Source organism: Aulostomus chinensis, chromosome 18 (assembly GCF_037954235.1).
Source record: "Aulostomus chinensis isolate RoL2024-O1b breed Wild chromosome 18, RoL_Achi_v1.0, whole genome shotgun sequence".
NCBI classification, from domain to species: Eukaryota; Metazoa; Chordata; class Actinopteri; order Syngnathiformes; family Aulostomidae; genus Aulostomus; species Aulostomus chinensis.
Genome location: NC_141337.1, coordinates 13,474,979 through 13,546,059, shown reverse-complemented (window position 1 = coordinate 13,546,059; position 71,081 = coordinate 13,474,979). Strand labels below are relative to the sequence as shown.

The window sequence follows — 71,081 nt, the reverse complement described above, 5'->3', positions numbered from 1 at the left end:
TTTGAAACATGTCATTCATGTAAAATACAAAGTTCTTTGATGGGTATTTATTCAAAGGACCTTCGCCTCGCTGGCAGTGTTGCACTCAGCAAGGATGACTGACTATGACTGCGTCTGCGTGCTTCAGCAAATTCAAATGCCCATAGCAGGTTAGAGGACAAAACGTTTGCAAAGCTCCTCTCACATACAATTCTCATATTAGATTGTGTGTGTGTGTGTGTGTGTGTGTGTGTGTGTGTGTGTGTGTGTGTGTGTGTATATATATGTTCTGAGGTTCTACCCACAAAGATACAGTATATTAAAGTTTCAAGGAGGAATAACCTCTCAGAGTACCCATATAAATATTTAATGTGCTCTATTTCTCCACACAGGCCTCCATGGTGTGTGTGTGTGTGTGTGTGTGTGTGTGTGTGTGTGTGTGTGTGTGTGTGTGTGTGTGTGTGTGTGTGTGTGCTCAGACTGTAATTACCTCGCTGCTGCAGAAGTTAGGAAGAGGACAAAGGGGGCGGGGTGGGTGGGGTACCTAAAGAAGGAGAGGGCAGAGTAGAAGGGAGGGAAAAAAGTCAAACTATTCAGAAAACATGATTATGATAATTTACACTGTTGAAGGGGCATTGTAAAGGTTTCAACTGCCTTGCACTGTAATTAGATGGAAGTACTCATTCACAAGTGGTTGTACATGCACGCACACACACACTCACACACACATGCACTCGCTTCCAATCGCTTCCCGTCTCACACAGCTGAGATGGGGGGGGGAAAAAAGTGGATTAGTTTTAAATGGGACCTTAGGGTGCAATAAAGTCTAAGGAGCGAGTTAGAAATGCACAGCAGATATAGCATACATAGACGCACAAATTAAAAAGTAATTCTGCAGAGATCAGTAAATTATCTCGGAGTGGCTTGGTTCAGCTGTTGGGAAACCACAGCATAGCATAAATAAGACTCCCCTGTGTCCCCAGCGCCACATGTGCAGTCCAAATAAAGTTGAATTATTCAATGAATCAGACAAATGACGTCAATAAACAATCTTCAGTAAAGTATCTGACTCAAGACAGTAGCAGCATGGGTGACTGTGAATAAGAGAAGCGGCAAAATGGGCCTCTCACCTCAACACTACCTGCTTTTTCGAGGTTATTTTGAAGCAATTTACAAAGAACAGCTGAACTCATTTTGTCAAAACCAGTGAAAGACAGATCTGTCCACACTCTAATCACGCTGCAGCCTTGATGGGAGTCAGAACAAAGAGTCACCAGGGTCCAGGGAGACAATCATTTTTCATATCAACCTCTCGTCCAATCAGCTACTGCTAGCTGGAGGATGACGATTTGGATCGCAAGGAGAACAATGGCACCTTCAGGCTGGGAAGAAATAACAGCGCCAAACGATGACAAGGCATCATTGGGCCATTTTTGGAGAGAAAAAAAATAGGCCCCGAGAAGTTGTAATCCAGTTTTGGGGAAAGTTAGCCTCAAGGCTCGCTCTCTCTCTCTCTCTCTCTCTCTCTCTCTCTCTCTCTCTCTCTCGCTCTCTTTCTCTTGCTCTCTCTCGCTCTCTCTGACACAAAATGAGACAGAGGCATTCTGTGACAAAACCTCTGGGAATTCAGACACAAATTATAATTAGTATCAAGTCCAACAGCAGACTAGCAGCTCCTGGTGGGTCAAAGGGTCGTCCTCCGGTCCTTCATCCTGGACATTTGTGTTTAGATCCCGCATGAGGGATTTAGTTTAATTTGACCAGAACTTAAATGCTTATGTGTGTGTGCATTAAACTTTCTCATTTACTGGGCGAATGAGCTACAAACCCACCCCTTAATATATTCAGGCTTGGGCCTCCTAAAGGTGAAAGAAGACACAATATCCAGCCTGTCATGCTGGCACTGACAGATATTAAGCTGCTCTGCTAATTCTTAGCTTACCAAATACAGAAAATGTCAGGATGTGTGGTGATAAGCTACCAAGTTTGAATTGTGAATGCACTCTACAGGTTTTTCACATGCCAACAAATCTTAAAAACATGAGACATAGCAGATGTAATACTTTATAAAAGTATATGTATAATTTATTCATAATTTTACTCACTCACAACCGGCATTGCACGATTTAGTCTAGACAGGACCACAACATGAATTTCAGAGTCAAGATTACAGGGAATACTTGAGTTTTACACTAAATACATGCAGAGAGAAAACATCACCCACATCCCCAAAAGAAGCTGCTCCTTCTTGAGTTTCATGGTTTATAATTACGTGTGGCGTTTCACTTCACATGATATAATTGCACTTCAAAAAAAACAACCCTTACAACAAGTCCTGGCTGCGAAGATGGAAGCAGCGCGGATTAGACACGTGTGAGGTGAGTCATGCAACAGGTGAAGCTTTCCGCTCAGCTCTCTCTCTCTCTCATTCTCTCGCGTTCCATCGATGTTCCCCTCACACTCTGATCCAGTGGTGTTAAGCTTTTGTCTGTAAAGCCCCCACACCAGCAGCAGCTTTGAATGAGCGCCCTTCGGATTGTCGGAAGGGGTGAATCTGACCCAAAACTGGCCAGATTATCCTCCAGTGTGGGAGGAGCATTAGCACTGTCCCTCTGAGTGGAGCTACTTGGATTAACAAGCTTTAATAAAAGAGGAGCGATAGATGGAGATAAAGAAGCAGAGATGATAACTGGGATTCGCAGGGATGTGGGAGACATGAAAAGGACATGGAGGTTACTAACATGTCGAGCGTTAAATCCTCTGTGTGACTTCTTCCTCAAATCTTTTTCTGCACTCTTTTGGTTATCTTAAGATAAGCATTTCTTCAGAGACAATTTACAGCTTGAGTGGTTCAGAATGAGGAGAGGCCAGAGGTTGGAGAGCACGGAGGGATCAGGAAGGACGGAGCTCTGCTCTCTCCTCCCGTGCGTGAATAAAGACACATTTGTAAAACAAGTGAAAATTCCTTCAGTACAAAATACTAACTCTTCAATCATGAGGAATTTTTGCAGTTGTGTTAGCACATGGTAGTAGTAGGTGGGGGAGGGGTGTTGCATACTTGATGGGGATCTCCACTTGATTAAAAAAAATGTAATTAAGTAGACATCCCTGGTTTAAATAGTGATTATTTATAATTCTTAATTCACTTAGAACATGTTGAACTTCAGCTGGACTTCACTGCATTGCCAACTCACTGATGCAAATATAATATTCATTTACCACATCTGATGGACTCACACTAGAGGCTCGCGGAGCCAGTTTGAGGTTCTAATTGCGGGGGTAATCCCGACTCAAGTCTGATCTGAACAGATTATTTGTCCAGATGTTTTCTTAGTATGAGCTGTTTACAGATAGAATTTTCATGTTTTCAACAGAATCAGATATTCCCTGATCTTGAACCAGGGACAACTTCAAATCTATAATGTTACAAAAAGCAGAATATTGAGCAGGAACCAAATTAGCCAATGAGAGCAAGCTAACATGGCAGCAAATGTTGCGAGCTTTGGGCACATAACATCCGCTAACAGCTTGTTAGCTTGAAGCAGTAGATAGCACTAGCCCCATTTGAGACCAACAATCAACTTTATTTCCAACTCATTCCAACTGACACTACATCACATATAAGCCATGTTCACTCTCTTCTCTCTTCACGCACATTTTTGCCTCTTCTTCATCTTTTCAGTACAAAAATTGCAGAAGCGCAACTAGATTATGATGACAAATGGCGGCTGAACTAAAATTGGCTGGACTGAATACAAACTTTTTTTTTTTCAATAAAGACAATTTCTGAGACCCTGAGTTCCTGAAGTTGTTTAGAACGCCAAGTGTGTGGTCAAACGTCTTAAATGAACTGAGTGTGCATTCTTAGGCGCAAACTTTAAATATCAGTTTTGTTCTGTTGTTATATCTGTGTACATTCTAATGATCACTTCAGATTTGGATTTCCTCTGGTGCACACTGGGCATAATTCAGCTCAGGGGAGGAATGGAGATGGATGAAGAGCAGCCAAGAGGCCAGGTTGTTATTTATACTGTATATGTTGAAAACCGGGCAGTGGCACAGGAATAGTAATATGCGTTTCAAATGTCATATATGAGGCCTGAATCAATCTGGACAGTACTCAAAAGATTACGCTCCCATATTTTTCACTGGTGGACCAGATTGTTGTAGTGTTATATCCTATATGACACCAGGAGCTGACAAGAGTCTCCTGGGACCTGAAGTGTCATCATTCTGACAGGTACAAGCCACAGTGGAATGAATATCAGAATGTAACAGTGGCATATGAGACCATTTTTTTCCCCAGTTGGAGCCAAAAGAAGCCACACTGTGTCAAAATTAGCTGTAAGCAATCTTCCAGCTGATGGTAGTAAGCATGAAAACAAGACCAGAAAAACACAAAGAAGCAAAATGAGGCAATAATTCAAAAAAGTGTCAGGACAGCTTGAGACAATGAAGTACCAGGCTTTGAAGGCGAGAACAATGCTGAACAAAACACATTTAAATAAAACAAATGTACCTTCGATTGCTGAATAAATTCAATGACTGCACCTACTGGCCAACAAAGTTTTTTTCTGTCATGGGAAATTAATTAACTCTGGCTAGGATGCGATGCATCAGTGCACCTCTAACTGGAATCATAGCAACACCCAAGCAGCATCGTAGAACCCTGGAAGCAAGGTAGCACCCTAGCAGCATCGTAGAACCCCAGCAGCGTGGTAGCACCCTACTGTAACGGTATTGTAGAACCCTAGCAGCATGGTAGCATCCTAGCAGCATGGTAGTACCCTAGCAGCATTGTAGAACCCTGGCAGCATTGTAGCACCCAAGCAGCATTGTAGAACCCTAGCAGCATGGTAGCATCCTAGCGGCATGGTAGCACCCTAGCCGAATTGTAGCATCCAAGCAGCACTGAACAATGAAGCATTAGTTGTGAAGATTTTATATAGGTTGCTCTAATTTTAAAAAATAAGCAACATTTCATAAAGACAAGATAAGAATAAAGCTACAATTGTAAAGTAATAACCCAGATTAGCCTTCTTTCCTGACACCAAGACACTTTTCAATACCGCAAATCCATATTTTACTGTCATCAAATGACAGGATTTTTTTTTTTGGAAATTGTTAAATACATCCTGTGTTTTATCTGATCTTTTTCCAAGTCTGACTGTTGGGGTCAACAGTCCATTTTGCATCACTCCTCCTCCTCCTCTTCAGTAGCACATGGGGTGGTTATGTAAGATACCTTGCAGTGTCAAGATCATTTTCAAAAACCACTCATTAGATCCACCAGGACACTATAAAGAGTTGTATAAACTGGGAATAGATTGAGAGCTTTAAACTAAAGCGGTGGTGAGTGAGAGAATGAGTGGGGAGCAGAAAGAGGGCTTCTCCGTGAAGAGTGTTGGTTTTATTTTACGGCTTAGTAGAGGGCAGGACACTGAGAGCAGGTATATGAAGATGAATGGTATGAGGGGCTACCCAGTTGTCAAATACCAATTATCAGGTCATATTTTACATCAAGTCACGTCAAAGATCAGTGTGTGCAGAAATTCACACACTCTCAATAATAAAATATTATTAATATCGCAGATTTAATTTCCCTATGTAATGAAAGCTAAACATGAGGGATATAGTAATCAGAAATAAGTAAAGAAGATAGCTGCAGTCAGGGCTGAGTTGCCATGGCAACTTGACCTCATCATGTTGAAAGCGTGGCTGCAAGCACTGATAGCTAGATAGAAGATTTATGTCAATTGATTTTGGCTTATTGCAGTGCCCCCCCACCCTCCACCACACACACACACACACACACACACACACACACACACACACACACACACACACACACACACACACACACACACCATTGGTTAAAAGACACTGAATTTTTAGTTTGGCGTGAATACATCAAAGTGTTACTGACAAATTATGTCCCCACTTCCTGTTTGGTAGCAGACAATTTCGATTGACGGTGACAGAAAATCAAAAATCCATCTAATAACATTTCAGGGCCTTGGTCTGAATATCATCTGTGCCAAGTTTGTGGCCTGTGAAACATTTTAGATAAAATCCCATATGGAGTGCATCAATAATGTCGACACAACAAGCTGCAATGTTATTTATATTTAGCTTGAAGCTAATAATGCTACTGATCTAAAAACTTGATAGCACCGAACCAATTTTGTTTTATTTTGTTCTGTGGTTCCTTTTTTTTTTTTTTTTAGCTCTAATCAAAACGTTAGTGGATTACTGAGCACACGAGCAGATAAAGAAGATGAGGTTGACGCACTTGAAAGTCAAGAAAAAACATTTTGTTGGAAGCATCACTTCGTTTTGCACATAAACAAGTTATTAGCCAAAAAGCTTACTTTTCTCCTGTTCACACATAACCAGTCTCCAAACAGACAAGTAATTGCATCTGCATTTTCTCACATACAACAGAGTACTAATTCAGTATGTCCTTGCAAGTCGGTTTTCTTCCTATGTTTATTCACAAAACTCCCACTTTTCCCTCGACCCTCCCGTGATTGCATATGCATGAGTGGGAAGAGTGCAAATTGCTATTCTGAGCACCTGCAGCATGTGTGATCTACATATGCCAGGTTTTAAGGCACGCATTGTGATGATATTATACTTTAAACCGGCGCTAACTCGTCACTACATCGACCCGTCTTTGTTGTTTAGAGACACTTCAACGCAGCTGCTGGAGGTGTTGGAAATTGATCGGGAAACCTTCCAATTACCAGATAGCCCACTCCTGAGCCTCAGAGGTTAGAGCAGCAATCACTCTTGTAAAGTTCAGCTATTGAGTGTTCCAAATTCAGAATATCAAGGTAATTATAAAAGAACTGATAAATAATTTTTTAATGAATAAACATGATGTATTTATAGTTTATTGCTTGGTATTCTCAACATGAACATCTTTATTTGTCTTGAGTTTCAAGATTATGTCAGTCTGGGGCCCTTGACTCTCCACTTTATTCCATATAGTTGTGTATCGAGAACTAGTTAATTATCAAAGGTCGTATGGACACTCATCTCTCGTCTGTGGTTGTATTGGGGATCTGATACCTTCAGAGCTCAGCTGATGGCTACTTAGCTTAGCACAATGAATGGTAGCATTAGCATATCTAAGTCTGTAGTCATTAGACAGATAAGGTTCAGGATCTTCTTTTGGCCCAAAGTAGCAGCAGTTGCACCTCTAACTGAAAATGTTTTATTGTTGACTGAAATTAGAATGGCAATTTTCGTGTGGCGTAGTGTCAAATCAGGAATGTTACAGCTATTTATTTCATGAAAGCAATTGTAAATTTGTTGTTTTTTTTGTTGCTATAAAAAAAATTAATGCAGCTAAAGACTGTTTTAGAGAAAATTGTATTTCAGATTCAAAGCTGTATCCATCACCTTCTGCATGATGTCCTTGCACTGTGCTTCATCTGTCATCAATATGGTAGCCTCATTATGCACAGGAGCAGATACAGGCAGCGAGCACAGGAAAAAAACAGTAGACACACTGTGTTTTTATCCCATCTGAGTCCAGTTAGCCCGCTGTTTCTGCTTCTAGTCATCAATGAGCATGCAAATAAAGAAAATGTAATATTTTTAAGCTCTGCACGCTGACAGCAAAGCCTGCTCGAGTCATACCGTTGAGACACACGTGACGTGCGTGGATCACTCAGGATGAGTGTTTCCCAGATGCTTCGGGGTCAAGGAATTTGACATCATTAATTTGATTTGCCTTTATCTAAACAGGGAAAGTCACTGGCATCAAGCTCTATTTTACAGGGTTGTACAAAATAAACCAAGAACACTAAAATCATACGATCAATAAATTATAAACAGCAAGGGCAAATACGACAGCTGACTAACATAAGATTTGATTTGATTTCCACAGATTATTTTGTCTAGTTTTACCAACGTCAGTACAAACAGGATGATTTTCAAGAATTAAAAAGTCTTGGGCCCTAGCACAGAGTTCATATGATACATGGGCTCATGTGAGAGACCCAGGTTTGCCAAGATATACTTCTAAATCCATAAATGTCATTCTCTTGTCACAACCAATCACTGCCACCCATCTTTGTCACACTATACAATGATGTGATCAACAGTTACGAGCCTGAGGTTTGACCACTTGACTGCATCAACGTCTGCTCCAGTCTTCCTTAGTCTAAACCAACAGTTCTACAAGACACATGGCATGTGTACATTCTCACCAACCAACAGCACACTGCGGGACAGGACGTGCAGTCATGGACTCCCCAGAGCATGTCTGTGCTGTACTGAATGCTTCGCGACAGGGAACTTGACTCATCGCAGCACCCGTGGGAGCTCAGCATCAGCAGTGAGCCTAAACAGCCAACCGCTAACAGCACCAAACCTCCTTTTCGGAGGGTAAACAGCACCCAGCGCAGTCATCCTGCCACTGTCAGCGTCAATTACCGGGACCTTTTCAAATCATCTTCATGCTTCGATTCATCTTCCTGAATTGAAGCAGGATTGTCATCCTCCGTTATGATCTAAGAGGTGAGAGAAGTCCCTAATCAGACCTGATGTCAGCTTTCTTTGACAGCACCAATATTAGTAACCTGGAATAGTGCTGTAGTCCCTCTGTGACCGCATGTCCCATTAAACCAATAACAGTGACTGTTGCTGTCAGTCGTGTGTCACATATGTCACACGTAAAAGGATCAGCACTGTGTTTCATGGTATAGACGCTCTTTCATGGTATAGACGCTCTTTAGCAGTACTTCTCTGGCCTGTGGGTGCCATAAAACCCTAAAAGAAGGCAAATCTTTGAGTAAAGTTAGCTTGCCAGGCAGCTGGATTCACCAGGACACAGGGGAATCCCACTTGGCAGACTTCAATTATGTGTTTTTGTCAACAGCAACAGTGGTTTGGGCAAATCCGTGTAGACAGGGGCAGTGTCTAGGTGTGACGGCAGCACGACTATCTGTTCAAAATCATAATGGCGGCTCCTGAAGGGGTTAGCATAGATGCTTACTGTAGCATTAGTACTATTTTAAGGACTCACTTTGGCTTCCTCATAAGTTTGTTGATCTGATTGGTTGAAGCAAACATGATAGACACTGATCAATCTTCGAACTCATGGGCTGTGATCGACTACTTAGCCTCTGTGAACAAGGGCCAGTATTTTAGGTTTCTGGCAAATATCCAGTCCAAGACTTCTTGGTTCCATCCGCCGCTCATTGTTTACAGTCAGTGTGACAACTTCAGACATTTGCATGACAAACAAAAGTGGCCAGCCTCAACCCAGCAGTTTAAAACCACTGCAAAGGTTTGGTGAAATTGCTGGACTACAGACATTTTCGGCCGATGGATTCCGTCTCTTTTGCGCACCACGCAGACTGTTAAAGTGGACGCAACCGAGGCGTGATCGGTCAAAGCTACCCAATCAGAAACAGGGATAGACATCCAATCGTCTGGCGAGTATTTCTTGAAAGTTCCTCTGTGTAATGAGCTACCTGGCATGTTAGGACGTTGCTATGCTTATCATTACGTGCTGTTACTTTGCAGGTGGACTGAAACCAGCTGCATGGAGGTCTAAACAGTCCTTAGAGTTCCTCCAATCTAATATAGATTTAGCTGGAATAAATCTCAGTAGGGGCTGTAGACTTTTAAGTACTGAAACATGAGAGATTTTTAAACTCTTCAGTCTGCAGAATAATTTAGATTTTCTTTCATTTTGTCAGTTTTTTTTTGTTGGAGTTTTTGTCACTGATGAGAGAGAGTCTGCACACTGTTTAAATAGCTCCCGCACTGGATTTAATAAGGCAGAATGTTTCAGCCAGTGTGGCTTCAGCAGCTTCACTGCTCTATTTAAACAGTGTGCAGACTCTCTCTTTCTCTGCCCGGATTTTTTTGATCAAGCACCGATGACTTTTCAAACTCGGATGTGTGTACATCTCTCTGCTGCAACTGGGTTTGATTCAACTCTTGACCACAGCCAGTATTGAACCACCAACCCCTGTTATGAGAACAGATCCAAATCATTATTTTAATCCCTGTGGATAGATGAAAGTAACTTTTTCCATTAAAAGATTGTAGTAAATCTGAAAGAAACCAAGAAGGTTAAAAAAAAATTCTGTTTCATCACAAACATGGCAGACTCGGTCTCAAACCAAATCCATCTCATTAACAAATCCCACTCTCAGTTTACTTTTTTCTTTGATTCTATTATTTTAGCATCACCGTCCTCATTTATATGCTCCTTTATTTTTTTGTTTACGTGTGTCTTTAGTCTCTCGCTGTGGGACTTTTTTGCCCTTGAGGTCTTTCGCATTTCAATGCATCTGACTTAAAAGATTCAGGTGTATTCAAGCATGTAAAGCTTTCAAAATTCCAGCTCATATTCAGCCTTAACACGTTCTTCTGGCCAACAAACCTTTCTTTTCGCATCGCCGTGACTTTTTTTTTTTAAGTACTAAGTACGCACCATCAACACATTATTATAAACTGTTAGTACGAACATCCTCATGCTATTTAAATTCAGATTTTCGAGGAAGTGTACAATCCTGCAGGTCTTTTATTTTTAGTAATTACTGCACCTCAAGCGACTTTTTTTTCCAACAGTTTTGCAGCGTGTTATATAACTTGGTAGATTAATTCTCCAGGGTAGAAAAGAAACACTGAGTATACTGTTCTGCTCAGTCCTTTGCTCAGATATTTATTAGTGTTCTGTGTTGGAAAATTGGAAATTAAGCATTTTACGAGCGTCAATTATAGGATGGAGAAAAACTTTTCGATTGTGTGTTTCAGAATATGAATAAAAAAGATAAACTTGATGTGTCTTAATTTTATCAAGCATCAAAGTATTTCCAGTCTCCTCTTGTATGTTTACAAATTTTATATTTCTCCTCAACGACATTAGAATATTTCCAAGCCAACCAAGCGGACTTTATCTATGCAAAACATTTCAAAGACGTCTAGAAAAACAACAATGCTGTGGGCATAAGTTTGGCACTATGAATATTATCATACGAACGTCTTTGTGTTTCAGTGGTATTGAAAGTGAGGCTCGCTCGTGGGAGACAGCTTTAAATTTCATTACTTCGCGGAGGATGCTCGCCTCTCTTATATAAAGAAATCACGTTGGCTCTAATTTTTCAATTGAATGCAAAGACCGGCGTACTTGTGAGCACAGGAACTGGACTCACATGGGATGTACCGTGGGTGATATGCATTGGTGCTGGAAACCTCGCCACTGGATTTCTACAGTATCAGGTGTCACCATGGCAGTGACCCCGGGACTGATAACCATGACAACCAGTCTGGGGAGGAGACTGACTGACTGACGTTAAAATCACAACTTCCCACAAAATTAGTATATTTTAGTTCTTTTAGTTTATTTTTAGTATTTCTGTCGTACTGTTTACAACACTATGGTTTAAATACTGGCCTTCCTTTTCTCTCAGCCCAGATAGCATTGAGTATTTGACCCAAACATGGACCACATCAGGACTATTAGTGCTGCAACTGAGCCTGAAGTGTTCCAGATTCAGCCTAAATGTGGTGCAAGCCAGTTTTCTGTAAAAGGTAAACGGATTTGTCCCATCACACGAACAGAGATGGAGCAAAGCATCTGCCCGATAGATTTGCCTACTAACAAAGAACACCTCTCTGTCATGAATAGATACCAGGTGTAGCTAGCTTGCTTGCTAGCTAGCTAGCTAGCTAGCTAGCTAAGCATACCGCTATGCTTCTTGATATTGAGCTGGTTTCTTCACATTTTAATGTCGCGGAGTTTTACATAAAATTTTGTAGAAGCTGGTGTTCATTATGTGTTATTGGAGACATTAGTTTGCGCCCACTTAAAATAGTCTCCTCTTAACTGAGCTGGCGTCATCGTTTGAATTAGTCTTAAATAAAACCACCCACACCAGAACTCAAAGCTCCCACTCCATTCTTCTGCTTCTGACCTAACTGATAATGTTACATTGAAACAGAACAATAAAACACACATATTCACTCTGGTACGTGCCTGGCGTACACATACACAGATGCACGCTCATAGTCTTGATTTCTTTATCTGTTTAGAAAGATAAGTGGAGAGTTCTAACCCTGTAACACCCAGTGAATCATATTTTAGATGAGTTTCTTCGACCTCTATATCACCACTGAGATCATTATTTGGTGAATTTGTGATGTTTAAGGTTGTTTGAGAACAACATATTGTGAGCAATAAATTGCACAAAAGAGACAAAACAAAATTCATATTAGAAGACATTACTGATTTTTTTTGTGAGTTTATCCATAAACAATGTAGGTTGTTTTTTTTTATTAATTTTCTGCCAATTTTTTGATTATTCAGGTTTTTCGAGGGTTAAATGGTGTTCTAGATAAAACTACTTGATGGTACTTCCAGTGTTGGACAACTGTGAACTTCCACTGTTCTTCAAACCCTTCAACCTTTTTCAAGCTATATGCAAAATGGTTGCAGTGATTCATTTAATTAGTTCCAGAATTATATTTCTGCATATTTTATCAGACTGATTTAATTACACTAATTTGATCATACATTAAAAAAAAAATCTACTGTGCCTTCAAGGGCCAGCAGTGCCTATAGCATTGCGGTTTGAAGCAGAGCAACCGAGCTGTCATGTGATGCATTGTGAATGAGAATGTGTTGTCAGTGCAGGGGTTGCATGAGTGCCTCCCTTTGTACACCATTCACATTCTTGCTGTGCGGCGGTGAGGTGAGCTACTGGACCGTAGCATTGCACTACCCTGCTTATTATAAAGGAGAGAAGCCAGCCGGTCTGTAGGTAAAAGAAAGTGAATGCAGGGATGAGCAGGGATTGAATGAAAATGGGTGAGAAAGGCACAGATGGCTGGGAAGACATGAGAGACGGAGAACAGAGGGCAGCAGGCAGAAGGCATGAGAAAACGACTGGGAGAGGCAGACACACTTGAATCGGTTTAGAGCAGTCGAGAAACACAGGATGGATGTTGATGAAGACGGAGAGAAATAGGAGGATGGCAGGCACAGCTATGCTATTAGCTACCTGAAATATAAGTCACACACAGAAATAAACCAAAACCCCATTGCATTATAAGTGCATGAATGCAAGTTTTAAAGGAATAGTTCACCCAAAAATGAATCTTCAGCCATTATAAACTGTCAGTAATGAGACTTTATGACAATTGGGGTTATCACTATCTGTGGCGGGCACGGTTGCACAATTTATGGAAGAAAATCTCAAGTGAAGGTCCACAAAGAAGTGACCAAGCATCAACAGAAGCTGGAAGACGCTGCAGAAGGATGGATGACGTTTCTCTTTATTCTCAAGGGCAGAAGCTGCACTGTGTCTATGATTCCAGTTATTGTTATTTAATAGTACACAATCAAAATAACCTGATGAGAGTGAGGAAAAAGCACAATATGAATAACGGAATACGTCAAATCAATTTTTATGCTTTAAAAATCACTTCTCTTTCAAAAATGTCTTCTTTTTTTCTGAAAATGAAGCCAATCTTCACTCAAGTGTTGATTAGAAAAGAAGTAGTCAGTTTTTCATAATCACATCACAAAATATTCTGGGTTTCTGGAAAGATTACTGAAGAAACTCAAAAACACTGGCAGTGGCTGACAAGTTTAGATAAAGAGAAAATCTAACGATAGCTTGTAGCTCCAAGCTAGCCAGCGACAGGCTACAGTGAGCAGTGAGGCTGGAGAACGTGGTGTCAGTGAGGGTTTTTGTAAAACAACTTGGCCCCTTGAAGCTTTCGGACAATTGTATTGCATCAGATGAGCAGTGTGGATGTATTTTAGAGATTTACGACATATTTTATCTATGTATGAAAATCGGTCATTGTTCACTTCAAATGTTTGGGTGATAGGTGAAAAACCCTCTCCTGTCAAACTCCAGCAGTGTTTTGTGAACTAAAAAACTGAAAACTGCATATTCATTTTTGAGTGAACAGTCCCTTTAGCGGTTGCTTGATATCAATAAAAGATAGCAAATGCATCACATAAGCTACATAGTAAATACATTATTTATCAATGGTGATTATTTGTATGAAATACATTGTCCCAGAGAAAGACTCCATTTCCAGTCACTGTATAAAGGGTCATGAGATTCAGGATGATTTATGTGGAGGGAAAGTCAATGAAATGTTCAACTCCTGTGAAGTGGGGTTAGAGTTCAAATGTCTGCACTGGTTGTATAACTGAGGACGTGATCATTCGTCACATTTCCCGCCAGTTCCAATCATGTCACATCTTCTTCTTGTTCACATCCACAGAGCATGCGTCTTCTTGGTGCTGCCACATACGGTGCATGCACAATGTCTTCCCTATGTTTTACTAATGCAGTGTATAAGCAGACATACATAATAAATGTCAGCACATGAAATGGAAGATGGAGAATCAGATCCTCTGATGTTCTAATCCATCCGGGATCCCAGTTTTTAAGTGCATATAGGAGTAATAATACTATAGATTCCGCGCTTGTCTGCAGTCATGCAGTTGACCAATGAATATTGTATTTTTTCCTACTGGGGAAAACGCTGGGTGACGGATTTGTAGTTTTTGTGTTCGACAGGATTCTTTGTTTTGCGAGTGTACTTTAACACGCATGGCAGCACAGGCTGCACACACATGCTTCTCTGTGTGTCTTTGCATGTATGCGTAGCATACTAAATTTAGTTATTAAAACACAGACTTTCAATATTTGATTTCCTGTGCAGAAGCTTCATGGATGAATCAGGTAAAAGAAGCATCTTAAATATTTTATCAAACTCCAGGAAGATCACGCTAGAAAAAGGAGAATTGGTCCAACATCCCGAAGTATGTCAGGCTGCCCTTTTGGATGCAGTGATTTTAAATTGCAAGGGAGGAGAAGGCGGGTGAAATGGCGGACATGATCGTCATCTGAAGAGAAAATGCACTACCAGAATTGCACTCGATGAGCTCTATTGTGCACTAAAAGCAAAAACAAATTGCATTTTCTGCATGCAATGCTGGTTATGGGAAAGTCTTTCAGCCAGTCTCAGTAGAAAGTCATGTACGATCCACTTCGAGGGGCCTAACAAATGAGAGTTACCTTTACAGTAGAAGTATATTAAACTTTGCATCATTTATGTCATGCCTGCCATCATCTATCATGCCTTTCTCGTAACTTTACAGCCACCTGGAGATCATTGGAATTGCATGAGGACATCACACACATACATGGAAGTGGATCAATGCGCATGCGTGTAAGGTAACTCAAATGAGGGCACATCAGTTACAACCGTCCCAGAAACAGAGTTTGACGGTGATGCATTGAGTTTCCATGTGAGCACTTGCGTCGTGGCTGGGATGGTGGCAGTTTTTGCGTGTATGTGCACAGATGGAAGTGCATCACCATGGCAATGAATACCTGCATGCTACTTCATCAATATGAGCACTCCATTATTGTTTAACCGGGTATGATATAAACATGCTGATGTTTGCAATGTCCAGATCGAGGTCTTTGTACGCAGTTGCAGTTAATGAGTAAGAAGTGCAACACTTGTAGGCCTATGTCACAGCGATAAATCAACCATTTTCTCATTCCGATGCTTCACCCACATTATCAGATACAACGAGAGAGAGAGGGACACAGATGAGGAAGGATGGTGTGGTATGGTTGTTCTTGCCTGTCACAGAGTTCAGTTCATGTTGCTTTAGGGGGGCAACAAAAGGCTTTTCAAATTTAGTCATGGCATAAAATCATAAATGCATGAACACTGAATAATTGTTATCTTTCTCTTTCACATCCCATTTCCTCTTCTCCACTATCCCCTTCCTCACCCTCCCTCTCTGGTCTTACATCTCTGCTCCTCCTCCATGTGCCACTCTTTTCTCCAACATTTCTCCTTGTGATTTGAGTGAGAGTTCATGCTAATTGAACTGAACAGATCTGTCAAGAGTAAAGTGGCAGCAGGTATATCTGACTCCTAAATTCCCACAAGCCTGCCTGATATAGACATTATCCAACAATTTTAGTAGCTCTGCAAAATATGCACTCAGAAAGTTGAGATGTATTTTTTTCCTGAGTACTTGATGTTAATTTTGCAAGATAGGCCTCCTGTCAGATCAGTTTACTTAATTGAAGTATAACATTTACAAGCTAGATGGAGAAGTGGGTGTCTTTTACAACCTTTTTATAAAAAAAAGATTTTATTGTAGACTGTTCCATGGTGAAATACGAGGTCCCTCAGGGATCCGTCCTCGGTCCCATCCTTTTCTGCATATACCCGATTCCTCTGGGTCACATTTTCCAAAAACACAACATAAAGACAGTCAAATCTATCTCCCAGCAACAGTCAATGATTTCTGCTGGTTGAATTAGAGTCTTGCCTTGCCAAAGTTCCATCAATGGAGGAAGAACTATTTCCTGCACCTGAATGCTGTGTGATGAAGTAACAACGTCACATTTCTCTGACTTCCCCATTAATTGCATAATATATCAGTCCCATATACAATTAATAATCTGGGTATTATTAAATTTGAGCCTCACATCAAGCGCATGACTCCAACTGCCCTCTTACACCTTTGTGAAAGAGCGAAAAAAAAAAGTCCCGTTCTACCCATAACAGAAATCCTTGGACATGCATTCATAACATTTAGAATAGATTAGCGTGATACACTCCTGTCTGGCTGACCCAAAACAACCACAAAAAGTCTCAAATTTACGGTCTCAGAAGGTCGATCACAAAAAATAGTACTATTATCTCTACGCTGGCTACCAGTTCAAGCAAAGGCTGATTGATTGTCGCTCCTACTATAGCATTAAACTACCTCTACAATGTATGTATGTGTGCTCAAGTTGAACTGAAAATCTGTAACACCCAAGGTGGGGGATGGGGGGGGGGGGGGGTCCCCATGTATGTTTTTGCCTTTAAAGGACGAACACAACACACACAAAACCCACCAGAATTCATCAGCAGCCGTGCTGTTGACAGAAAGCACACTGCAGCGCCTCAGCTGATGTGTATCAGAGCTTCAGGGGCCCCATTCATTCCTATTATCAATGATTCAGTTCCGCTGTGTGTTCTTCCTCCTCCTGATTCTAATCTGAACTATAGCAGACCAAAAGATCTCTATCAGACACAACAGTGACAACGGTATGAACACTCATGCAAGGTGATCTGATTTATCATTGATTGATATGTTGGGAGTATACTGAGTGGGGAGCTGAAGAGAGGAGAGAGAGAGGCTTGTATTGTCTGACCTGTAGGACTATGATGACATATAAGATTCTGGTAGTATTACTCCAGTCTTCAGTCAAAAGTTTTTCCACATATCCAGTTTTTGTGTCCAAATTAATAGCATTTAATTTTAGCCCAATGTTGCTTTTAACATACAGCCCCAACTCAGGTAGATTCGGCCATCAGTGACACACTGATTATCTTTACCGGAATGTAATAAAGAGAAAAACAGCTTCGTGATGATTTACGAAGAAAATCGTTTTGTTTTGTTATTTAATGACATGCGGAAGCAGGTGTTCTGCATTTAGTGGATCAGCATGTTAAAAAATCCCAACAGAGACCAGCCAAACAAAAAAAAAGAAGCGTTAATTATTTCTGTTGAGACTCCATCAGCCCGCACGTAACCGGACAAGAGAGCATTTGTAGTTCGGAGCAACATCACCACACTCGCAACACATGAATCAAGGACTTTATCTTGAATTCAACTTCAGTGACTGATTGTCTCCATTTTCGTAATCATCCTGCTCTTCACTCATTCAGGGCTTTGTTTCAAACTCTCTCTCCACAAACTGATTTAAGCCATTATTGCCAATGCAAAAGGCTCTACAAGTACCCAACTATAAGTAAGTATATGGAGCGAGGACACACTGTGCTTTTATCCTCTTAGCCAGCTCTTAGTGATATGTACCACATAGACACACACACACACACACACACACACAAACACACACCCCCATACGTATGTGTAGACATACGTCATGATCTATTCCTTGATTTACACAAACAGACTAATGGCTGTTAAGCGGAGTAGCACTGCTAGGTCTATCTATCCTTCTCGGTGAATGAAACATATAACATACATGTACCCCTTTATCCTGCTGTCAGATGAATCAATTCGCTTGTCTTTCTCAACAGAAATGTGCCTGAAATACATTTTGTGTGCGTTAACTGTTCATACAGGATATTTTTGACCAAAAACCATGTCTGCTCTCCTGCTGTAAAAACAAATAAAATGCTTGATGACTCATCCTGCACTAATGGGTGTGTTCTAATTTTATGTCTGCTGATAATATTTCCTTGGATCCTGTACTACAGTCCCTAAAGAGTTTTTGCTGTTGATTTATATTGTGAAAGAAGGCGGAGGGCAGACATTTGCCTGAAGCCTTTTAGCCAGAATTTCTTTCTAACATGCAGCGACCCAAAGATGACTAGTAGCACAATTTGACCCGATCGTTGTGGTAGCATCTGAGTGGTGCACAGCAATGCTATTTTATCTGCATCTGTTAGCAGACAGCTAACCAGAATTAGCCAGATTGTCATGGGGATGGGGGCAAATTCACTGCTCTTGGCTAATATATAAAAAATAAATAAATATATATATATATAAATATATATATATATATATATATATATATATATATGTAATGCATTTAGCAAAATATGAAGCATACAGTTATAAAACAGGGTAATTATTTATTTGAGCTCATCTAACATAATTTAATTACATTTAACTTGTAATTTGTTCTTAAATGTCAAGTGGAACCAAAGGCAGCAGCTGTCCATCGGTACATGGCTGGAGGTTATGCGTGAAAGGAAGCTGAGCAGCAGCTCAGCCACGTATGGAATGAGGAATAGTGAAGCTGGCTGTCATAGAATACACTGAGATACTTCTCTAGTGCAGTGCTAAACACTAAATGTGCCAGATGAGAAAATGGAAATGTGACAACCTATTCTAGAGGGGGAAAACATTGGTTTCCCACGGTGCCAGAAAAATATGAATGTGAAAGAAAAAATGAAGCCATATACAATATAACTTCCTGGATGCAACGAAACGTTAGGAAGCAGTGCCAGCCCGAGCCTTTAGGGGGCCCTAAGCAGATTTTGATTTTGGCCCCCCAGCACCATCTATCTTGTTCTTTTTTCTCATCCTCTGTCTTTTTCTTCTGTGCACCAGAAGGATACTTCCTTTAAAGTGTCATGCTTCACATTAGATTAACATCACTTCCAAAGGAATCTTGAGCTTGCAGTGTCTGGTTACGCATGCGACGAGGTGTCTAGTTGATGCGCATGAGTCATGACTCAAACGATGGCAGGTAAACTGATCAGAATCAGAATTTTTTTGTATTGTATCGATCATTCAATCATTAAATTATGTTGTCACTTCTTTATGATATTTAATATATTAAAAAAAACTAACAATGAAAACAAAGGCAAAAAAAACACCTGATTGGGACACCCCCCACCCCCACCCCCACCCCCACCCCCACCCCTGGTGGCCAAGGGTCCCCAAGCAGCTGCTCAGTTGCCTCTGGGCGGCCCTGTTAGGAATTGAACCAACAGGGGATGGTGGGCCTACAATGAAAGTACATTAAGGCATAAGGATATTCAAATGTTAGCATAAACACAACATAAACGCTGAATAAATTACCGGCGCAATGTAAAGTAAGTGCCAAACGATATTAGAAAAATAAGCTCCCTTACACATAATTCTTAATTATGGTGCAATATTATAAGGCCTCGGGGGGGGGGGGGGGGGTCCATGCACAATGATGTGCTCAGTTTAATTACATTACATCACTATTGCATTATAAGTACATGGAAATATGATTGTGTCGTCCCATTCCCAGCGATATTTTATTTCACAGACTGTGATATGTCTGAAATGAAAAATTTCCTTTTTAACCCTTCTAGTTCTGATCCTTGGTTACATTGTTGCTCAATGCAACTTTATAGTCTATTTTTTTTTTAAATCCTTGTATTTTTATGCAGAAATTAAATTGTTTTTTTCCATCTTGTATCAAATTAGAACCAATAATATTACAATAGTCATCCGTCAATCAATCTTTCGCAGCAAAGGCACCTAAGTGTGTCTTTTCCGGTTCACCACCTCAACCCATGTATGCTTTGTGAATTCTTCTGGAAGGACACAGATGGAAATTAGCAGTTTGCTAAATCTGACACATCCATCTGTTTATTTCTTAAATGTAATTAATGTCCACACTGTCCTTTTCTACATTATACACACTATTAAACTAAACTTTCTCAAAAACACAGTGGTTAAGGAAAGTAGAATGTGGGACAGCTCCAGATTACGTATGAGGCCTTGGACAGAGGACCCCTATGGTGCACAAGATGGGTTTATTAGCACATTAATATTGGTTAGCCAATGCTTAGTTTACATCAGTAATATCATAGATATCATAAATGGTTCATTATACTGATGCATGCTTATTCAGCTCTCTTGTATAGAACTCACCATTAGCTATTGATGTACTCTTATTGTAAAGTGTTGCCTCTGTATCTACCGCCCGCATCGGAAACCAGCATCATACCATCATATTCTTATTTCCCGCCGCTCTATGTCCTATCACCATGAACTACATGACAATATAGCAGTGAGACACTCCCAAAATGCCGTCTCAGCAGGACTTTAATATCCAGATGGCTCCTGGATTGGCTGATGACGGGAATATTGAAATACTGGGCACTGGCATAAATGGAAATCTGTGTATGCAGACTACTGTAATCTGCTAGTTTATCGTGGATTTTGTTCCATATTCTTTTTAGACATCTCTAGGTTAATCCGTAGGCGCACGCACACACACACACACACACACACACACACACACACACACACACACACACACACACACACACACACACTAACCAAGTCTCACAACAAAATGGGTTACACACACACACACACACACAGAGGGTTCAAAGGTTAACAAGCATTACTCACATGGTCATAAATACAAGCAGGGAGGGAGGATGTTAGAGGGATTTATCTTGCCACAATCTCTATTCATCTGTGTCTATCACTAAGACGAATCACGACTGGCCTCCCACCCAACAAATGGCTGCATCAGATGGACAGAATGAGGTGAGAACATTGCCACTCAAACAGTTCGTCGCTATCAATGCTAATGACAAGTAAAGACACTACACTGTTGGATCATTTCATATAACAACATTCATATATACATTCATATACCAACCATGCTCGTGTGATGCAGTGTTACCGCAGCATCACATCTTACAAATCCCGACACCACACTGCAGTTCATGGCTTTTATTGCGATTTATAATTTTTTTTTCTTTCTTTTTCTGGGGGGGGATCACCCCCAGATTTCAGCACCTTGTCAAAAGGAGTGTTATCTCAGCAATACTTTGATTGGAATTCTTTTCAATGCTGCAGTGAAATTAGCATCAACAGTAAATTCTGCCCTGACTTTTTGATTGCCATCACACATTGGTACTTCATTTTATATCTCATATAAAATAGATTAAGTAGTAGTGGCCGGATTAAAACACGGGCAGTTTTCTTTCCTGCTAAGCATGGATAGGCTACATGTAATCTTGGGTTTGACAGCTTGCTGAAAGAAAATTCAGAGCCATTTCACAGAGATATACAACGTGAAGCTCATGGCTACTGACGGCTAACAACAGCTACAACAACACAACAGCAGAACTGCCCAAAAATGTCTACAAATTCTCAAGCCCATCATCCAGTATAATCCAAGTCTTATTTATCCCGCTGAATGCTCAGTAATCCTCAAACTATAACACTTCTGGTTTGATGCCCTTTCCAGGCAGCGTGGAGCAAGAATCATTTGAGCAAACCGACTCACACTTGTCTCCTCTTGTTCATGGTGGTGCCAAAGTGGGAATGTTCTTGTATAGTTTGTTTTTAGCTAAAAATCAAAGAGTTTGTGGATTTCTGTGCATATAACTGGATAAAGAAGACATGGATTATACCAAACACTGGGCTTGAAGATTTTACCCTTAAGTTTCCATTAGCTTCAAGCTAAACAGTGTTGTCCCCCTCTGCATTCTTTGAAGTATTAAGAAGTAATACAGGAAGAAAACATCTTTGTGAGCTCAAGACAACCATTTATGAGTATTTGAAAAGCAGAAAACTCTTTTTTTTTAGGATTAGGTTAACACTGAGACTGAGGATAAAGCTGTGAAAGTAAATACAGGAGATAGATACTGTAGCTGAATCCAAAGCGGCCAAACAACCATCTTACACTGCAAAGTCAGGTGTTGGTTGGTCCCATCCACCAGCCTGCTTTCTAATGTGGACTATCTAGTAAGAAAGTCCACATTAGTCATCCCACTACTTCTGTAGAAAAGTAATGCATAAAATCCATAATGCAAACTTATTTTTTTCTAGTAACGAGGCTCCTCTCTTTCATCCCCCCCACTCACTGTTGCACATGTAATGGTACTCAACTTTTCTGTATCCAGTTAACCTCTCTGAGTTTGTGTACGTATTTGTGGCAGGTCACTGCACAATTTCCCACATGACATGGCCTCCATAAATGATAGAACGAGTTAAGACAGGAAAAGGAATATACAGGACTGGTTAGACGTGAGTACATTTCCTCGTGACTCCAGTCATTCTTTCTCTTTCACTCCCTCATCACCTTTCCTATGATCCAAAAATAAGAAAAACAGAAGAATATTCTGTATATGTATGTATGTATTTATCTATATGTGTATATATATATGTATATATATACATATATACATATGTGTGTGTGTGTGTGTGTGTGTGTGTGTGTGCAGGGAGAGGAAGAGAGAGAGAGAGAAGGGCGGCATGGCTCAGAGGTAGAGTGGTCGTCTAGCAACCGAAGGGTCGCTGGTTAGATCCTCACTTCCCCGGTGTCCAAGTGTCCTTGAGCAAGATACTGAGCCCCTAATTGCTCCTGATGGCCCTGGGATGGATTGGCGACCCGTCCAGCGTGAACGCCGCCTCTCACCCAATGTCAGCTGGGATAGGCTCCTGCACCACCATCATGACCCTTAACGAATAAGTGGTATAGAAAATGGATGGATGGATGGATGGATATATATAGAGAGAGAGAGAGGGAGCAAGAGAGAGAGAGATCTAAGAGAATAAATTCATAAACTCAGATAGTCGCTCCTATCAAATCACCCAAGAGAAATCAATTGTCACCGTGCCTCGTAGCCTTGGAGCATTGCTCTTTACCTCCAGTCCCCTCCATCACTGGAGAGCTCCTGAGAGACTGGAGGAACAGCTGTGTGAAAGCCCCATGATACCACCCAGGAGACCAGGCCTGGATTAGTCTATCTTAGCCTTATAACCATAAATGATGCAAATCATCCTGAAGGCAGATGCCTCATCATGGAGGTTACATTAACCTGTGCACTCTGTTGCTTTAAGCATTTATGACATGAAAAGACACATGTCGACGATGCTCTGGCTCACAGGTTTGAAGTTTGTGTAAAATCCAAGTGTATTTTATGATACATGATACACAAAGCACATGGCAGTAAGACACTTACACATGCATATTTGTGTAAATAAGAACACATGAGGTGCACTGGCGGCAACGGCGAGGTGGTGTAATGCAACAGCGCTATCTTCTGTTGAAAAGAAAAACTGCAGCCACTCGAATCAGCACAAACAAGTGTTGCTCTCTTTTCTTCTCTCCTCTAACTGATGGTAACCTGCTGATTCACAGGAATCAACACCCTTTGATCTGATCCAGTGAGTGTGTCAATAGTGCTTCTGCGCATGTGTGTGTGTGTGTGTACTGGTAAGAGTTTTGATGAATAACCCTCCCACGTGTGAAAGCCCGAGGTTTCTGGAGGTTCATATCTACAGTGTTTCAGAAAAATGCTTCTTTCAGCCCACGTTTTCTCTCCTCTCTTACTGTTCTTTCTTTTCCACAACTAGTTCTTTATTCCTTCACCTTACCCTCAATCATCCTGTCTTTGATCCAACTTGCTCATCAGCCCCACCCCGTTCCCACATCTCCTTCTACCCTCCTCAATCTCCATCTCTGCCTGTCTCCTCATTCCTTTCCCCAGCATCTCCCTACACCTCTCTCTCCCTCTCTCTCTCTCTCTCTCTCTCTCTGCTTCTGTCTGACGTCATGGCAACTGCAGTGGAAGATCCAGGGTTTGTTTGACAGTGAACGTCATTCTATCGAAACATTACAAAGACAGACAGACAAAATGCACGCAAGAGAAGGAGCGGAGGAAGAGGAGGAGGAGGAAGAAGAAGAGGAGGGGGGAGACACAGGAGGAGAGTGACAAACTCAGCCACACCCACATACCGTGACATGCAAGATGGATGCACTTAGGGCTGTGCAGCCAGTAAGCTGTGGGCAAGGTCGGCTTTAGGCTGCAGTATTTTAATGATATGACTCACTGTGGCATGGTGCAGTAAAGTGAGCGTTCAAGCAAGGCAAGAGGGTAAGAATGACCAAACCATACAGCATCATACTGACGTGGCAGTTGGTGAAAGAGGGAGACAGAGAAAGAGGGGAAGAGAAGAGGGTTTTTAAAGCAAATAATGTACTTTTGATTAATTGTCCTGTAGTTATGGGAATCACTGGTGGAGGAGAGATGGAAAAAGAGTGCCAGGATTAAGAGGTGAATGTTGGTAAAGACAACTGTGATTAGTAATTTGCTCTTTTTTTTTAAATAAAAAAGGTGACATTTCCTAACACAGGATACTAACATGTTATCATTTACACATACACACACACACACACACACACACACACACACACACACACACACACACACAACCGTCTGTGCAGCTATTTCAATGAGGACATTAATTTTCTCTAATGAAGTCCTCAGCTCCTCACCGTAACCGTAGCAACTACGTGACTAACCCTTCCCCTAACCTGAACCTGACCTCACTTTCCAAAATTGTTCTCATTAAGATGGTGTAGCTCGAATTGGTCCTCACAGAGATAGCTGTGGAAAAAGGCACGCGCACACAGACACACACACACAGACACACACTCAAACACACACACTCAAACACACACACACACACTCAAACACACACCTGTGGTTATGTCACATACTTTTTTAACTCACATTCTTGACCACAGTAAAAGTCAGACAGAAATGCATTAGCAAGCAGAACCCTGTTGGTGGGTGGGTGGGTAGGTGGGGTGCGTGCGCGCGTGTCCAGTGAGTGCTTCTGACAGTGGCTGAGCTGTTTGACTGAAGCACTCACACACAGACACACACAGACACACACACACACACACCGACACACACACACACAAGCGACATCTTGTGGTGCAACAGTGTAAAGGCATCGTGGTGTAACGCTCATTTATCAGTCGAAGAAGCGTCTCTCGCGTGGTCATTTGACTAAAAAACAAGAGACCATGTTTAAAACGCCCCCCCCCCTTCTGTTGTTTGAGTTATTTTTTAACCAAAAAAATTTAAAAACAAAAAAAACAAACAAAAAACATTCTCAGCTGGTGAAATGGAAGTTGTGAAGCCCGTGACAAGTGGTGGAGGACGTAGCTGGTCAGGTTATTACATGACAAAGACTTGTTAGCTGAAACATTGAAGTCCTGCGTCTGCTTCCTTTTATAAATCACCCACTAAATGTTCAAGAAATTTTTGAGCGGTGTGTCACACTGTGGACTTGTAATGTCTGTGAAAACATTAGGAAGAGTAGAAACACCCAGATCAAATAGTACCTTGGTGACAGTTTTCATTCAAAGGTATTTCCTCATGAAAATGGCTGGGTTTCAAATTTAAAAATACATCTTCACCAGCTTTTACCATGTTTTGATGCATTTTCTCTCTCTTTGAAGGCACTAAGGGGCTCGGATTGATGTAGTGAAGTTAGAAGTACAAAATTGCTTTTCAAATGTGAAGGAATAAAGTACAAATTGCCCTATAATGCAAATACTCAAGAAAAGTACAGATACACTGACATTGTACTCAAGCACAGTGAGCAATACTTTGTACTGTTTACTATCACTGCCAACCAAAAGTTATTTGGTTGATACTTCAAAAATATAGCTTATTGGCTCATAAGATTGTCTTTATTCAAGATTAAATAGAATGAGAAATGTTTAGGATTATTACAATTTGTCTTTGCAATATTATTGCCATATTTTCATGGACACATACTGTGGAGAGCTATTCTAAATGTCCCATAGACAATAAAGCGTCAGAACAGGTTTTCATGACGATGTTTTGTCCTGATAGCGCCTGAATGTTGCAAAATAATGAAGGTTTTTTTTTTTAAATTTCGTTTATTTTACGGGAAACTAAGTCAAAAAGTTGAATGAATGAGATAGACAGACGTCTTGCCAACGTCATCTCATGCCTAGCGGAAGGATATTATCAGTAAGAGTAGTTCCGGGAGCTGGAACTACTTCTCCCGATGGAGGAGGAAACCCCTGAGAGGTGCAAGGATACAACGGGGTCACACGCCGCAAACAGGTGCACAACGATCGTAGGGTATTGATGAATACTGGACCCATGAGGGCTTCCTCCACAGACCGACGATACGTCTGCACCAAACCTTTAACATTCGCTTGACACGGTAATGTAACGGTAAGTTTAGCTCGCAGGCTAATGCACACCCTGCTATGCAACTGCCAGCGATATGCTAATGTTAGCTTGTTCACAGGCTAACATCTTACAACTCAAGCCACTGGTTCGTAAGCGTAATTATTATCGCACTGCATGTTTATGGGTTGATGTCTGGAGATATAATAGACTGCAACTGAACTAATGTGTTGCCATTAAAAGGTTAAATAACGTTATTGCTCATTTTCCAGGCTCTTGACTGCCTCTGACGTCAGCCAGGGGTTTGACGTAACTGCAGTTCAGCTGTGGTGAACATATGCTTTCTATGCGTGTGATTTTACCATGACGTAGGAAGCTTTTCAGCAACTGCTGCGAACTGCTGAGCAACCGAAAAACACTTTAATAGTATTGGAGTGTGCTAATTGTCCGACTATAGCTGGCAAAGTTATGGAAATGAACCATATTTCAAATAGTTAAGCTACATTCTATTGTTTACAGAATGCTTAAATGTTGGAAGAGTACCTCCACGCCTGAATTCCCATTGAAAAAGATTTTGAAACTATGTTTCATGCACATTATTAAACTAAAAAATTGTATTTAATAAATACTATCCAGGCTTTTATGTGAAGGCTGAGCCTGAGTTTAGCTTCTCATTCTGCCCTCATCACCATGTCTCATATTTCTTTTTTCTACCTTCATGGCACTTCAAGGGCTGATTTTTGCCTATTTGACACACACACACACACACATTCACACACTGATGGTGGAGCTTCCGTGTTAGGGGGTCCGTGTCTTGATCATGGATCCCCTGGCAATTTCTGGATAAAGCTGAGATCAATTCAGTGACTCCTCCATTACTCTACTTCCATGCCAAATATATTTAGCTCCCAACATGGACTCTCATGTATTTATCTTCTAATGCACGTGTACAGCAAGCCAGTGAGCTGTGGTAAAGGACCCCAGGCATCATGGAGTTGTCCACACTCATGCCTGTTCATTGTCTTATTTGTCTAATTTTTACTGTCACTTGGTGAGAACTCAGAGCATAAAATAAATATTCTAAAATATAACTAAATCAAAATGACAAAAACCAAATGTCCTGTGATGAGGCAATTTTATTGTTGCTATGTGTGTTATTGTGGGGGGGGGGGGGGGGGGGTTACTAGATCATATGCATTTTGGCCTGTGAATAAATCTGTTATGTTTAGCTTCAGATTGATTGTGTTTTAAGGCTGCACAATTAATCTAAATATTATAGAAAATGCAGTGTAGTCAAATTCCATATCCAAACTGCAGGAGCTGCAATTTTTTTTTAAGGTAAAATGTGTCATAAAACCTTGTTAAAACTGAAGCATGGTGGTGCTGTAGTGATTCCCAGGCCAATGCAGCACATACCTACATCTGTTGAATGACAGTGAACAGAAATAAACAAAAGTCTGTCAAAATGGACAAGGGCCTTCCTACCATTATTCAGCCAAAGCAGACTTGGCGGTGAACGATGAGAGTGATTCCCGGGCATACATGGCCGTGTAGGTGGATGGTAATCACAGGAGGAGATTATGAGTCACCGATGTTATGGTTACTATGAGGAGCAACTGGAGGAGGCGTCTAGGAAGGGGATGGGAGTGTCTGTTGGGTAGGCAGACTGTGCAATACGCTCAGCTGGCACAGGAAGGAGAAAATAGTCCTCCCATCCCATTCAGCTTCAGTTAACCTGTTTGTGCAGCAGGATGTGAATCTTTAGCAGCAGGGTGTTAACCAGTGTGTGTAAACACAGGTGAACACAGCCACTCCTCAACAGTGGTAGTAGAGACCTGTCGATGAGACAGCACCAGGCTTTCTAACCCATTTAAGCTTTCTTGAGATACAACCTACCAGCCACTTTTGATGAGGGGAAGTAGTACTATGTGGCGTATGACTGTTCCCTCAATTAACCAAGACATCCACCGGATCAGAATAATGGGAAAAAACAGATATTTGTGGTGTGTTTCATCTCTGCTTAATAATCGTGCAGTAAGATTATCAATACGTTTACCAGTCTGCAGGGGAGGTTCTTTCACGCTGTCCTTCTTGGCAGGTGATTAAATGGTTCTTGTAAGAGAGTCAGCTATAGCTCCAGAATCCCAGTATTCCCTCGAGCCACACACAGAGCTACCCTGTAGGTACTTCGCTGTCCTCCAGACCGCAAATTGATTTCTCATCTCTCTTAAGTCCTAAATCCCTCTTAAAATGCTGCTAGGCTGCTGGTGAATGAATCATTTCAGTAGGGTGCATGCTTGTGAGCCTCTTTTGCAGGTTATGTTTTTTTTGCTGTTGTGTCTACCTTCCTTTGTATGTTTGAGTGTGTGTTTTGTTTTGTTTTTTTGGTTAAAATGCACTCTCATAGGTGATATTTATTTCCTTTTACAACAAGGATGTCTAATTCAATTTCAGAAGGGGCTGAAATGAAGTCTTGATTCATTTTATGGGCCAGAGAAACCCTAAAAGTATTCCATATTGAAACACTTAACCAGTTCATTATTAGACTGTAGACAGCAGTGGATTTTTATTCAGGCTTTTTTAATTGAACCTCCTAAAAAAAAATAAGCACGATGACCTTTCATCTGGGATGTTTTGTTCAACTGCTCACAGTCGAATTGGCAGAAATGTGCTGCTACATTGAACACACATTCATTGAGTTGCAGCATGTTACATGTGCAACTGCTGTGCATTGGAGCAGTACATCCTTGTTTATGTTGGGGAGGGGGGGGGCTCCAGCGCTTTGTGTCTGCCTGCTGGGGATTGTGGGCAAAATAAACTGCTAACCAATAATTGTTATATTATCATATATATTGTAACACAGGCCAGATCTGGCCCACAGGACCTGTGTTTGATACGTGTTGAACAAAGACTCTTCTCCAGTTTCCCATCGGTATTATATTCTCATATTGATGTTTCAGTGTGGGATGAGAAACTAGGAAACATTGGCAGGAACCTGTAAACACTCGCTGTTATGGATGCTCCATGATATTGGCACGTCATCAGTATTGGTAGATCATCTTTTGAATGTAGGAGTTTGATGGATGAAAACCGAGAGTGGTTTTGTCGTTTTTGCCTGTTGTTTTGATGAAGTAACAATGAGCAATGGGCTCTTCCAGATCTATTGGTAATGAAGAAAAATGTTAAATTCAGCTTGTTAGTGTGTGTTTTTTCTTTATGAGCAAAATGTAAGTATAATATTAAAGCTGCAAGCAGCGTTGTTAGGGCCTGAGCCCCCGCGCGGCCTACGGCCGCGTCCTTGACACCGGCCCCAATCCAACGGTGTAATCGGCAAATCCCTAGGCCTTGTAGTTTAGGAGATACGAGCCTCAGTTCGCTGCACAGCGTGACTGCAGAGCTGAGAGCCGGCCCTTTAAGAACCCCTCCCTTCTCTGCTCGCTCTCTGCCATCTGTGTCAGAGTGGAGAGCAGAGGAGGATTTGGCAGTTTTACTGTGAAACACAGTCATAACTCTGCATATATTGGTCAAAAGTGTAATGTAAAGACATCAGTTCGTAGAGTTTTTTCTCAGGAATTCAATGGTGTGTTTTCTGAAGGTGTGAGTGTTTTAGTTTAGAAGCTACAAGTGTTTGTTTGAGAGTATGTACATGAGGGCAGAGAAGCTCCAATTGTGGTTTCCATGACTACAGTAAACAAATCTCTGCCATCTCTGGCAGAGCTGAGAGCAGAGCTGAGAGCAGAGCTGAGAGCAGAGCTGAGAGCAGAGCTGCCAGCTGGCCCATTAAGAACCCCTCCCCCGCTGCACTTTCTTTGATCTGTGCTAGAGTGGAGAGAGTGGAGGATTAAGAGAAATGTAGTGTGTAAAAGCTGAATAACTCGGCCTACGTTGGTGGAGAGTAACACAAAATACCATATTTTTGTAGGGATTTTTGTCAGGAATACAGTGATATGTTTTTAAAAGCTGTGCGATGTATGGTATAGACGTGAGAAGCATTTGTTCGAGAGTATGTACCATGAGAGGAGACGGCCTCCCCATTGACTTCCATTGTAAGCGTGAAACATGTCTCCCCCACTTTGAGGGCTTATAAAATCCAAACCGAGCGCGTAGTATATTAGCCTTTAAAGATTTTTGAAGAGCACAGTTGGGAGAGTAATGTGTGAAAGTTTGGAAGCCCTGGCATTTACGGTTTAGGAGGAGATAGATTTTGTTCGGGGAGTAAAAAAAGTCCTGATTTTGACAGTTTTGTCCAATTTGTGGACATTCTGTTGGAGATAGGTGAGGGGTCAGAGTGTAAGAATTGTTCGTCTTGATGAGACGAGTCCAACGGTGTTGGTCCCATGTCTGTGGGAGTTTTGTGTGAGGAGTTATAGCGCGCGAAATTAAAAAAAATTATCTTTTTTTTGTGTGGCTCCCTAGGTGGCGCTATAGACTTTTGTGGCGTTTTTGTTTTTGATTAGTGAATGTTGAGACATACCGAACGATTGTGGCGAAATTCAGCGAATTTCATGCATGTTCAGGGGGTCAAATTAGATTATGTGCGTTATGCGCATTATGCGCATTATGCGCATATAGCGCGCACTCATTGAGAGCAAGAACAGTATAATACCAGGTTTTGAATGGGTGTGTATGTGAAAACTGGCTCCGGGTCGTCTGGCCCAGTTGCCTCATGGGTGTTGGGGGGGCCTGGGACACTGTTTAGTGTGTGTTTTTAGTGTTTTTAGTGCTGCTAATGTGTTGCTCTGCCGAGCAAACATAATAGGGTCTTCGCCAGAAGTACCTTCTGGCTCAGGCCCTAATAAACTTGTCTTTATACAGATACTATCAGCTGGCGGCCAAATGAGTAGCAAAATATGAACATACCAGCAGAAAATCCTACCCTGCATCCCCACTCGCCATGCATCAATACCAACAGTAGCCATATTAAACTAGAATGAGAAACTAAGCTGCAGGGATGTCATTAATATTCAGATTCCCTCCCAAGCTACACAGTGGCTTTGTGTATAGAAGCTTCATCCCTACAGATGTAGTGGCTCAGCAGTGCTGTCGATGGTTTTATAAATCCTAAACCACAGATGCTTTTCCCTTCTGTTTGGCCTCTCTCCTGAAAATGACTCACAGAATTTGTGAAAAGACACTATAACATTTCACGGATTTTGTCTCAATGAAATGTGTCGTTGGAGCAGTCAGCAGTTGTTGTATTTGTTACCAGTAGATGGAGTGATGAGGCTGTATCCCTCCAAGCTGTTACATTCCGACATAAAATCAGGAGGGAAATTCCTGAAAAATTCAGAAAAATTGTTTTATATTGACAACTTCGGACTGACTACCAGGGTCTTTGCATTTCTGGTGAAGCGCTCATTTAATAATGCTCCAGGATGTTTGCCTCACTGAAGTAAACTCTGAACAAGCATTCTTGAATTTAAGTGAGGTGATTAGCCTCTGGTAAGCACAGCAGTCATATGGCCACATGAGACATCACCCAGTTCTCTCTCACTCCCTCGCTCTCTCTCTCGCTCTGCATCTCTTCATTATTCACTTACTCTAATTGTGCTACATTGAAAGCTTCATTGTTAAAACTTGCATCAATAATAGAAAAGGACGCCAAGTCACAAGCAGACTTAAAAGGGAGGGGGACAAAGTCAGCAATGTGCCTGGGGCTGGCCAGCTAAATGTGGTAAATAAACAACAATTCTGTTGAAGCGCATTTATCTGGAGAGCAAGCACACAGCACACCCTTCAGCTATTTTATTTTCTCCTCACAGACCTCCAAAACCAGCAAGTAATTTAAACACACATCTTTGTGTGTGTTTTCTGTTATGTAGGGACTACCTTCTGACCGGCTCTCTTCCGGAGTGACTGCAGTCTTTGGCTATAGAAGACATCACTCTACTGCCCTGCGCCATGTCAGGTAGTCACTCTAAAACCCCAGGAAGCTGTGAATATAAATGAAGGTTGGTTGAGGCTGTTCTAATGTGACTGTGCTTGTTTCAGGGACTTATACTCCAGCCCCCGGGGGGCCGTTCTCTGCTCTCACTCCAAGCATGTGGCCCCAGGATATTTTGGCCAAGTGCCATCAAGTGAGGACTTCATATACTTAGATCAGTATTTTCAAGAGTGGAAAGAGGAAAAGTAACATGTTTCCTCAACAGTATTGGACTTTTCTCTGTGACATGTGTTTGATCTTCTCTCTGCAGAAAGACACCTCAGAGCAAAACGAGGTCCAGTATGATGAGTTTGGCTTTAGAGTGGACACAGAAGGTCAGAGACTCAGACTTTTTTTCTTTTCTCTCCTGTCGATGGGGAATGTTTTGTAGTACTTGGATCATGTGTGTGTTGTTCGTATCCTGTTCTGAATCAAGTCAGATGATTCACTGAGTCTATAGTTCACTCAGGGAGTTCAGAAACCAAGAAATAATTAGATTTGTTGAACATGAGGTTCCCTTGTGTCAAAATAAGTGGGATTTTGATTGTTCAAGGTTTTATTGCCTGAAATAAGGTCTGTGGTTAACACAAGCTTAAGATGTTTTATCATTTTGTTCTTTGGTATAAAATTTGTCTGTAAATACCACACTTTTTCTTAACACACCAGCAGTTTAAAACAAGTGGCTAAACTATACCTCAGAGGTTGTGGACATTAATTGTGTGGAGCTATTTATTTGTTAAAGTCGGTGTAGTTTGCTTAGAGCTTTTGCTTTGTAGTTGTAACGATTGAGTTTACACTTCGGAGAAAAAAAAACTCATGAAGGTGGCATTCATCTGTCATCTTGCTGAACACTTTTTTTGTTTTCCATAGAGTTTATTTTCAGCAATAAAACCAAAATTCAGTCAGAAAATTCCAATTGGTTGCTTCAAGGGAACCTCTGCTGATGCTAACTTCTGGGTTTACCCATAGAACCATGTTATCCATGCAGCTGTGTGTGGTCGGCACACTCATAATACGGGGTATAGTAGCATAGTACAGCGTTGGCCACGAGGAAGTTCTATTCTTGATGTGTTATCTCACTCATCCGCTTCACTCTTTCATTCAGACACTTTTCCCCCACTTACCTACTGACTTTATTTACTTCCTCTTTTGCTTTCACTTTCTGAAATGAACTTCCTCTTTTCCTCGATATTTATATCATATATTTGATGACTTCTGTTTTTCTCTCATACGCTATAATTTTGATGTGTGCAGATATTAGGGAACAAAAAAACACTACAATATTTGGGATGTATTTCTGCTTTTCCCTCAGAGGGTGGTGAGCCCAGGCCTTGGCTGGGTACTGAAGGCTCGCCCCAGCATGAAAACCCCCAGCAGAGATTACGCTGGCAAGCCCACCTAGAGTTCACCCATAATCACACTGTGGGCGACTTGACGTGGGAGCTCATTGCTCCGGTCCTCCCACGCTCCGACCGTCTACGTTCTCTGGTGCTAGGAGGCATCCCTCACAGCATGAGGCCACAGGTGCGTAGATGTTTGTCCTGAATAACACCTACTGTGTATGACAGTCACGGAGTGTTTTTACAATGTGTGTTATCTCTGAGGATGCACTTCATGGTCCATTTTTCAGTTGTGGATGCGTCTCTCTGGAGCGCTACAGAAGAAGAGAACCTCTGAGATCTCCTACCGGGAAATCATTAAGAACAGTTCCAATGATGACACCACCACTGCTAAACAGGTATAACTCCAGCCACCTCTCTATCTGCGAAAACAATCAGAATCCCAGTTAAAGCAGCAGGTCACTGACGTGAGGTTGTGTGAGCTGGACATCCACAGCAAAGGGTTTTGGTAATTATGGTTGAGTACCCGTCGCTGGTTTGATCCTCACTTCCCTGGTGACCATGTCAAAGTGTCCTTGAGCAAGATACTGAACCCCTTATTGCGCCTGATGGCCCTGGGATAGGCTCCAGCACCCCTTAACAGAGAAGCGGTATAGAAAAATGGATGGATGATTCTGTGCCCCTCCTTTATCCAGCAAATAAACATCAATCTAAAAACAGTTAATGAATCTGTTTACATTTACAATATAATCATAACACTTAACAGCAATGTTTTTGCTGTCAGACAGCTCTTTTTGGCTCAAGTGCACTGAAGATTTCATGGATGCCTGGACAACCCCACTACAATGAATTCAAACTACCCCATCATGCTGCAGAGAACATACCAAGATTACATGATTTGAAAAGCAGCCTAAATTTCGTATGAAAAAGTACAACTCAACGCAATTTAGCATTGATGTATTTAATCACATATAGAAGTAAAACTAAGAAGTTTCAGTGAATGCATTTGTCGTCCTACATTTCCTCACTTGTGCTGTTGTACGTTACAGTTGAATGACAATTAACGTTCTCTGTATTAGATCTTCATGGTTCTGTTCATATTAACATTGACCTCGTGAAAAAGCCTGGTCATGGTAACGATGTTGTGACCGTCTCTTGTTGACCTCTGCCCCCTCAGATAGAGAAGGACCTGTTACGGACGATGCCAACCAATGTGTGTTTCAGCAGTCTGACCAGTGTCGGGGTTCCGAGACTGCGGCGGGTACTGAGAGGTCTGGCCTGGCTTTACCCAGACATTGGGTACTGTCAGGGCACAGGCATGGTGAGAACACCTATATCCAAACACTGTGTGATGTCACCACTCAAATGCTCATTGCACCAGTTATGTTTAACCTCATGCACGTGTCTTGATCCTCCAGGTGGTTTCCTGTCTGTTGCTCTTTCTGGAGGAGGAGGATGTGCTGTGGATGATGTGTGCCCTGATTGAAGACCTCCTCCCTCCATCCTACTTCTCCTCCACTCTGCTGGGTGTCCAAACAGACCAAAGGGTTCTCCGCCAGCTCATCGTTCAATACCTTCCAGCCCTCGACCGCCTTTTGCAGGAGCATGACATAGGTAGGGGTAGAAAAGGACTTGACTATGAGTGATGGAGCATGTTTTTGGGATGGATGTAGGCAAGAGATGAACTTTAAAGCTAGCCACCTGCCTTGCTTTGTTTTTATGTTTTTAGTTGACTCTTTCTTTCCTTCCATTACATCCAGAGTTGTCGCTGATCACACTGCACTGGTTCCTGACATCCTTTGCCAGTGTGGTAGACATCCGTCTCCTTCTCAGGATCTGGGACCTGCTCTTCTACCAGGGCTCGCTGGTGCTCTTCCAGGTCACACTGGGCATGCTCAAAATCAAGGTTTGCTCATGACTTCACATATTTCTGATTTTTTATCCCTGGTATATGGTTTATCCATTACTGAGTTATTATTATATTGTTTTTCTTGGCTAGAAGATGACAGTGTCAATTCATACAAATATGTTGAAGGATTTGTCATTTCTCACATTGAGAGATTACTTGTGAATTTGCCTCAGGAGGAGGAGCTCGTGTCATCAGAGAACTCAGCGTCCATCTTTAACACACTGTCAGACTTGCCAAGCCAATTGAGAGACGGACCTGCAGTTCTTGGGGAGGCTATGAGGCTGGCGGGGACGCTGTCTCAGGAAACGCTGGACGCCCACCGACATAAGCACCTAGCGTACATCCTGAATGAGCAAGCCCAGCTCAACAGTGGGAACAATACGACATTGAACTCCAATCTCAACAAGGTCAGCAGATTAACGCGGCCTGTGTGCTGAAACGTCAATAATAATCTTCTTCAGTAGTGAACTGCCACGTTTTTATCTGTGTAGGTGGTGAGGAGACAGTCCCTGCGTAGAAAGTCGACCCTCAGCTCTTTGTTGTTTGGTGAGGATGAGGCTGATGCCTTGAAGTCCAAGAACATAAAGCAGACAGAGCTGGTGGCTGCCCTGAGAGAGGCTATAACTCGCACTGCAGAGCACTTCCACTGTCTGGACCCGCGTCACTCAAGCACTGTGAGCTCACACACAACCCTTTTACCATCTGTTAGTAAATCAGCCTCATCTAAATAGTTTTAATATTAAAATGCAATCCAGTAAAATCCACAAATCCATCCTTTTTAATCAATTTTGACCTGCATTTTCCTCAACAGGAACTAACTCCTGACTATTCCATGGAGAGCCACCAACGAGACCATGAGAACTTTCTCGTTGTGTCTCGCAACCGGCGGAGAAGAGCGAAAGCTCTGCTGGACTTTGAGCGACATGATGACGATGAATTGGGCTTCAGGAAGAATGACATCATCACTGTGAGTCCAGTGTTAATTTCATTGACGTAAACAAAGCAAAGCAAAATCGGCGGACTAAGATAAAGTTAAAACTGATGTACATTTTAGTCAAATGGATGAAACTATATCAAAATTTGTTACTCAAAAACGTAGACGTGTTAGTGCTCAGCGCGAGAATTCAATATTGTGTGAAGTGGAAAAAAGCAAGTAAGCATTTCATTCAACAGTGTAACCATTTAGTTGTTACTGTGCATATGACAAACTCCTTGAATCTTCGATCTAAATTAGTTTCATTTTTCTTTTGATGAGATGCTATCAATATGTAGACTTGCTGAGAGACTAAATATGATGAAAACTAGCTGGAGTATTTGACACAACACTGAGACACAGACACACCGAAACATTCTTTCTCATTGTTTGAAAGCAACACACACACACACACACTTTCCTTTGTGTCCAATTTAGTATGTGTTTTCTCTCAGATCATTTCACAGAAGGATGAACACTGTTGGGTCGGGGAGCTCAATGGCCTCCGAGGTGTGTGCACTCTTACAGCCTGGTGATTTATTGATCTATAATATGCCTCACAGCTACTGTTTCAGAACTTGTTCTGGCTCTTTGTAACAGGCTGGTTCCCTGCAAAGTTTGTGGAGATCCTCGACGAAAGAAGCAAAGAGGTTTGTCAGCTATGCGAATAATTAGAGAGGATGCTACTAAGAATGTGATGTTTGACATGTGGTATCTGATATTCCTCCCATTTTTCTCTCCCCAGTACTCATTAGCCGGCGATGACTCTGTAACAGAAGCGGTTACAGATCTGGCCAGAGGGACACTTTGCCCGGCTTTAAAAGCCATCTTTCAGCATGGCCTCAAGAAGCCGTCAATACTTGGAGGGCCCTGTCACCCCTGGTTATTCATAGAAGAGGTAGGAGATTCTTATTATGATTCCAGATGCCTCCAGTTTCAGCAGCGTCATTTGTTTCACTCTGGCTTTCTCTCAGGCGGCCAGCAGAGAGGTGGAGAGAGACTTCAACTCCGTCTACTCCAGACTGGTGCTGTGTAAAACCTATAGGTAAAACACAGACACACTTATGCTCTTAGTTGTTCTCTCATCATTCGTTAGCAATATTCTTGCTTTTCACTTGCAGTATATTCTTGTGTAATGAAAAAAAAGCAATGTCTTGAATCTGGAACATGAACTCAACTGGAATAGAAATGAAAAAGCATGCGATGGGAACCAGATTTACTATTAGTTAAAGTAATACTTCACCCAAAAAGTGTATTTTGCCTTTCAAGTACACGCAAATGGGTGTTGTGAGCTCACAAAGATATTTGTGTCCCTCCTGCATCACTTCTTTGTTTTAGCTTGACGCTAATGGTGCCCGTCAACAGCAAAACTGCCCAGTAACAACATTTGTTACTAAACTCTCAAGTGCATCATCCCGAATAATCAAACAGCCTTTAAGCCATTAGCTTCCAGCTGAATATGCATGGCTAACTCTCTAAGTATGGCTTTAAGGACATAAATGTTGTGGCTTGTGTTTGCTAAATGAATTAGAAACCAACTTTATTGTTTGGTCCAACATGAAATGCTGACAGCTGTTTTTCTTCTGGGATTCACCAGGTTAGATGAAGACGGGAAGGTACTAACACCGGAGGAGCTGCTGTACAGAGTGAGCGGGCCTTCAATTCACTATTTATATCCAGAAATTATTGTTAAATTACAGCCAGTGATTTATGGACTGTACTGGAAAGTCGAGCTTTCCCAGAGAGGTCTGTAAATTCAGCTGGTAGAATTTAAGAACTGAAAGGCTCTGGCGCTCTCTGTTGTTCTCTTTAGGCAGTGCAGTCTGTCAACATGAGCCACGACCTGGCTCACGCTCAGATGGACGTCAAGTTTAGGTCTCTCATCTGCGTCGGCCTCAAGTGAGTTTTCCGGACACTGAAAGTCAACAGAGTCTCTCTATATTCTTCTAGGGTTAAATTACAAGTGGGGAGTGTACAAATGTTCTGATCCACACTTTTACTCTGTGTGTGTGTGTGTGTGTTAACATATTTCTAACTCAACAGTGAGCAGGTGCTGCACCTATGGCTGGAGGTCTTATGTTCTAGCATGAATGCTGTAGAGAAATGGTATCACCCGTGGTCCTTCCTGCGTAGCCCAGGATGGGTTCAGATCAAATGTGAGCTCAGGTAAGAACACCTGTGTAAAGCTGTCTCTATTCTTGGAATGTTGATGTTTGCTCCTCTACAAGGTAAAACAAGTATGTCTACTGTTTCCTCAGGGTCCTCTCAAAGTTTGCCTTCAGTCTCTCTCAAGACTGTGAGCTACCTGACAAAAAGGAGGTAAGCTCGGACCGTCACACACAGCAGCAGTAGAGATTAGAGTACATCCCAGATCATGTATTTATTAAGAGGAGAGAAAAAGTGTGACACCTCCCTGTTTCAGAAATCACCTATTATGAAAGCAGAAGTTGTGGATGTGCTGGTTCAGCATCACCTCTTTAGTTGGGATCTCTAGGTAACGTGATGAGTTACACTGGTTTACCCCCTACATGCTTTAGATTATAGAAGGTCTTGTGTCTACATAGGAGTTCTTAAATTATTGTATTTTGAACTGTTCCCACTGAGGAGCGGTTCTACGCAGCCACCTTACGCTAGCATCTCTTTCCTCAGTGACGTCGATTTATGTTCACCCTCATGTTATTAAGCTTTTTCATAAAAAAATTATCAGAGCAAGGAGAAAAATAATTTTTTAAAAATTAGAAATAGTAGTTATGATGCCATACACAGCAATGAGCCGCTTCATCCTAGCTCTCCCTAGCACCCCGTCATCAATGTTTACCAGAAGAAAAGCAACACTAATCGATGCGATGCTCCCTTTATTTCTTGGATTGATTTATAGTTTCAGAACTTCACCCAAAAGAATATATTTAGCAAGAAGCAGGTGATTTTTAAGTGCTAAGTTCACCATAGCATCACCTTGCTGAAAGTTGTTTGTAATCTGTTGAGTAGCTGAACTATTGAGCTGCTTTGGTTTCAGGGCTGTGGTGTCATGCATGCCGGGTCACCATCTTCTCAGCTCACTCAGCTTGTGTTCCTTTTCGAGTCCCTTTAGCAGAATGGAGGCTAGATCAGTGGTAGTAGACACCGTTACCATCACATCCTTTTCTAACTTCCTGCCAGTCAAGGACTACTTTCCATATAGTCTCCAGGAATTCCATTATTTTGCAAGTAAAACTCCACTTGTTGTTTGTTTGTTTTTTCCAGGAGAAGGAGCAGAGACCACTCAAAGAGGGGGTGCAGGACATGCTGGTGAAACATCACCTCTTCAGCTGGGACATTGATGGCTAGTCACACACACACAAAAAAAAGAAGTCAGACTTCTGCTGTCGTGTGTATGTGCGTGCGTATGCGCGCGTGTGTGTGTGTGTGTGTGTGTGCGTTTGCGTGTATCTTCGGTCCACCTCTTCCATCTATTTCTTACAGACTGGAAATCACTATTTAGTCACTTTTGTCTGCTACGTGTTAGCGTCACAGACTCAGAATCTGTCGTATGGCCTTTGAATGCTGGACAATGACTGGCACTCACGTCGTCATCAAGGTCCACTGGTTTGTAAGTACATTTGCATCAATGTGCATATTTACAAAGCTATTTTTGTTGAGACTGAGAGGTATTACTACACAAGTAAAGTACACTTGTAGTACAGAATGGTCTGTACTCTCTGTACTGAAGTACAGCGTTACTTGCTAACATTGGACCTTTGACGTGGTTTTGAAATGCCACTTTCCCAAATATGAAGACCAAAACAGAACATTCCTTACCACGTACAGTAGCTGTAAAGTTCCGAACTTCTTTTGAGGAAAAATTAGTTCCACTTAACATTTTAACACTACTGCTGCGCATGCCAGTCTCAGTCTTTTCCAAGGGCGTGAGGAGACTGTGGGTGTGTGGTAGACATCCTGTATGACATCATGTGAATGAAGCAGAAACCTACATTGTGTTTTGCAATCTAAATAAATGTTACATAAATATAATAAAGTATATAATCTCTTAACTTTTTTCTTCATAAAGAAAGTGAAATGTGTCTTGTTACTAATTTTTCAAGTTGGGACTTCATCATCACTCCATTAGTAAAACAAACAAAAAACTGCACATGAAGGAAGCGACGTCTCTGGATATTTACACACACTGGATTACATAATCATACACAGCTTTATTTCCATTAAGAATTGTTAAACTTGGGTTATCTGTCATGCATTAAAGTGTAGCAAATGCAAAATTGCTGGTCTCACAGGATTTATGTTATTCTAGCCTTATCAAAAACATATGTTTCTAAGCCAGTACTTGTGTGGCATTTACTAGGGCGTTTAGTGGGGAGGAATTTTTAACACAATTGATGCCATTGAAGATGGATGAAGACTCCCAGCCTTTATCAATACTGCAGTCAATACCGCTCTAGTTCGTGGTGGAAAATATGACAAATTATTGTTGATTAAAATCTTCCTCATCACTGAAGGCCATGTGATGCAGTTTTGCATGAGTGATTTGATTTATGCGGCAAAAATCAGATTTGAATAATGACATGACTCGCAGGTCTCAGCGGCCGCGTCGATAAGCTCAGAGCGTTTTTTGTTTTTTTTGCATTGTGGGAAATCTGGATCCTCACCTTTAACGTTCACATTGTAGACATGATACTGAAGGTTTAGGGGAGTCGTGCAATACAGCGTTCATACAGTCATGGAAAACCTGGAAAAAAAACCATGGAATCTGAAAATGGCAAATTCTGGGCCTGAAAATGATGTTGAATTAAAGACAGAAGACAGAAAAAAAACTGGAAAAGTTATGAAAACTTGTCCGATGAATATCTGAATATTATGGTCTGTGTGGTTAACTTCTAATCAAATGAGAGAAAAAGATCTTGCTGGTTAATATTGAAATAATTGAATAACGATTGAATAACGAATGACATGTTTGTGTCACACTACTGTCATAACATTGATCTCCTGTTTGTGTTTTGTTTTTCCCGTCTAAACAGATGTTTCAGAGAATGTAAGGTTATTACCCTAAAATGCGTGAGTCGTAGAAATGTATTCCTAGAAGTGTACAGTATATATATATAAAAATACTGTGTACCAGAATGACCCGTTGAATTATCCGCTGGTTTAATATTTTGACACAACCGTGTGTGAAAGGCACGCTGTTGTGTTTTGTACTGCAAACAGAGACCGAAACACTGCAGATTCAGTAAAGCCTTGTTTATTGATGATCACTTTAGTGGAAAAATGTGTTCAAATGTCACGTTAACGCTGACAGGCCAGAACGCATGAGGGTTACTATGTAGCACTGCATGTCTTACAATCATGTTGAGTGACGACGAGTATGTGCTGTTTTTGTTTGTACTAATGCTATTCTTTGTAAAATGGATGACGTACAGTGGAGGCATGAATACTATTGAGATCTAAGAGCGCAACAAGGTTGAAAGATTAAAGAACATCAAAGAGTCCAATTCTGCATGTATGCCAAATAAATAACTGACAATTATAAAATGTAACAGCTTATATTTCCCATATATCTCGTAGTACTTGTGCCCTCTGCTACATTCATTTGTGATTTGCATACATTTTTATACAACTTTTCCAATCTGGGCACAACTAACAGCTAGTTTACATATGCAGTATAAATAGTACATGAACTGTTTTTCATTGCAAATACACAGGAATGCATGGTGGTAGTTTCACCTACTAGCTGCACGTTTACTTGGTTGAACCTCCCTCTCTCCTCCCTACCACATCTAATAGGAACAAAGTTAACAAGCTGTCTTTAAAAACCTTCCCCTCACCTGAACCTTTTAAAACAGCGCGGGCAGCTGACATTAACGTACAAGGCGTTTGTTCCCTTTCAAATGGAAACTGAAGGTCTGGATATAAAAAGGCAAGGAGTAGTTAAGACTGAGTGTAAAACGTTGGGACTCTTCACGGTGTGTGGAATGAAGACACTTGGTGGAGTGAAAGCGGGGCAGGCGGGGGGGGGGGGGGGGGGCATGGGACGAGAGGTTCAGCAGCCTCCCACTGCTGGCGTGGATGGAGCTGCTGCAGAGCTGCTGCTGTTCTGGCCTTTTCCTTTGTGCCTCTGGCCTCCCCGTCTCCTTCCACCTCCTCCAGACTTTGGCTACAAAGAAAAACGGACATAAACAGGCGTGTAAATTAAACGTGGTACCATTTTGAGTTAGTACATGCAGTAATACTAGGACCAAACCATCACAGTCCTGTGTTCACTAGGTTCTCCCTGTTGATTCTGAATCAACCCGTTGTACCTTGTTCTCTTTGTTGCCCTCCTTTATTTGAGGGTCTTCCTCTCCCTCTCCCTTATGAATCCAGCCACGCAAGCGAAGCAGAGTGTGACAGAAGAAGTGATAGAAGTTGTTAGTTGAAGTACTTGAGACAAGCTGACAAGTTAAGAGAACAGTAGCAATGTTAGTAGAAGTACACAGTGAGCAGGGTGAAAACCAAGCAGAGCGATCAGCGTTACTCCCTCAGATGTGAAACTAAATGACACCTTTCGCTGTTTTGTTTTGGGGTTTTTTTTGGTGGGGGGGGGCTCACCGGTTGTGTCGTGGTTGGGCCTGCTATTGTCGCTGCGTCATCGCCAGTTGCTGTGGTACCGTCTTCTTTTCGGAGAGGTGCCTTTTTTGTCGATTGCATTTTTATTTGTGGAGGTTTTGAGTTTGATGGCAGGTTATTGGTGGACTGCAAGAGCTGGAAAAAGAAGCCAATAAATATTTGAGTCTGAGCAGAAACGTGACTGCTTAAAACAAGAATCTGTTCCCTAAGGAACTGCAGGACCCTCTAGGACCTCTACCCTGGTCCCTCGGAAAGATTTCCTACCTTAGTGATGGTTCCCACAGCCTTTGTGCGTCCCTCCCTAAAGACCAGCCTCTGGTCACAGTGCAGGTACTCGGGGGTCTTGATGAAGCGGAAGTGGACTGAAGCCTTGTCCCCTGTCCGTAAGCAGTCCCTGTTCATGGACAAGATGGTGGCTGTTTGCCGGATGCTGCCACAGTGGACTTAGAGGTGAGAGAGGAAAACTTAGTTCAAGTACAAGAGGGCACAGTGTATCCATCTGTCACGTACCACACTAAAATGTATTTCTTCAAGCACACAATGTCATTTTATTACCTTCAAACTAAACAGTTTCTTTCAGATGTCTGTGTGACTGGTACCCACCCATGGCCTGGTATCGAGGGGATATCGTAGTGGGATGATGTAGGACCAGGATCTCTGCCTCAAACTCCCAAGTGGCCTGCGGACTCAGTCTCGGGGACACCATCACCATGCCTTTCCTGATGGATGAGCGCTTGATCTGTGTGAGGAGTCAATGTGGATGAATGGCAAAGACAACAACAACAAAAAACGGACAAAAAAATGAAAGATTTCCTGCTGTTATTCGTCTCCTCTCATACTTTTTTGAGAGCGAAGGAGGCAGTCTGGCCTCCTCGGACTTCCTTCACAGGCATTCTCTTGCGGTGGATTGATTTGACAGCAATGGGAATGAAGCTGCCAAGAGGGTCCGGCCCCAGCAGCATGGTGTCATTCAGACGTATGAGTCCACGTAAAGTAGTTCCAGACACGACTGTGCCCACTCCCTAAGACGTACAAGGAGCACAAGCGTTTTTAGAGAACATGCAGGAGTTCCTGACCTACATGATGTAGGAGGTTTCTGTCATTAGCATGTTGTTGCTCTGGCATAATGAGCTTGTATAAATCACACAGTAGAGTGCATTTAGCGATGAGTGTGTGTCTGCACCGGTACGGAGTAGGTGTCATCTATCTGAAACTCAGCCGGCTGGTCGTCTCTGTAGGACGTCCTGGAGGACAGCAGGTTGAGGAACATCTTGAGCAGGTCCATGTTTTCGCCAGTTACATTTGAGATTTGAAAAATGGGACACATCCTGCAGGCACGCACACACACACAGGAGGGGGGGTTACAACAGAGCATTTCCCCCACTTCCCCTGAATCTGGCCCGAGTAGATTTGGTACCTCTCTGAACTAAAGTTTGAAGCGGTGACTATGACATCATCCTTGTTCTGCACCAGCACGGGGATCTTCCTGCAGCCGGGGGACTTCAGTAACCTCTGAAGCAGCTTTAACGTCTCTGGTGGGATCAAGAGAACCAGTTGCAGAACATTCTCAGGTGAAGACCATTGAACATGACTGCATTTCACGTCGGATTAGCCAAACTGTATTTAAATTATTACAACTAAGGGCTGTGGCGCTGACCTTGCAGGATGTTGGCTGGGCACATGTCTATTTTGGTTACCACTACAAACACGGGCACATTGAGAGCTAAAGCCAGACCCAGGTGCTCTTTGGTCATCCCAACAATGCCTGCATTACTGCCCACCTGGAGAGGGAGACAGAGACTTTTAGTAATAAAGTTTACTTTCAAAAAAAAATAAAATTGTAAAAAAAAAAACAGCATCTCCTTTGTTTCTTTCACAGCCTCTCTCACCATGAGCATGCAGAAGTCGGGCAGGTGTCCCGTCATCCCAAAGACGGTGGTCTTGAGGTATTTCTCATGGCCGGCCAGGTCTATGAAGGTGATGACTTTGGAGGACTTCTCGCAGATTTTGGTCCAGTCCAGGCTTCCTCCATGACTGTCTGGTTTGTTGACCACCTGGGGGGGGGTTACATTACAGCCATGTACTGCTTCACACCAGGGTCACATGCTGAGTGTATGATTTGCATATCCACTAAAAACAGGTCAGTCCATTTTGTTTTAAACAAGGTTAAAAATAATGAGGACCTTCATTTCTTCAGGGTTTCACCTCCATGCCATATTTATTACTCAAATTGATAATTGGACTTAAACAATTAAAATTAGTAAAATGGAGCCTCTCTTCAGGTCCACCTGTTCTGCCTCCTCCATAATTTCACGTGGAGTATTTCTCTGAGGATCGGCCTGAGGCTCATCCTCACCTGTCCCTCCTGGTCAAACCCCAGGATGTCGTTGCCCACGCTGCTGGTCCTGCCGCTCTCCATCTCGTGCTTGTGTCTGAAGAGCTTCTGGCGAGCGAAACCCCTGCCGTTGTCCAGCTCTCCGTGCGTTAACACTCCCAGGAGAGTACTCTTACCAGCATCTACGTTCCCCACCACTGCAACCCTGGTGGAGAGAACACCAGAAGGAGCTGTGGATATGGGGACAGTGCAGAAGCCATTTCCTCCTCTGTTCTCTATCTGACCACTTACCTAACCTCCAGGAAGTCCAGCTCACCCACTCGCCTCCTGATCAGATAGTCCCGTACCAAACCGGCAGCCTCGGTTCGCTCCCTGAGCGGGATGAGGTCAGAGTCCAGTTGCTCACACAGAGAGCGTACGGTGGCTACAGAGGCCTCCATGTCCTTGTCATCCAGACCCCAGTCCCCACCATCTATCACACAGACGAGACGGACTTAATCCGTTGCTATGGCAATGAAAAAAAACTATTAGCATAATTTGGAATTGCAACTGTAGATGATCAGTGAGTCTCGCACCTGAGCCCATGCCAACCACATAGATGGTCTCTCCGCTGCCCTCCTCCATCCTGTCCCGTAGCTGGCTCAGTAACGAGTCGTACTGCTCTCCATTTGGGCTAACAAGAGCCAGCTAGGTGGTCCATCCATGCAGAGGATAAGACCGAGAGGAGGAAAAATCAACTACTGCTGGCATGGCAACCTGTTTAATGTTATCTAGGGATTGTTGCTTTGAAGAATTACAGTCGTCATATATTGTTTGTGTTTCGCAGACAACGAACTGTAGACCCAAATCACAAAAAGAAGTTAACGAGTAAGATTAGGTTTGATAGAATAACCTTCGATCTGAAGTCCATGGAAAACCCTGTTCAAAGTTAGTTACTACACGGCATGCAAGAGACTGACACACTGATGGGAGCCAGAGGTAAGTGAGGGACTTCCTACCTGTTCATTGAAATTCCGGATCTATTGAGATGTGTAATCTGACCTTTGCAGGCTTCGACAAGATTACCATCCTTCCAGCAGAGTTTACATCATTCCGTGCACTAACTGGTTTGACAGTATCAGTGTTCAACAGTAACAAGGAAGTAAATAATAATAATAATGTGTGCTGCTATCGGTCCGATGGTCGATTGTTATATCAGTTAAATATCAAATATGTGATATTTACATGTTGCACATTCTCGAATTGCAACATACATGTTGCACATTCTCAAATACACTCAATTCGAGAAGGTTTTTTTTTTAATTTATTTTCTAAGTATTTCTATTGCACAGATAATACCAGCAGATATCGAACAAAATCGGTTATAACCTAACGTCGGAAATGTAATAACGTGCCTCCCTTCTCATGAGCTTCATCCATGGGCTAAAAAGAGACGTGCTTGCATGATTTGTGTCGTGGTTCTGAAGGCCATCACAACCACAACAATTTGTTGCGCAATATTTCAGCAATGTGTGTGTATTTGTGGGGAGACTCACTTCATTACAGCTGCTGTTTGCTTAATAACAGGCAGTCACACTGCCGCCTTTAATTTACTTTCATTATCCACGTCTGAGGAGAATTCTGCTTAGATTGCATTTGCTGTATTTACGTAAATATTTTGTACGTGCCCTAGACGGAGCTACGTTAGCCGCCAGCAGCTAACGCAACATTATTTATACTCCAGGGAAAAGCAAGAACCCTTCATGAAATTTTCCTTTCCAATGCCACGCATACTATGTTATTTGTTAACGGTTTGATAACGTTACTGCATTTAACACATTGTTTTGTATGACAGCTACATAACGTGTAAAAACACACACCATCTGTTCCCTTCATTCATTCATTCCACGCAGGTAGCTAGCTAACATTAGCTTGTTAGCGCAGTGACATCCAAGGCCTAGCTAACCTTACCTTGCTAGTGAAGTCAATCCTGCGGTCCTCGGGCTCGCCATTGACCATGTCCCCGTCCTCGAAGCACTCGTCCTCGGCGTCGTCTACGCACCCTCCCCGGTCTGGAGCAAATATACTCGCCGGGACTAGGGCATCAACCAGAGCCATGGAGCCTGGGCTGATACCTGGCTCAAGTCCCGTTGCTGCTATTGATGCCATTTTAAGAGAGTCGTGCAGGGATATTTGTTGAGCTGTTGTTGTGATGACGGCTGGCAACCGTACACACACACACGTTAGTAGGCGTCACCGCCACCTCCCCTCAACGTTCATAAACTGAACTCTGCTGCAAATGAATTCAAACCGCAGGACCCCGATCGAGCTACAAATGAGGCGATGTTTGTGAGCTGTCAGTTGGTTTTCAAGGTGTATGTCACTAAAACTACCGCCACCTCGTCAATAATAATGAGGAAGGTGTGGATGCTGACTTTAAACACTCGCCAATGGTGGTTCAACATGTGAGCAGCGGACCAATAGCAGGGAGGGGGTCGTTCATATGATTACATGCGCAGCCAGTCACCGGTACCGGGGCGGCTACCGTCCATGTACTGGTGTAACCACATAGTAATACTGGTGCAGGCCCGCTGGAGTTGATGCAATGACCATTTAAGAAATGAAATGCGCTTCTTGATTATATAACAACACAAAATGCATTTGATCAAATCAAAATGACCCGTCTCTGGCCGTGCAAACCAATCTTAATATGTGACAGTAGTAAGAAATTTCAACTATTACATGAACTATGAACTCGGGCTTCTTTTGTTTTTTGTTTTGCTCAGAGAAATTAATGACAAGACAGAGGAGGAAGTGTGTGTGTGTGAAAGAGGCTTGGTAAACACACCTTTTTTTTTTTTTACATCGCATTTTAGTGCCATTTCTATTTTGTATAAATATTCTCAATCAATGGAGAACGTCCTTTTTTCAATGGATTATATGTCAGTTGACCTAGTGACTCCAAATTGATTCCATACATTAGTACTTTACTGTAACGTATTACTTCTTCTAGCTTATATAAAGGCTTTAATAGAAAATCCGTCCTTTATTTTCAGTTGTTTCCATGCCATGTGACCTTGTGGCTCCATGTAAATGCCGGTATTATTAGTAGATCAGGCAAACAAGACCGACATACATTGTTTATTGCATTTTATGACTGTTTCTCTTTTAGTTCAATGTAAAACCACCTTTATTTTCAATAAGCTCAGTGTCATCTGTTACGAAGCTCTTTGTACGCAGTTGTATGAAAAGAGCCATTTATAATGTCATGTGATATAAAGACTCCAAATCTATCCCGCACACCACATCGAATATTTGAATGAGAAATTCAGTTCTTTTTCCAACAGATTGCAGCTCAAAATCAGGACCAGATATTCCTCCTATATTGCGAATACTTTGGAGCAACATGCAGTGTTGTTATCTTTGATTAACTGCAAAATAATGTGTTGTCTTTTTTTCCTGTAGCCTCTGTGTCATGTGACCTGAGAGCTCCAAGCAAGCGCTGGATATTAGCACCAGATCTGAGGTATAGGACACATCTTTTATCTTGCATTTTATTGCCCCCTTTATTTTAAATAACTGTTTCAGTGCATAATACATCTTTCGTACAATAGAACCTTAAAAAAAAAAAATCAATCGCTGCCACATATTAGCAATGGACAGGAGGTATAGGACACACCTCTTTTTTTATTTTAACTTACTGCTTTAAACATTTAATGTGAATTTTAAAGGGTGTTACTGGTATTTACTTAATGTGGTTTCTCTCGCTCCCCTGTTCTCATCTGTGATTGGCTGATGGTGTAAAGTCCCTCCCACTCCCTGCGTCTCACTTGTTGCAGGACACATGGCTGCAGGTCGTACAGTTTACACGACACCACAATCATTTTAAAACGTGTTCATTGATTGTCCTTTGGCAGCTGTGACGCGTACTGCAAAATTCCTCTTATTTTGTGACCAAGGGACTTCAAATCACCACCAGACATTCGTACAAACACACTTCTTTTCATTTATTTATTTACTATTTTAGCGTTTCATCACAAACGATATATAAACGTTTCATTGCATTCTTTTTTTAGAGTAGTATGTCACCAGAATTATGTCATTATTTTGAGAACAATCAGGTATAGATAAGGATGGAAGCTCTGCAAAAGTATTTTGGACAACTACCATGGAGTTGCCAAATTACATACAGATTTTGAGGTGTTCTGTTGTCTGAACGACTGCTTCCTACTAAAATAGGTCATAGCTGCAATAAAAGGAAAGGAAAAAACTCCCAGGTGATAGCACACAGTCATATAAATGTTCGAGGGAAAACTTCCCAAAAAAAGACAAATGTCACTATTATTTTTGTTTACTGAATGTTGAATGCTGAATTTTCACGCGCACACACACTCGTCATTTACAAAAACTCAAAGAAAGAGGTGTCTGTGTCTGTGCGTGTGTGTGTGTGTGTGTGTGTGTGTGTGTGTGTAAATGACCTGCATTACTCTGGGTTTTGCTGTTCCTCTCTCTGACCACTGAGGGGCAGCGCACACTCTCATGTTAGCAGTCCCAATCACTCCGTAACTTCTGCAGTGCTTCTCCTATTTCGTCCCTCATGAAGAAGTGGAATAACTTTCACACATGCATTTATTGTAGACTTTGTTGTTGGCCCTCAGAAGCTAAGAAATAGACCGTTCCATTCACGGTAGCTCACCATGCGACACCCATTGCTCGCCCTTAGTGATCTGTAACAGTCTGCCAATCCTAACTATCTGTTTTAATGCAACTGAGAAGGAAACAAACAGCAATGTGGTGTTTTAAAGGTTTAAAGAGCGTGTTTGTGTTCTGTCTGCTGCTAATCTCAAAGCTCCCTTTGTCATCTGATCTCCTGACTGTCCTGAGACTGGGACTCCAGGCATGAGGAAACACATCCCATCCCCCTTTTCAGCACTTGTCTTTTAATGCAAGTACCAAACTTCTTGATGTCATGCAACATTTATATATATTTATATATTTTTTTCCAAGAAGCATCTTGTCTCAAAAAGAGATCTGCCTTGAAATCAATGAATGAAGAAGAGGAGGAAGAGGTCGGTCTACTTAAAACCTCGTTCCATCTTAAACTGACACACACCAGCTGCTCAAGAACAAAACAAACGCCTCACTGTTTGACAGTGTACATTCAGAGAGAACAGCTGAACTAGGATCAGTCAAATGGAGCTTGTCTGATACGCAACGGCAAAATAGTGATCTGAAGGACAGACGCTTCCTCTTCTCAAATCTGCGTCCACATGTAGTCTTCTTGAGCTTAGAGATGAACATCAGATGATGGAGCAGATCAACCCGTTCTCTGCGTTCAAGAGACAACTATTAGGATTAGTTTTACACGACGATGAAAAATGAAATTAAACTAAAAAGATAATCCATATAACTTTTTAAAAAGTGCAGAATTAAAGTCTAAATTTACCAGCAGAAATATTATAGTGGTGAAAAAATTACTTTTAGAACATTTTAGGTCCAAAACATTCAATAATATTTACATTTCAGTGAGTTGGCATGCTAACCATTAAGGACACCTGAGCCAGCAGCAGACAGTAAGCCATAAGAAATGGCTGAGAAATATAAGTTTTCATTCCGTTATCCATCTCAAATGCTGTCGGACCAACAAAGCAGCAAGATAAGGGTCAATATAGATTCAGTATTTCTACTGTGGGTCTAAGCTGAAAGACCAGAAGGGGATGAAAATCCATGTTTCGGCTAACGTTTAGGCTAAAATTTAAGCTAACGTTTGCTAACTAACGATAGCCATTGCTCCAGTAAGCAACTCTAGCCTCTTACGGGTTCATTTGTTGTTGTCAATGTGAAAACATCACTAAATGTATGGTGACAAGATCGACCACATCAACTTGTTCCTTCGATGAAGTGACCTTTAGGTCACAAGATTACTTGTTTCCTCTATTTAGTTGTTTCGAGGCCATAAGACATAACTTCTTCCCTTGATTTAGTAATTTTGAGGCTCTGAGCTATAACTTGTTCCCTTGATGTAGTTACTTTGAGGCTCTGAGCTATAACTTCTTCCCTTCATTTAGTAATTTTGAGGCTCTGAGCTATAACTTGTTCCCTTGATTTAGTAATTTTGAGGCTCTGAGCTATAATTTGTTCCCTTGATGTAGTTACTTTGAGGCTCTGAGCTATAACTTCTTCCCTTGATTTAGTAATTTTGAGGCTCTGAGCTATAACTTGTTCCCTTGATTTAGTAATTTTGAGGCTCTGAGCTATAACTTGTTCCCTTGATGTAGTTACTTTGAGGCTCTGAGCTATAACTTCTTCCCTTGATTTAGTAATTTTGAGGCTCTGAGCTATAACTTGTTCCCTTGATTTAGTCACTTTGAGGCTCTGAGCTATAACTTGTTCCCTTGATTTAGTAATTTTGAGGCTCTGAGCTATAACTTGTTCCCTTGATTTAGTCACTTTGAGGCTCTGAGCTATAACTTCTTCCCTTGATTTAGTAATTTTGAGGCTCTGAGCTATAACTTCTTCCCTTGATTTAGTTACTTTGAGGCTCTGAGCTATAACTTCTTCCCTTGATTTAGTTACTTTGAGGCTCTGAGCTATAACTTCTTCCCTTGATTTAGTAATTTTGAGGCTCTGAGCTATAACTTGTTCCCTTGATTTAGTCACTTTGAGGCTCTGAGCTATAACTTGTTCCCTTGATTTAGTAATTTTGAGGCTCTGAGCTATAACTTGTTCCCTTGATTTAGTCACTTTGAGGCTCTGAGCTATAACTTCTTCCCTTGATTTAGTAATTTTGAGGCTCTGAGCTATAACTTCTTCCCTTGATTTAGTTACTTTGAGGCTCTGAGCTATAACTTCTTCCCTTGATTTAGTTACTTTGAGGCTCTGAGCTATAACTTGTTCCCTCAATTTAGCTTGTTTCGAGGTTACGAGCTATAATTCAATCCCTCAATTAAATTAATTTGGGGCCACAAGATCATACTTCTTTCCTCCATTTAATTATTTTGAAGCTGTAATATCTAAATTTTTCCCTCCATGAGGATATTTTCTGGCCACGAGGAGTAATTTGTTGCCTTTAATATTATATATCTTGTTATATCTAGATATAATGTGTGATAAATAGAGGGAAAAACATATATCTTGTGACCTCAAAGTAAAATATCCCTCTGAATGCTAAATTTGCCCAAATGGTCTACTATTGCACTCTCTGCTTCTCGGCACACTGGACTTTTGGACTATTGCCTATTGTGACCTCTCCATGCAGCGATCTTGCTCTTTTTATTTTATGTACTGGTCCTCGTCTATCTGTGTCGCGATTGTTGTCTCTATGCTATTTATTATCTGGTGCGTCGTGTCGTTGGTTGTGTGTTTCTTAAATGCCTTGCTGCAACTTATTTTCCCCTCATGGGACGAACAAATTTGACTCTGACTTTTCAGGGGCTCCGTAGCAAAACTCTCTCACACCACATGTGTGCACCATATCATCAATTATATCACACCACTGTCACCACACATGTCATTTGTTTTCCTGCAAATTTGAACAGAGCTACTAAAGCACTCTCTTCCTGAGTCACAGCACGTGTCAGCAGTGAGGCAAAGTGCAGCCTGTTGCTGCCTGTGAGTCAGAGATTGAAATCATTTGACTCGTATTTCAACATTTCACTTTGGATCATCTCGCGGTGAACCAGTCCTCTCAGAGTCACACTGAACTCTGACAGCTGATCCAATTTTATACAGTAGGAGGCCATTATGGCTCCCTCTCAGCTGTGCCAAATATTTAGTCGTCTCCCTGACAACAAACTCATTTCTATTTCTGTCTGGCTAGCGTTCCCCTGCGCAGTCAGACACAACACCACTGAGTTACAATCTCACACTCTCATGTCAACAGTTAATGGAGCCACTAATTATCCTTACTTCACTATGGGGTGCAATCTCTTGTTAAGCAGGGGGGAGAAAAAGTTGTTTTTCACTGTGAATTCATTGGTGGATGACCGCTGATGGCCTGCTTTGAATGGCTTCTTGAGATGTCAATCAGACTCGGGGACCCTCCCACTCTGTATAAACTGCCAGGGTGCAGCAAGGCGAGGCCCTGCAGCGCTCGCTCTTCTTCTCTCCTCTTATCCTTGACCACATCTGCAATCACCATGACTGTAAGTATCATCCTGTGATTCCGTCTTCCTGCTTTGCTTTTTAAAAAAATTTTCTTCTTTCCATTGGAACTCACAGGAACGTGCATCTGTGGCCTTGTGAATCCAACCTGGGATTAACAACTCATTGATATGGGCCAGCTCACCGATTACCGCTCTGCTGCAACTTAACAAGCCGAGTTAACAAATCCTTAAGCTAACTCGCATATCCGTATTCTTTTCGACTGTGCTTGTTCCAGATATGTGACTGTAGGATTGCCTTTTATGGTTAAAATATTCACCACAGAACTCTCCTGCACATGGGTCTCCTAACGGGTGGATTCTGAGGTCAGCTGTTCTCTTTGTGCAGTAATTGAATCTCACTGCAACATGTGATTTATAAATTGGGTAGATTATAATGAATCACTCTGGGTTTTCTGTGCAAGTTCGCTGAGGGGCAGAGTGTGTGTGTGTGTGTGTGTGGGGGGGGGTGAGGCTTATATTAAAAGGTGAAGTAAAAGCTGCTGCAATGTTGTGATTTTAGTTTTAGAGTTTCAGATCTTGGGGTGGATGTTTCTCTTGTAACTCTGTCAGGGTTCCTGCTCTATAGAAGGTCTATTTCTGTGTTCCTTCATGCTCCTCTCATGTAACATGCAGAGGGTGATCATGATCTTGGAATGAATTAATCCTTTTTGAATAATTACTTTATATATTTGTACACATTTGGAGTTTTGGAAGCCTGATTTACTTTTATTAGAAAGAAATATAGTGAGTTCTATAGTGTTCTTGAATATTGTTCCTGGGATATAGGGTGCAGCCAGCTCAGCCCAACCCCAGTTAAGGTCCTTGTGCTATGTGACACACACACACACACACACACGCACACACACACACTTTACACTTGGACTCTAGTATGGAAAGAATGCTGTAACCTTATCAGCCCCTCAGTTTCATTTCCGATCTTTTGGATACAATGATTTTTTTTTCTCCAGATTTATTGCTTCAGGCTCTGGCAACACTTTGATTCCGACAGCTGCAAAAGAGACTCTCTCTCTCTCTCTCTCTCTCTCTCTCTCTCTCCCTTCCCCCCTCTCTCCCCCCTCTCCCCTCTCTCTCTCTTCCCCCCTCTCTCTTTCCCTCTCTCTCTCTCTCTCTTCCCCCCCTCCCCCCTCTCTCTCCCCCCCTCTCTCCCTCCCTCTCTCCCTCCCTCTCTCTGTCTCTCTCCCTCTCTCTCTCTCTCAGTTAACAAGTACACCGTGGACAATATTTTATAATGATCAGCAAATCTTTCATTTATTTAAAAAAAGGAGAAGAAAGACAGGAATCAGGTTTATTATTCCAATGGATCTGTCACTGCGTTTCTGATCAAAAGACACATTTTGTGGAAGCTCTTCTTGTCCCCTCAGAGTAGAGCGTCTTTCGAATGCTGGCCCGTCCTCCTGCTCGTGCGCCCGTTCCCCACGTACATCATTTGACCGTGTGATGAAACTAGGAACCGTGGCGCTCGGTTTCACAACTTCATGACATCTCACTCAAGGCTGGTGTCCTCATCCTGGCACAGTTCACTCCTCCGTTTGCCACATGTACAGTAACGGCTGAGCCCAGGATTTATGCCGCCGCAGCTTTTTTTTTTTTTTTTTTTTTAATCTCTGGAAAATATTACTCAGTCTAACAACAGTAGTCCAACATCAGTTTTACAACTTTTTTTTAACATCTGGCAGAATCGTCTCAGAGGAAAATGTGGGGGGAGCCAGGAGCTGGACTCTTTGACCGGTCCTTGAATGGGAGTTTAATTTGAAGCAGATGTGAACAGATGTAACGTCCCCTGGATTTCACGGACTGGTGCTGCGGTAATAACGGGTGAAATCCTCGTGCTGCATCACTTCCCTCATTCTCTTTCATTTCTGCTTTTTTTCCCCTCTCTTCTGCACAGGGAATGATGGTAAAGAACATGTCCCTCAAGGTTGGGCAGACGCTGACTGTTGTCGGAGTACCCAAGCCTGAGGCTACAAAGTCAGTGCTAATAAAGTTTTACCTTCGTGTTCCGATTGACTCCGTTTTTTTAATCGTACAAATACATCTAAATGTTTACTGAATGTCTTTCCTTCTGTCCGCTGCAGCTTTGCCGTGAACATCGGCCCAGACGAGCAAGACTTCACGATACACATCAACCCACGTTTTGACGCGCACGGAGACCAGAACACGGTGGTCTGCAACTCTTACCAGGGAGGCAAATGGTGTGAGGAGCATCGCGAAGGAGGTTTTCCCTTCAGCCAAGGAGAGGAGTTCACGGTGAGAGGTCCTGGTGTGTGTGAACTCTGACCTTGTTCAGGCTTCCACCTCTAATTAAACGCTCGTCGTAGGTAGATTGTATCTGGAAGGAGTTGAGGACCGTCTGAACCGGGACAAGAACGCCGTGAATGTGATTCATAGCACATCTGGAGCGGGTTCGGCATGCGATCCAAATCTGATTTCTGTGTCTCGGCCTGAACGCTCAAACAGGATTTCGAGGCGTCACTTGGAACTTGTTTGATAGCTCGTCTGAGCACAGCGGAGCTGAAAGGAAAGAACAGCCTAGACAGAAAAAGACTGGAGGCCACTTTGAGTCACTGCAAACTGAAGGAAGCTTATTAAATCAAGGTCCTTATCTCTGCAGTGATCCATCTTTTTTAATCCTTTTCCAATGAATTCATAATTGATAATAATAATATAAGACAAAAAAAAGAGAAAAAGGGGAAAAAAACAAAAGATGGGGAGTTTTTGGTTAAAAATTCAGTGAGGAATATAATATATATAAGAAAAGAAGCGAGGCCGTCTCCTGGAATTATTCCTCTTCCTCATTGCTAATCTCTGACCAGGTTCTACTGATGGGGCGTCTGTTTGGCGCTGCGCCGTCACTCACGGCCTCCTTCTGTCTGTGACCTCCGATGGTAGATATGAGTCACTGTACCTCCGAGCCAGCTCCGGTTTATGGACTCAGGGACTTGTGAAAATCACCACCATGTTAACAGGGTTATGGTACAGGATTCCTGAGCTAGAATCAAACCGTCTGATTGCAGGAAGCGATGTTCAGTTTGAATAGTTTATGTTCAAATTCCTTCTTTGATTCTTCTTCTCTTTCTCTTGCACGTATTCTAGATGCGCATCACGCTAACCCCTTCGGAGTTCCAGGTCAGTTTATCGGATGGCTCCGTAATCCATTTCCCCAACCGCATGGGTGCGGAGAAGTACTCATTCATCAGCTTTGGTGGGGATGTTCGCATCAGGAGCGTCGAGATTAAATAAACCTCCCAGGAATTGTAGGATTGAAACATCCGTCCTCTTCTTCTTCAAGTTGGCTGGCACCAGGGCTGTTAATGCTCTCGCTTTCTGAGCACGTGTGTGGATTGGTAGTGCCTTAGATGACATAAAGTAGTACGCAAGAATTGTAGCTGGTTGAAGGATGCAGATGGAAGTTAATCTGGAGACAGACATTTAAATGAGTGAGCGAGACCAGAGAGTCATTTAGAGCAGAATTACACGTTTATATGGAAAGTCAACCCAGTACCAAATAATGTTAGTTGCTCTGCTGTTTGCATTCTTCTTCCCAAACATTCCAAAAACACTGCTTGCCTGTAATTAAATGGATCAAAGCAAAATGAAACATGGACTCCTGATTCTTTCATGCTTTTTCTCCATTTTACTGTCGTTTTTGACTTGATTTCTTTGATATTTTTATTTCATTCAAAAAATATTTAAAATATAAAACTATAAATATTATGTATGTTTGTGTGTCAGAGTATACATATGTAATGTATATATAAATATATGTATGCATATACACACACACACACACACACACACACACACTCGGCCAGTCAAAAGTTTGGACACACCCTCTCAATGTTTTTTCTTTATTTTTTTTTGGGGATGTCTTTCTACATTCTACATTGTAGATACTTACTGAAGGCATCAAATATACAGTATAAAGCTCAATATATTGAATTATGTAGCAAAGAAAAAATGGTTAAATAACTGTAAATAGGTTTTATATTTTAGATTCCTCAAAGTAGCCACCCATTGCTTTGTTGACAGCTACAAAGCTTCTCTCAGTGAGCTTCATGATGTCATCTCCTGAAATGGTTCTCACTTCTCAGGTTTGCTTTGTCAGGGTTCATTTGTGGAATGTCTTGCCTTCTTAATGGGGTTGGGACCATCAGTTGTGTTGTACAGAAGTCAGGTTGGTACTCAGCTGAGAGCCCTGTTTGACTACTGTTGGAATTTATTTTATGAATTACGGTGAAACTGGCTCACATGAGGACCGCCTCGATAAAGGAAGTCCTCTGCTGCTCAGGGTGAGTTCATCCAGCCTCAGAAATCACAAGTTAACAGCACCTCAGACTAGAGCCACATGGAGTCCTAGGAGCAGACACATCTCTACATCAACTGTTCAGAGGAGACTGCACCAATCAGGTGTTTATGGTCAAATAGCCGCTTAGAAACCACTACTAATGAAAAGCAACAAGCAGAAGAGATTTGTTTGGGCCACGAAACACGAGGAATGGACATTGGACCAGTGGACATCCGTGCTCTGGCCTGTTGAGTCCAAATCGCAGATCTTTGGTTCCACCTGCCGTGTCTTTGTGTGATGTAGAAAAGGTGAACGATGGTCTCTACATGCACGGTTCCCACCGTGAAGCATGGAGGAGGACGTGTGATGGTGTGGGGGTGCTTTGCTGGGGACACTGTTGGGGATTTATCCAAAATTCTAGGCCCACTGAACCAGCAAGGCTACCACAGCATCCTGCAGCAACACGCCATCCCATCCGGTTTGCATTTAGTTGGACCATCATTTATCTCTCAAGTACAATGACCCCCAAAACACACCTCCAGGCTATGTGAGGGCTATTAGACCAAGAAGGAGAGTGATGGAGGCTTCACCAGATGACCTGGCCTCCACAGTCACCTGACCTAAACCCAATCAAGAAGGTTTGGGATGAGATGGACCGCAAAGTGAAGGCAAAAGAGCCAACAGGGGCTCAGCATTGTGTGTGTGTGTGTGTGTGTCATTGATACATATGATGTACAGATGTTTTATAGAAAACTCACACACATGCAATTCAACATATTTGCCAGTAGATGTCACCGTTGACTTGGAAGGAATCCGAAGGAACCGGTGTGATGAACGTTTGTCAGATCCCGCTGCAAAAAAAGAAGTTGCTTTTCACTTTGTTCATGAATTATGAATCTCTTTTTTCACAATAGTAGCATTTAAATTCATATGTTCATGCAAGTCATGCAGTTTTTCAGCCCCTCTCTACTTTCCCATTATTTCGGAGAGCTGAATGCATACGTCAGACTGAAGAACTTGGTGTAATGTAAACATCAGACCTTACATAAACAAATATTACATCATCCAGAATCTACCGACCTCTCAGTAGGAATTTGTCCTGCGGTGACACAGACACGGAGATAAAAACTCAGACCTAAATCTCTGCATTAGTTCCAACCAATTTTAAATGGGCGAGCATGATTGAGAAACTTGTGACTGTTATTTTAATCTAATCTGATGTAACAGAAGGCAATGTGTGAGTTGCAGATTCTGAAGGGGAGATGGATGAGGGAGTGTGAACAGGTTCCCATGCTCTGATCCTGCTGCTGGAACAACCTTGATGATAGAACAACAAGTTCATAAAAGAACAATTCTCTTACTTTTAAGCCTGGGCCTGCTTCCCTCATCTTTTTAGGGTTTTACATAAGTGATAGATCCATATTGTTGTCAGACACTTACAAAAACAACCTGAGCCTGCCAGTGGCAAAAACAAGTACTTGTTTTTAATTTTTTTTGACTTTGATGTGGAAAAATGCACCATGGGATTACCCTCGCTGCTTTGTTTTTGCCAGTTATAATAGCACTCTTGCTCAGTTGTGGTCCAATTCCCCTAATTTTGGTTCTTATTAATCATTTAGATGAAAAAAAGAGAAATATGGAGGCCAGGTTTAATGTGAATAAACCCTGTGTGTCTGCTGTTATTTCAACGTCTAAGTATCTTTAGCTGCAGAAACTCTATACCTTATATTTCCCTCCTGAAATCTGTCAAACTGCACCAGTGGTCTTTTTCATGACTTAAGTTGATGCAGAAAAAAAAAACCACTACAAGAACAACAACATCAACAACAACAACAACACAACCCTCTATATTGATCTTGCCTGTCACGCAGAGAAGAGGGCAAAGGTTCAAATTAGTTCTTTCCAATTAAGAGGAAAGGAGGAATGAGGGTCTGCAGCCTGCGGGAAGACTGACAGGGTGAGAAGAAGTAAGAAGGAAACAGCGGAGGACAGGAAAGGGGATTGTCTGGGTGGCAGAGGTGAAGAAGAGACATTTAAAAACTAGAGGAGGGGGTCCCCCCCCCCCCCCACACACACACACATACACAAGTCCTTACACTTCCTTAAGCACACCCTTATACTTCTATTTTTGTGAGGTCATTCAGTGTGTAATGCATTACCTTACCATAATATTTAACCTCTCCCTGACCCTAAAACCAGGTTTAGACCTCAGACAGCCCTTTAAAGTTGTGAATACAGGCCAAAATGTCCCCTCTTTCTCAGAATGTACTCACTGCTTTGGTTCAAAAGTGTTTCATTCCTCACCGTGTAGCACCTACAAGAATATACAAATATACACACGTGCACGCACAGACCTTACTTCAATCTTGTAGTATTCACCCTCCAACTGATTGCTTCAACGTATTGCAACTTTGTGTTTGTCCCTGAAAAACGTGAGTCAGCACAGTGTGACTGTGTGAAGAGCATGAGAAGGACCTGCTCTCACCCATGCATGGAAATGTGTGTGACTGCATATGTCAGGATATCACTCTCCCTCTCCCTCTCCCTCTCTCGCTCCCTCTCCCTGTCCCTCTCTCTCTCTCTCTCTCTCTCTCTCTCTCTCCCTCTCTCTCTCTCTCTCTCTCTCTCTCCGTGTTGCAGCTGTTTAACACATCTCTGGGTTTGCTTCACCTGTGCCATGTCACTCCATCAGTTTGTGAGTAAATGTGGTGATAATGTGTGGAACAGTATGATTCACCTCAGCTTACATAAAACCTTTGTCTATATTTAGCGCCAGCATGACTCCAGATTTCTGCACCGAAGCTATCAGCCACACATTGAGATGTGCGTGGGCTCGCCCTGAGCTGACTGCGGTCCTGGATTCATGTTCTACACGCCTGCCTCACCTCAAGCTTGGTTTTATCTTAGGGACTTGATAAAACATAAATAGAAGGGAGAGAAAAAAAACCCTGTTGGGTTATAACATCGTAATACTTCTACCTTGGGGAATTCAGATGAAGACTAGAGTTCATTTAGACGAGGCTAAATGATGTAAAAGAAAACATGACGGGAGTGCAGAGACAGACAGAAGGGAGCTTGTCAGAGCTGTCTACATGTATCACTGAGTACCAGGTCCCAAACGGAAATTCAAGCTCTCCTAAACAAAGCTGAAACCACATAAAATATATTTGTCAAGTCAATATAAGATTGAAGAAACATGGGCAGATAATTCACTTATCATTTCAAAAAAGATCAGAAATGTATTATGTGAAATGCTTCTACAATCCTTCCATGTAAATTTTCATTTTCTAATCATGACAGTATTTTTTAGAAGAATCCATGTGGAAGGAGATGGCCTTTGTTAATGATAAACAGAAAGACAAAGTGTTCAGTTGTTTTTTCAGAAATGGAAAGTAACCTTTAGCTATATCTGGTATGCTTTTAGAAATGTTTATTAATACGCAGTCCCTATGAAACAAAACTAATTAAATTAAATTAGATTTAAAAAAAATTGAGGTAGTGAACCTACATGCATTAAAAAAAAAAAAAATGTCCAAGACTGGAGCCTTGCTGAACCTCATAACTTCATACATCCACAAGCAGCAGGATCTCAGGAACTCTTAAAAAATGAATAAATAAATAAATTGATTACCTTCATCAGAAATATGTTGTTTCAGATTTGAACTGTGAATTAGAAACACAACTTGTTTGAGTAAGTAATAAAATGTCTAGAGCTATACAGTAAATGTCTATCTGACCGACACGGGTCTAACCTCTACATTGTGTGAGGGCGTGGCTTTAGTTGAATGAACACTGGGTTGCTGTGTTTTAAATTCTATGAAGGAAGTTGTTTGTTGTGCCATCGTGAGTGTGCATGTTTAGTTGGTAGGTTTCTTTATTTGTGAGGAATTCCATCATCTAGTCAAAACAAAAAGGGAAGCCAATACCGTACTTTTTCATCCCCGACACTATCATTGACCAGCCTGCGAGTGTGTGTGTGTGTGTGTGTGTGTGTGTGTGTGTGTGTATGTTTTGGAGTGGCTCACCACGTATATGTACGCTCAACAGCGCAGGCGACCTTTTACATGGAGTAAGCCCTTATCAAGTATCTGCTTAGCTGTGCTGCACATATTCAGTACATTATGTTTGAAAGCCTGAGTACTAACACCTGCTATTACGGCCTACAGTGACAGCCCATTTTCCAGTATTTGCTTCAGTTCTTTATAACATTATTGAATGTAAAATAGACATGCGATACCTGAATCTCATGCACAGCTGTACAAGGTGCAATCATCATCATTTCAGCACATGCAACAAAAATATATGCATTTACATTCATGTGGATTTGCGCACATAATGAAGACCAGATTGAGATACCAAAGGTTGGATGCCACCACGACAAATATATAAAATCTAACAATGAATTTAAAGTTTAAGTGCTTTTGACGCTGTAAGGGGAAAGTGAGAATTTGACCTTGCCTTCACAATCTGCAGGGTTTGCACTTTAATCCCACAATGCGTCCTTGCAGGTTTCACACTCTCCGAAGCCGAAGCGGCGCTGGCATTTATGTCAATACAGTATAGAGTCCTACTTTACTGAACACGACTTTGCTCTTACAAAGTCATGTTTTGTTAATGTACCGACCTCCTCGGTCGTGTGCTTACGTCCCCTGCTTCATTTTATTTGGGATAACTTTGTTTGCAACGTTTTAGATTTTTATTTGCAGAGTAATGTTTATGAAAGTCAAGCCATCCTTATAATGCATTGATCTGCATGACTGTGCAATTTACCTCAAGCGACCATGTGATCCATCACGTTCAGTCCATGCTCTCATATTAGAAATGCCAAACAAACCCCGAAGGCGAGTTTGTCTTTAATGCCAGTGTATACATACGCCGTCGCACCATGACGAGTCCGCGTCAACACCAGCGAAGCAAACTTGTCTTTGGGTTAAACACCGAACAGACGGTTATTGCTCAAATATGAATGTCCCCTCAAATTATGGGAGTTCATATTAGACCTTTGCAATCCTCGTCAAGGCTGGTGATTCTGCTCTGTAAACAGATCCGGCCCCAAAGTAGAATTCCTGGGGCATTTCCAGAACTCTGCACCAAAATTTTGTGAAAATCAGCCTGGTAGTTTTTGTACAGTCCTGATAAAAGACAAAAAAAAAAAAAAAACAGACACAGATGATTTTTTTTCCTGTTTTTAAAGTCCTTTTTTTCCTTTTTCTTTGCGATAGTAAAGTAAGTCCAAACATCAAGAAAAAACTCAAGATAAAGTTGCTCACTTCAGACACTCACCTGCACACTCCGAGCGCGTCGTCCACACACAGTGAGGCAACTTTAACCTCAAAATTTGATTTTCCTCTCCACATGCAAAAACCTAAAAAGAAACAAACCGAAAAAAAACCCAACCGCCTTTTCTCTTGTTTAACTGCTGTTTGCTGCCTGAATTAAATAACGTTCTACAAGATGAACGACAGAGCTGACGGACAGATCTGGAAACCGTGGCTTTACGCCGTCATAGAATAATTACAGGAGTCACGCTTTATTATACAGATCCATGAACAGTTGCATCATTGTGAGATTATTGTCAGTAGAAACATAAAACCTCAACAGAATTGCTCTTTGACATCCTCTCCCTCATCTGTTGAACCCAAACCTGTCAAACAGGTTGCATAGAGAATTCACTACAATCTCTTTTTATGAATAATCTTGCGTAATCCGTGCGGCGATGTCGGTTCGGATTTGGGGCCAAATTCTCTTTAATACCCCACTTCTGCCAGTAATCAGGAAAAGGTGGTAGTGGTGCTGTTGATGTGAAAGGAAGTTCTGAACAAGCCAGTGGATGGGAGGTGTGTTGACAACTGCTGCGCCACAGAGGTACAGTGGTACCAGATGTACTCCAAATGATCTAGTTTGTGGTCACACATGTAAAATGAAGTCATGACCTGTCTGACGGGATTCATATCTAAAATCAACCAACCAGGGAGCACCTACATCTTTATTATCTTTGCATTTTTATTCCACCTTCGTCTCCTTCCTCCATGTTTTACCAGATCCCCTAAATCACCTCGTCTCCCCAGCACCCATCGCTGACCTCATCTCCTCCTTTATCTGCTCCGTTGCCTCTCACCACCATCTTTTTTATCTCATCCTTCATCTGGCAGTGTCTCTGAAGAAATGTCCCTAATAATCTTTCATTTCCTCCAAGTTCACTCGCACTCGCCCCCTCAGGCAGGGTGAGTCAGGTGTGACCGCATCACACCACCAAGAACTGCATAGATTAAAGAACACAGACGCACGCACGCACGCACGCACTCACACACACACACACACACACACACACACACACACACACACACACGCACACACACACACAGAGTCAAATCTCTACAACCTATGGCACACATTTGCCAGGTTTCTCATCCATGCTTGGGGTTTCATATGAGTCAAATTCCCATACAGCAATCCACTTCCTGTCCATTGTGCACACGTGTGTGTCTGCGCACAGGTGTGTATATGAGGGTCATGCGGGCCTGTGCTTCATAGAAATGATAATCCATCCATCCATCCATCCACTTTCTGCTGCTTATCTGGATCATGGGGGGGGCTTGAGCCTATCCCAGCTGACATTGGGTGAGAGGCGGGGTTTCCCCTGGACAGGTCATCAGTCAATCACAGGGCCATCAGGAGCAATTAGGGGCTCAATATCTTGCTCAAGGACTTATGGACACCCGGGGAAGTGAGGATGGAACCAGCGACCCTTCGGTTGCTAGACGACCACGCCACCTCTGAGTCATGTCAGCCAGTCAATTTTAAATCAGTGCATTCTGCAAATGGGGATGTGCACACTCACCTACAGCATGCACATGTAGATTTATGTGAATGACATGTTCTCATACTTCCTACAAGACTATGGTTTCCTGAATACTCCGGTTCTCTTCTTCATATCCCAATTTTCTCCTTTCCAATACCAACCTTGTCTCCCACCTTTTCCCGCCTCCATGCTCATTCTTCTGTGCTGTCCACTTTTCTTGCATGTCTCCCTGAATGTTTGGATCAATAAGAGCCGGCTGCGTAATAGAATTAGGCTCTAATGGGAAGTACAAACTTGCTTTCTATTTACTAAAGCCCCCTTGGGGGTTCAGGGTAGGTAAAGGGCAGACTGTGAAATTAGTCAAAGCTGTATGCACTCAGTTCTTTTCCACGGCTGCGTGTGTGTACATGTTTATGCAGAAGGGAGATGCCGAAAACACACTCTCAACAGCAGCTGGATTGCTAAGTGTTGAGGTGTTGCAGGTTAATGAAATCATCTTTGATGTGTGCAAAGGATATGATGCGCTAAAACTGTGGCCTATCTACAAATCTAGAGTCTCGTGTTAAATTTCACAATGGATTAGATTCATACACATGATGACCGATCAGCTTACGACTGTGAATAGCACAAGATACAAAAATACACAATAAATATATTGCAAAATTCAATATAACTGACCCAAAAGTGATTATACGCTAATTTTATAAGCACTGAAAATGATGGGAAACAATTAGAATGATGCAATTAGAGATAATCTTATCCTGATTTGTGCATGAAACCAAAACAAACAGCACATCCGTTGCAGTTGGGTTGTTCTCCAAACACCTCATCGTCCCAAATGATGTAGCCACTTTCGTTCGGTTTTACTTTCTTTTGCTGTTTTCGAGATTCTTCTCTCCTTCCTTCTCGTCATTTTTTCCCTGCACGTCTCCTCTCTGACAGCGAGATCCTCCCGTGTTATCGAAGGAGCAACACGACCCCACTGTAAGCGTGTCTCAGCAATGGCCTGCAGACGTGACTGATGCGATACACACATTCGGGGGCTTATCCACTCAAAGGTGAACACATGTCCAGTCAACCGGGACTCTGAATGTTTTATTAGAACATCGGGTGCCACAGTTCAGGTTTCAGGTGGGGAGGGATGTGTGTGTTCATGGGAAAGATTGTTTATCGTGAGAGGAGGGTGAAGGACGGCAAGGCGAGTCCATAGCAAAAAAAAAAAAAAAAAAGGATTTGAACGACGTTATAGATGATAAAAAGGATGTCATAAGTTTAACTGGGACCAAATTAGCGTTACGCTGAACTGAGGAAGATTTCAGCTGGTCATTTAAGTCATAACTTGTAAGAAAATCGTTTGCCGAGCAAATAAGTCAAGTGGTTCATCGACTTCTCTCATACAATCTATGTTCCTGTCACATGAGACCGCAGAGATGAAAGTTGTTTACACACCACCAGCTAACGCCAGCTCTGTCAAACTCAACTGCGTGTGTGTGTCTGTGTCCTTGTGCCAAGTGTATGACGGTTTTGGCAAATGGCCAAACACAAGCAAATTGCATGTATGTCTGCAAAACATGCTGACACATAAAGGGTGAGAGCTGACGCTTGGACTCGGAGCATCAAATCTCTGTGCATCCGTGTAGAACAACCAATGTGTCCAGTTTGTTCCATCATAGAATTTAATAGAACTTCCCAACTTGTGTCATAGCACCTGGTTCACCAGCGTCCACTAGAGAGTAGAAGGGTCAGGGTTCAGGCCTCTTCATCTTTTCATAAAATAACATTCCAGGTCAAGTTTCCAAACACATGTAACTCACTTGGATCCAGTCAGAACCAGGAGAAGACAAATGTACTGCAACGTAATGGAAATAACGTTGAACTTCGACCTCGATCATCCCAAATGTCGGGAGTGTCACCGACACCTGGTCCAGTGATGGAAGAAACACTGACCATCGCTCATTTAAAGATATCTGTATAAGTTCGTTACCCAGCTTTGCCTCTCTGTTTTGTCAGCTAATTGCCTGACCCGAGCCTTATAGTTCTTCCTAAGTGCCAACTCAGACAAAGCACGCAGTCAGCAAATAGCCCCCCCTTCTCCCCTCGGTCCCAACCACGCTCCCTAAACCTCAATTATTCACAACTTATGAATAACGCACTTCACCTCAAGCTGGCAAGTGGGGGTATTTTTGCACATGGCGTTTTGAATTAGTCATTACCTCACAATGGCGAAACATACAATTTTCATGCTTCTGATTTTTTTTCCTTTGGTGTGTTTAAAAGTGCCATAATCAGTCTTTTTTTTTTTTTTTTTTTGCTGTCAATTCATGTAGAGAGTGTTTTGTTGTTGTTTTTTTCAACCCATTTGGGATTCGATCTCCCGGCTCTCTGACTCCCCATATGAAGTACATTAATGTGCTCATGTTTGATTCATCAGAAATCTCTGCAACCTCAAACTCCATAGGAACTAAGGACTTTCTGATGAAGCCAATCTGGGTCGAACACTGTGTCAAAGCTTCTAACCTCCTGATAAGAAAAAAAAAAAGTTTGATTAGTCGCTTCATGTCACTTTATCATCCTGCATATTTTTTTTATTCTCTATTTGATGGGTGGCATAAAAGAGAAGTGATTTTTCTCCCTTAGTGAGGTGGCAGCGAGGACGCCAGGACTACAAATGAGACCACTTTTTTTTTTTTAGTCCCAACACGCATTTGAAACAGGATTGTGTCTATAGCTGGAGAGTCTGTCCACATGTCTTAATGCAGCAGGTTAAAGGAGATAAATGCGGGGAACGAGAGAGCAGAGCCCCACATTAATGTCTCTCCTAATGAATGAAGGCTCGGGCAGCTCTTTAATGGACTTGGTGCTGACAGAGGAAGGTTTGTATCATCCAGGGATTCGAGCTGTGTGCGGCTTCCACGTGAGATTCTTCGTGTCACACACACGCGTCTGTCTTATGTGCTGTGTTGTCTCATCATATGGTTAAAGTATCACCATCCGTTACACCCCCCCCCCACACACACACACACACATACACACACCCCTCCTCCTGCTGGTGTTGGAATCAAAGTTGCTCATGCGTGAGTATTCTTCATTCACGCTGCGACGCTGCGTTCGCCTGTCGGATCTCATGAAGACAGGAGATGCTGATCATCCAACGTCGTGCGTGTCTAGTGTGTGTGTGTGTGTGTGTGTGTGTGTGTGTGTGTGTGTGTGTGTGTGTGTGCGCGCGCGCGTGTGTGTCTGATATCTCGCATGCTGGTGTGAACTACAGTTATAAGGATATAAACATGCCTCATCAAATATTAAATCAGCCATACACACACACACACACACACACACACACGCCACGGAAACACTCGCGAGCGTGCAATTGTCATTTCACTTCTATTCAATTTGAAGAAGTAATTTATTACCACAAGTCAGTGATTTCCTTGTATAAGCAGGATCATTAACCCCCCCCCCCCCCCATCAGCGTTGTGTTGGTCTTCATTTCATTCTACACCCCCCCCTTCACGCACGCACACGCGCACGCACGCACACACTCCTCACACTCTGACAGATATCTTCACTGAGAATTCAGCCAGAGGAGGTCTTGCCGCTCCGCCGCGGAGACAAATTAATAAGCCCACGGACTTTCACAGCTCGATCGTTTCCAGTTGGAAATATTTGAAAGATATTTTTATTCTATATAGTCCGAAGCAGTTCCCTCGTCTGATATTTTGGCTGTTGGAAGAGTCCCTCATCACGCAGCTTTCCACTGAAGAGGAGGAAAAGGAGGAGGTGGAGGAGGAGGAGGAGGAGGACTGGACGCATGATGAAGTGAAGCATCTCTACTCTCTCAGCCTGCAGGTGATTAACTGTTGCAAGTACACGCGGAGCAGTGAGAACATGTGAGATTCTGGGATTTTCCTGTGGAAATAAGTCAGAGAAGAAGATGAGGTCGGACTAATATTTCTCTCTTGCTTCGTGGAATCTTTTGTGTGTGTGAGTGTGTGTGTGTGTGAGAGAGAGAGAGAGAGAGTGTGTTCAGTCAACGTGATGATGTGAGATTTCAACGTAAAAAAGTGCCCAAATTCCTCAGCTTCTACAGCTTCAAGTGGAACTCCAAATATTGATTGTCTGTGGCGTTTTGTTTTTCTGCTGTCTGGGAATGATCCATTCGGAGCAGCTGATCAAACTTAACTGGTGGGAAACACTGTGAGAATTACCGTTTCGGCTTTGATTTTCTTCTTGGTTTTCTATGGAAATGTAAGTCCAGTGGAGACCAGTGCGCACCGCACAGTCGCCAAGGCTGCAACGCACAGCCCAATTTTCCACCGGGGATCCGAGCTTTGCACTGCAGCATCGCAACGAAGGTTCTCGCCGTTTTTTTCCCCCCTTCTTCTTCTTCTTCTTCTTTTCTTTCTTTTTTGGTGGTTGTTGTTGTTATTATTGTTGTCGCCGAGATGCCTTCTGGAGCACCGCTTCCGTTCGTGTCCAGTGGATACTGATTCTCCATGGTGTTCACCGACAAGGTGTCTGGAAAAAAGCGAATCCTCTGCTGGTTTGCTCAGTGAATCCGGGACACACCTTTTTTTTAATGTCAGTCAAGGTAAGTTTGGTCAATTTCCGTCTCTACTGTTTAGAGCATTTGTTAGTGTACTGATATCAGATGTAAAAGCGCTGAAATTAGAGGAATCGTGTCATTTTTCTCCATTGGTATTTATTTTGTCTCCCTTTAATAAGAAGCTGTCATTTTCGGCGCTGTCCATGGTGCTGAACTGACGCACTGACGCACACAAAGTTGTTGAGGGCCTCTCCAGTTATGTCACCTAGATAAATGAAGAAGAACTCCACAACCTGATGCAGCCAGGTGTCAACGCTGACGTGCACTGACCCCGCACCCTTTATCTCGCCTTTATTTATTCATTTATTTTGAAGAAAACAAGGCAATGTTGCAAACATCTGATCAGACAGACTGAGCTCACCGGGGTTTTCTCTCCTCCTCTCATCTCTCAGAAGATCCTGCACCAACATCCTTGTATCTGATCACGTGAGAGCAACGTTGAACCACAGCTCTCGCTACTCGTCTTTTTTCTCTTTTTCAATTTTTGTTGAGAAATGTCATGTCACCCTGCTGTTGCGCCCCTCGTAGGGGGCTCCTCATAAGGCTGCCACCAACAAACGTTGGATCTGATGATTGGATCACACACACACACACACACACACACACACACACACACACGCACGCACGCACGCACACACACACACACACACACACACACACACACACACACACACACACACACACACACATGTATTGCACTGGTGTCACTCCCAGTTGAAAAGGACCTCCAGCCTGCCAACCCAAAATGAATGTATTGTTCATGCTGGCGATAGCAGAATTACCGCTAATGTGGAGGTCACTCCTGAGGCCCAACAATAATGAAACGCCCCGGAGCTGCATGGCGAGAGGCTACTAGCAATTATTTTAAGTGAACTATGACCCTCAGAAGCAAACATCAATAAGGAAATCATTCATATCTACTGCCGCCCCCCCCCCCCCAACACACACCCTCCTCCCCCTTCCATCTTCCTCTCTATTGATGTTGCAATGGCGTCTCACCTCGGGCTGCTGGTTAGAGGCGATCAGCTCCTGCGGGAGAGTGCGCCTCATGTTGACTGATGCCTTCATGCTTTTATGTGTCTATGGGGTGACATAATTTGGTATGTATGGGTAACACTGTTGGTTACCAGGATCAAGGGTCAGTTGCCTTACCTCCTTCAGTAGGGTCATCATCTTTTGGGCCCAGAAGCAGTAAGTAAGCAGATTCAGTGCTGTTGGTCGAAGAGCAAACATCGCACTGAACGATAAACGATGCTTCAAAGACCGAAGGTGACTGAAGGCGCTTGCATATTCTACAAGGGTGAACACAAGCACTCTTTGAGGAGAGTTTTTATTGAATTGAGACAATGCAGAGTTAGTAGCATAGCAGAATTATGTGTCAGTGTTAACCCATTCTTATAAGACAGGCGCTTACAAAAAAACTCAAGACAGCACATAAACAGTATATTATTAATGGTCATTCCTATCCTTCTGAGGACCCTAACCTGAACTCTAACCATCACACAAGCACCTCTGAAATGCTCCAGCTGCTCTTTGGACACCTATCAGACGGACACACACACACACACACACACACACACACACACACACACACACACACACACACACACACACACACACACACACACACACACATACGTGCATGGACTACAACTGGTCTGGCTTGTGTGAGATCCAGTATTG

The 71,081-nt window shown here is 42.3% G+C and overlaps 4 protein-coding genes across 14 annotated transcripts in view; 3 read left to right on the top strand and 1 right to left on the bottom strand.

The window, feature by feature from the left end:
• Positions 1 to 26,213: 26,213 nt before the first annotated feature.
• Positions 26,214 to 42,135, top strand: sgsm3 (small G protein signaling modulator 3). Of its 2 annotated transcripts, XM_086186346.1 has the most exons (22): positions 26,214 to 26,532; positions 32,310 to 32,395; positions 32,479 to 32,564; positions 32,682 to 32,745; positions 33,723 to 33,934; positions 34,041 to 34,148; positions 34,928 to 35,071; positions 35,169 to 35,364; positions 35,511 to 35,656; positions 35,833 to 36,066; positions 36,151 to 36,333; positions 36,471 to 36,626; positions 37,088 to 37,142; positions 37,233 to 37,282; positions 37,378 to 37,530; positions 37,607 to 37,677; positions 38,230 to 38,278; positions 38,446 to 38,531; positions 38,676 to 38,798; positions 38,891 to 38,951; positions 39,055 to 39,126; positions 39,876 to 42,135. In XM_086186346.1, exons 2-21 carry the CDS (start codon positions 32,389 to 32,391, stop codon positions 39,124 to 39,126), a joined length of 2,256 nt encoding a protein of 751 aa, XP_086042472.1. In that variant the 5' UTR covers positions 26,214 to 26,532; positions 32,310 to 32,388; the 3' UTR covers positions 39,876 to 42,135. The 2 variants fall into 2 exon arrangements, with proteins under 2 accessions (XP_086042472.1, XP_086042471.1); XM_086186345.1 differs by lacking the exon at positions 39,055 to 39,126 and having other exon boundaries at positions 26,222 to 26,532; positions 39,876 to 42,131.
• gtpbp1 (GTP binding protein 1) lies at positions 41,850 to 47,950 on the bottom strand. 3 transcript variants are annotated; one of them, XM_086186348.1, is made up of 14 exons: positions 47,515 to 47,950; positions 46,140 to 46,251; positions 45,856 to 46,036; positions 45,586 to 45,769; positions 45,119 to 45,283; positions 44,887 to 45,010; positions 44,647 to 44,761; positions 44,413 to 44,557; positions 44,069 to 44,251; positions 43,833 to 43,968; positions 43,494 to 43,672; positions 43,212 to 43,364; positions 42,923 to 42,973; positions 41,850 to 42,777 (listed from the first exon to the last, which is right to left on the bottom strand). In XM_086186348.1, exons 1-14 carry the CDS (start codon positions 47,710 to 47,712, stop codon positions 42,664 to 42,666), a joined length of 2,040 nt encoding a protein of 679 aa, XP_086042474.1. In that variant the 5' UTR covers positions 47,713 to 47,950; the 3' UTR covers positions 41,850 to 42,663. The 3 variants fall into 3 exon arrangements, with proteins under 3 accessions (XP_086042474.1, XP_086042473.1, XP_086042475.1); XM_086186347.1 differs by having other exon boundaries at positions 42,923 to 43,054; positions 47,515 to 47,948; XM_086186349.1 differs by lacking the exon at positions 42,923 to 42,973.
• Positions 47,951 to 49,008: 1,058 nt separating this feature from the next.
• On the top strand, positions 49,009 to 57,299 carry lgals2a (lectin, galactoside-binding, soluble, 2a). Of its 4 annotated transcripts, none has more exons than XM_086186351.1 (4): positions 49,009 to 49,069; positions 55,597 to 55,676; positions 55,784 to 55,955; positions 56,802 to 57,299. In XM_086186351.1, the coding sequence occupies exons 2-4, from the start codon at positions 55,600 to 55,602 to the stop codon at positions 56,946 to 56,948; spliced, it is 396 nt and encodes a 131-aa protein (XP_086042477.1). In that variant the 5' UTR covers positions 49,009 to 49,069; positions 55,597 to 55,599; the 3' UTR covers positions 56,949 to 57,299. The 4 variants fall into 4 exon arrangements, with proteins under 4 accessions (XP_086042477.1, XP_086042476.1, XP_086042479.1 ...); XM_086186350.1 differs by lacking the exon at positions 49,009 to 49,069 and adding an exon at positions 53,567 to 53,687; XM_086186353.1 differs by lacking the exon at positions 49,009 to 49,069 and adding an exon at positions 53,993 to 54,011.
• Positions 57,300 to 68,626: 11,327 nt separating this feature from the next.
• The window catches only part of cacna1ia (calcium voltage-gated channel subunit alpha1 Ia), a 163,182-nt gene continuing 160,727 nt past the window's right edge, over positions 68,627 to 71,081 (top strand). For 4 of the 5 annotated variants that reach the window (XM_086186136.1, XM_086186134.1, XM_086186133.1 and 1 more), the window contains exon 1: positions 68,627 to 69,383. The gene's annotated coding sequence lies outside the window, so the exon portion shown is untranslated. The remainder of the gene's footprint in view (positions 69,384 to 71,081) is intronic. The other variant, XM_086186132.1, reaches the window with a different exon arrangement.

Excerpts from the sequence above, each read along its gene's own strand:
- sgsm3 (XM_086186345.1), top strand. Across the intron at positions 35,072-35,168 it reads ACTGTCAGGGCACAGGCATG|GTGGTTTCCTGTCTGTTGCT; the intron begins GTGAGAACACCT and ends TTGATCCTCCAG. Across the intron at positions 37,283-37,377 it reads TCGACGAAAGAAGCAAAGAG|TACTCATTAGCCGGCGATGA; the intron begins GTTTGTCAGCTA and ends TTCTCTCCCCAG.
- gtpbp1 (XM_086186347.1), bottom strand. The coding sequence starts at position 47,712 with ATGGCATCAATAGCAGCAACGGGACTTGAGCCAGGTATCAGCCCAGGC. Across the intron at positions 43,969-44,068 it reads CCTCCTTCGCTCTCAAAAAA|ATCAAGCGCTCATCCATCAG; the intron begins GTATGAGAGGAG and ends CTCCTCACACAG. Across the intron at positions 42,778-42,922 it reads AGGGCAACAAAGAGAACAAG|CCAAAGTCTGGAGGAGGTGG; the intron begins GTACAACGGGTT and ends TTTTCTTTGTAG.
- lgals2a (XM_086186350.1), top strand. Across the intron at positions 55,677-55,783 it reads CCCAAGCCTGAGGCTACAAA|CTTTGCCGTGAACATCGGCC; the intron begins GTCAGTGCTAAT and ends TGTCCGCTGCAG. Across the intron at positions 55,956-56,801 it reads GCCAAGGAGAGGAGTTCACG|ATGCGCATCACGCTAACCCC; the intron begins GTGAGAGGTCCT and ends CACGTATTCTAG.